Source organism: Pseudorasbora parva, chromosome 8, assembly GCF_024679245.1.
Source record: "Pseudorasbora parva isolate DD20220531a chromosome 8, ASM2467924v1, whole genome shotgun sequence".
Taxonomy (NCBI): domain Eukaryota; kingdom Metazoa; phylum Chordata; class Actinopteri; order Cypriniformes; family Gobionidae; genus Pseudorasbora; species Pseudorasbora parva.
This window is the reverse complement of record NC_090179.1, coordinates 487,174-559,262: the sequence shown is the minus strand read 5'-3', so window position 1 is coordinate 559,262 and position 72,089 is coordinate 487,174. Positions and strand designations below refer to the sequence as shown.

General features: G+C 45.4%; 2 protein-coding genes across 4 annotated transcripts; one reads left to right on the top strand and one right to left on the bottom strand.

Annotated features, from left to right (window-relative positions):
- The first annotated feature begins 39,299 nt into the window (after window positions 1–39,299).
- Window positions 39,300–51,865, top strand: otol1b (otolin 1b). The gene is made up of 5 exons (XM_067451516.1): window positions 39,300–39,910; window positions 49,064–49,461; window positions 49,561–49,650; window positions 49,732–49,803; window positions 49,878–51,865. Exons 2-5 carry the CDS (start codon window positions 49,071–49,073, stop codon window positions 50,759–50,761), a joined length of 1,437 nt encoding a protein of 478 aa, XP_067307617.1. The 5' UTR covers window positions 39,300–39,910; window positions 49,064–49,070; the 3' UTR covers window positions 50,762–51,865.
- A 2,514-nt stretch (window positions 51,866–54,379) lies between these two features.
- rabgef1l (RAB guanine nucleotide exchange factor (GEF) 1, like) lies at window positions 54,380–64,596 on the bottom strand. Of its 3 annotated transcripts, none has more exons than XM_067449912.1 (9): window positions 64,376–64,596; window positions 63,469–63,642; window positions 63,182–63,384; window positions 61,146–61,303; window positions 58,781–58,862; window positions 58,534–58,666; window positions 58,342–58,433; window positions 56,266–56,522; window positions 54,380–55,652 (listed from the first exon to the last, which is right to left on the bottom strand). In XM_067449912.1, exons 2-9 carry the CDS (start codon window positions 63,639–63,641, stop codon window positions 55,317–55,319), a joined length of 1,434 nt encoding a protein of 477 aa, XP_067306013.1. In that variant the 5' UTR covers window position 63,642; window positions 64,376–64,596; the 3' UTR covers window positions 54,380–55,316. The 3 variants fall into 3 exon arrangements, with proteins under 3 accessions (XP_067306013.1, XP_067306012.1, XP_067306014.1); XM_067449911.1 differs by having other exon boundaries at window positions 54,398–55,652; window positions 63,469–63,647; XM_067449913.1 differs by having other exon boundaries at window positions 54,408–55,652; window positions 63,257–63,384; window positions 63,469–63,647; window positions 64,376–64,595.
- Window positions 64,597–72,089: the final 7,493 nt, after the last annotated feature.

Sequence of the window (72,089 nt, the reverse complement as noted above, 5' to 3'; positions counted from 1 at the left end):
TGAACTGGACAGAACTGAACTGAACTGGTCAGAACTGGATTGAACTGGACAGAACTGGACTGAACTGGACAGAACTGAACTGAACTAAACTGGACAGAACTGAACTGAACTAAACTGGACAGAACTGGACAGAACTGAACTGAACTGGAAAGAACTGGACTGAACTGAACTGGACAGAACTGGACTGAACTTTACTGGACAGAACTGGACTGAACTAAACTGGACAGAACTGAACTGAACTAAACTGGACAGAACTGAACTGAACTAAACTGGACAGAACTGAACTGAACTAAACTGAACTAAACTAAACTGAACTGAACTGAACTAAACTGGACAGAACTGAACTGGACAGAACTGAACTGAACTGAACTGAACTGGACTGGACAGAACTGAACTGGACTGAACAGAACTGGACTGGACAGAACTGAACTGAACTGAACTGGATAGAACTGAACTGGACAGAACTGGACTGAACTGAACTGGACAGAACTGAGCTGGTCAGAACTGAACTGAACTGGATAGAACTGAACTGTACAGAACTGGATAGAACTGAACTGAACTGGACTGGACTGGACAGAACTGAACTGGGTAAAACTGAACTGTACAGAACTGGATAGAACTGAACTGGACAGAACTGAACTGGACAGAACTGGACTGGACAGAACTGAACTGGGTAGAACTGAACTGTACAGAACTGGACTGGTCAGAACTGAACTGGACAGAACTGGACTGAACTGGACGGAACTGAGCTGGTCTGAACTGAACTGGATAGAACTGTCCTGGACAGAACTGGACTGGTCAGAACTGAACTGAACTGGATAGAACTGAACTGGACAGAACTGAAGTGAACTGAACTGAACTGAACTGGATAGAACTGAACTGGACTGAAGTGGACTGGACAGAACTGGACTGGACTGAACTGGACAGAACTGAACTGGACAGAACTGGACTGGACTGGACTGGACAGAACTGAACTGGACTGGACTGGACTGGACAGAACTGAACTGGGCAGAACTGAACTGAACTGGACAGAACTGAACTGGACAGAACTGGACTGGACAGAACTGGACTGGACAGAACTGAACTGGGTAGAACTGAACTGTACAGAACTGGACTGGTCAGAACTGAACTGGACAGAACTGGACAGAACTGGACTGAACTGGACAGAACTGAGCTGGTCTGAACTGAACTGAACTGGATAGAACTGACCTGGACAGAACTGGACTGGTCAGAACTGAACTGAACTGGATAGAACTGAACTGGACAGAACTGAACTGAACAGAACTGGACAGAACTGAACAGAACTGAACTGAACTGAACTGAACTGAACTGGATAGAACTGAACTCGACTGAAGTGGACTAAACAGAACTGGACTGGACTGAACTGGACAGAACTGGACTGGACTGGACTGGACTGGACTGGACTGGACTGGACAGAACTGGACTGGACTGGACTGGACTGGACTGGACTGGACTGGACTGGACTGAACTGAACTGAACTGAACTGAACTGAACTGGACAGAACTGGACTGAACTGAACTGGATAGAACTGGACAGAAGTGGACTGAACAGAACTGGACTGGACAGAACTGGACTGAACTGAACTGGACAGAACTGAACTGGACTGGACAGAACTGAACTGGACTGGACAGGACAGGACAGAACTGAACTGAACTGGACAGAACTGAACTGAACTGAACTGAACTGAACTGAACTGAACTGAACTGAACTGGATAGAACTGAACTGGAAAGAACTGGACTGAACTGGACAGAACTGGACTGAACTGGACAGAACTGAACTGGACAGAACTGAACTGGACTGGACTGGACTGGACTGGACTGGACTGGACAGAACTGGACTGGACAGAACTGAACTGAACTGGATAGAACTGAACTGGATAGAACTGAACTGAACTGGACAGAACTGAACTGAACTGGATAGAACTGAACTGGACCGAACTGGACTGGTCAGAACTGAACTGGACTGGACTGGACTGGACTGGACAGAACTGGACAAAACTGAACTGAACTGGACAGAACTGGACTGGTCAGAACTGAACTGGACAGAACTGAACTGGTCAGAACTGAACTGGACTGGATAGAACTGAACTGGACAGAACTGGACTGGACAGAACTGGACTGGACAGAACTGAACTGGACAGAACTGGACTGTACAGAACTGAAATGGACAGAACTGGACTGTACAGAACTGAACTGGGCAGAACTGAACTGGACAGAACTGAACTGGACAGAACTGAACTGAACTGAACTGGATAGAACTGGACTGGACAGAACTGATCTGGACAGAACTGAACTGGATAGAACTGGACTGGACAGAACTGCACTGGACAGAACTGGACTGGACAGAACTGCACTGGACAGAACTGGACTGGACAGAACTGAACTGGACAGAACTGGACTGGACAGAACTGGACTGGACTGAACTGGACAGAACTGGACTGGACAGAACTGAACTGGACAGAACTGAACTGGACAGAACTGGAATTGACTGTACAGAACTGAACTGGGCAGAACTGAACTGGACAGAACTGAACTGTACATAACTGAACTGAACTGGATAGAAGTGCACTGGCCAGAACTGGATAGAACTGCACTGGACAGAATTGAACTGAACTGGATAGAACTGAACTAGACAGAAGTGGACTGGACAGAACTGGACTGGACAGAACTGAACTGGACAGAACTGAACTGAACTGGACAGAACTGGACTGGACAGAACTGAACTGGACAGAACTGAACTGGACAGAATTGGACTGGAGAGAACTGGACAGAACTGAACTGGACAGAACTAAACTGAACTGGAGTCAACTGAACTGGACAGAACTGGACTGAACTGAACTGGATAGAACTGGACTGAACTGAACTGGATAGAACTGGACTGAACTGGTCAGAACTGAACTGAACTGGACAGAACAGAACAGAACTGGATAGAACTGGACTGAACTGGATGGAACTTAACTGGACAGAACTGGACTGGACAGAACTGGAGTGAACTGGACAGAACTGAACTAAACAGAACTGAACTGGAGTCAACTGAAATGGACAGAACTGGACTGGAGTCAACTGAACTGGACAGAACTGGACTGGAGTCAACTGAACTGGACAGAACTGGACTGAACTGGACTGGAGTCAACTGAACTGGACAGAACTGGACAGAACTGAACTGAACTGAACTGGTCAGAACTGGATTGAACTGGACAGAACTGGACTGAACTGGACAGAACTGGACTGGACAGAACTGAACTGGGTAGAACTGAACTGGACAGAACTGGACTGGACAGAACTGAACTGAACTGAACTGGGTAGAACTGAACTGTACAGAACTGGACTGGTCAGAACTGAACTGGACTGAACTGGACAGAACTGAACTGAACTGAACTGGACTGAACTGGACAGAACTGGACTGGACAAAACTGAACTGGACAGAACTGGACTGAACTGGACAGAACTGAGCTGGTCAGAACTGAACTGGACAGAACTGGACTGGACTGGACTGAACTAGACAGAACTGAACTGGACTGGACTTAACTGAACTGTATAGAACTGGACTGAACTGAACTTAATTGGACTGAACTGAACTGGGTAGAACTGAACTGGTCAGAACTGAACTGAACTGGACAGAACTGGACTGGACAGAACTTAACTGGATAGAACTGAACTGGACAGAACTGGACTGGACAGAACTGAACTGGGTAGAACTGAACTGTACAGAACTGGACTGGTCAGAACTGAACTGGACTGAACTGGGTAGAACTGAACTGTACAGAACTGGACTGGTCAGAACTGAACTGGACTGAACTGGACAGAACTGAGCTGGTCAGAACTGAACTGAACTGGACAGAACTGGACTGGACAGAACTGAACTGGGTAGAACTGAACTGGACAGAACTGAACTGAACTGGATAGAACTGAACTGGACAGAACTGAACTGAACTGAACTGAACTGAACTGAACTGAACTGGACTGAACTGGACAGAACTGGACTGGACAGAACTGGACTGGACTGAACTGGACAGAACTGGACTGGACTGAACTGGACAGAACTGAACTGGACAGAACTGGACTGGACTGGACTGGACAGGACAGAACTGAACTGAACTGAACTGAACTGAACTGAACTGAACTGAACTGAACTGGACTGGACAGAACTGAACTGAACTGAACTGAACTGGACTGAACTGGACTGAACAGGACAGAAGTGGACTGCACTGGACAGAACTGAACTGGACTTGACAGAACTGAACTGAACTGGACAGAACTGGACTGAACTGGACAGAACTGAACTGGATAGAACTGAACTGGACTGAACTGGACAGAAGTGGACGGGACAGAACTGAACTGGACTTGACAGAACTGAACTGAACTGGACAGAACTGGACTGAACTGGACAGAACTGAACTGGATAGAACTGAACTGGACTGAACTGGACAGAAGTGGACGGGACAGAACTGGACTGGACAGAACTGGACTGAACTGGACAGAACTGAACTGGACAGAACTGGACTGGACAGAACTGAACTGAACTGGACAGAACTGAACTGGACTGGACAGAACTGAACTGAACTGAACTGAACTGAACTGAACTGAACTGAACTGAACTGGACTGGACAGAACTGAACTGAACTGAACTGGACTGAACAGAACAGAACTGGACTGGACAGAACTGAACTGGATAGAACTGAACTGGACAGAACTGGACTGAACTGAACTGGACAGAACTGAGCTGGTCAGAACTGAACTGAACTGGATAGAACTGAACTGTACAGAACTGGATAGAACTGAACTGGACAGAACTGGACTGAACTGAACTGGACAGAACTGAGCTGGTCAGAACTGAACTGAACTGGATAGAACTGAACTGAACTGGACTGGACTGGACAGAACTGAACTGGGTAAAACTGAACTGTACAGAACTGGATAGAACTGAACTGGACAGAACTGAACTGGACAGAACTGGACTGGACAGAACTGAACTGGGTAGAACTGAACTGTACAGAACTGGACTGGTCAGAACTGAACTGGACAGAACTGGACTGAACTGGACGGAACTGAGCTGGTCTGAACTGAACTGGATAGAACTGACCTGGACAGAACTGGACTGGTCAGAACTGAACTGAACTAGATAGAACTGAACTGGACAGAACTGAACTGAACTGAACTGAACTGGATAGAACTGAACTGGACTGAAGTGGACTGGACAGAACTGGACTGGACTGAACTGGACAGAACTGAACTGAACAGAACTGAACTGAACTGAACTGAACTGAACTGAACTGAACTGGATAGAACTGAACTGGACTGAAGTGGACTAAACAGAACTGGACTGGACTGAACTGGACAGAACTGGACTGGACTGGACTGGACTGGACTGGACTGGACTGGACTGGACTGGACTGGACAGAACTGGACTGGACTGGACTGGACTGGACTGGACAGAACTGGACTGAACTGAACTGAACTGAACTGGACAGAACTGGACTGAACTGAACTGGATAGAACTGGACAGAAGTGGACTGGACAGAACTGGACTGGACAGAACTGGACAGAACTGAACTGGACAGAACTGGACTGGACAGAACTGAACTGGACTGGACAGAACTGAACTGAACTGAACTGGACAGAACTGAACTGAACTGAACTGAACTGAACTGAACTGAACTGAACTGGATAGAACTGAACTGGACAGAACTGGACTGAACTGGACAGAACTGGACTGAACTGGACAGAACTGAACTGGACAGAACTGAACTGGACTGGACTGGACTGGACTGGACAGAACTGGACTGGACAGAACTGAACTGAACTGGATAGAACTGAACTGAACTGGACAGAACTGAACTGAACTGGACAGAACTGAACTGAACTGGATAGAACTGAACTGGACCAAACTGGACTGGTCAGAACTGAACTGGACTGGACTGGACTGGACTGGACAGAACTGGACTGGACAGAACTGAACTGGACAGAAGTGGACTGGACAGAAGTGGACTCGACAGAACTGGACTGGACAGAACTGCACTGGACAGAACTGGACTGGACAGAACTGAACTGGACAGAACTGAACTGGAGAGAACTGAACTGGACAGAACTGGACTGGACAGAACTGGACTGGACAGAACTGAACTGGACAGAACTGGACTGTACAGAACTGAAATGGACAGAACTGGACTGTACAGAACTGAACTGGGCAGAACTGAACTGGACAGAACTGAACTGGACAGGACTGAACTGAACTGAACTGGATAGAACTGGACTGGACAGAACTGAACTGGACAGAACTGAACTGGATAGAACTGGACTGGACAGAACTGCACTGGACAGAACTGGACTGGACAGAACTGCACTGGACAGAACTGGACTGGACAGAACTGAACTGGACAGAACTGGACTGGACAGAACTGGACTGGACTGAACTGGACAGAACTGGACTGGACAGAACTGAACTGGACAGAACTGGAATTGACTGTACAGAACTGAACTGGGCAGAACTGAACTGGACAGAACTGAACTGTACATAACTGAACTGAACTGGATAGAAGTGCACTGGACAGAACTGGATAGAACTGCACTGGACAGAATTGAACTGAACTGGATAGAACTGAACTAGACAGAAGTGGACTGGACAGAACTGGACTGGACAGAACTGAACTGGACAGAACTGAACTGAACTGGACAGAACTGGACTGGACAGAACTGAACTGGACAGAACTGAACTGGACAGAATTGGACTGGAGAGAACTGGACAGAACTGAACTGGACAGAACTAAACTGAACTGGAGTCAACTGAACTGGACAGAACTGGACTGAACTGAACTGGATAGAACTGGACTGAACTGAACTGGATAGAACTGGACTGAACTGGTCAGAACTGAACTGAACTGGACAGAACAGAACAGAACTGGATAGAACTGGACTGAACTGGATGGAACTTAACTGGACAGAACTGGACTGGACAGAACTGGAGTGAACTGGACAGAACTGAACTGGACTGAACTGAACTAAACAGAACTGAACTGGAGTCAACTGAAATGGACAGAACTGGACTGGAGTCAACTGAACTGGACAGAACTGGACTGGAGTCAACTGAACTGGACAGAACTGGACTGAACTGGACTGGAGTCAACTGAACTGGACAGAACTGAACTGAACTGGTCAGAACTGGATTGAACTGGACAGAACTGGACTGAACTGGACTGGACAGAACTGAACTGGGTAGAACTGAACTGGACAGAACTGGACTGGACAGAACTGAACTGAACTGAACTGGGTAGAACTGAACTGTACAGAACTGGACTGGTCAGAACTGAACTGGACTGAACTGTATAGAACTGGACTGAACTGAACTTAATTGGACTGAACTGAACTGGGTAGAACTGAACTGGTCAGAACTGAACTGAACTGGACAGAACTGGACTGGACAGAACTTAACTGGATAGAACTGAACTGGACAGAACTGGACTGGACAGAACTGAACTGGGTAGAACTGAACTGTACAGAACTGGACAGAAGTGGACTGCACTGGACAAAACTGAACTGGCCTTGAGAGAACTGAACTGAACTGGACAGAACTGGACTGAACTGGACAGAACTGAACTGGATAGAACTGAACTGGACTGAACTGGACAGAAGTGGACAGGACAGAACTGAACTGGACTTGACAGAACTGAACTGGACAAAACTGAACTGGACAGAACTGGACTGGACAGAACTTAACTGGATAGAACTGAACTGGACAGAACTGGACTGGACAGAACTGAACTGGGTAGAACTGAACTGTACGGAACTGGACTGGTCAGAACTGAACTGGACTGAACTGGGTAGAACTGAACTGTACAGAACTGGACTGGTCAGAACTGAACTGGACTGAACTGGACAGAACTGAGCTGGTCAGAACTGAACTGAACTGGACAGAACTGGACTGGACAGAACTGAACTGGGTAGAACTGAACTGGACAGAACTGGACTGGACAGAACTGAACTGAACTGGATAGAACTGAACTGGACAGAACTGAACTGAACTGAACTGGACTGAACTGGACAGAACTGGACTGGACAGAACTGAACTGGACAGAACTGGACTGAACTGGACAGAACTGAGCTGGTCAGAACTGAACTGGACAGAACTGGACTGGACTGGACTGAACTAGACAGAACTGAACTAAACTGGACAGAACTGAACTGGACAGAACTGGACTGAACTGGACAGAACTGAGCTGGTCAGAACTGAACTGGACTGAACTGGACTGAACTGAACTTAATTGGACTGAACTGAACTGGGTAGAACTGAACTGGTCAGAACTGAACTGAACTGGACAGAACTGGACTGGACAGAACTTAACTGGATAGAACTGAACTGGACAGAACTGGACTGGACAGAACTGAACTGGGTAGAACTGAACTGTACAGAACTGGACTGGTCAGAACTGAACTGGACTGAACTGGGTAGAACTGAACTGTACAGAACTGGACTGGTCAGAACTGAACTGGACTGAACTGGACAGAACTGAGCTGGTCAGAACTGAACTGAACTGGACAGAACTGGACTGGACAGAACTGAACTGGGTAGAACTGAACTGGACAGAACTGGACTGGACAGAACTGAACTGAACTGGATAGAACTGAACTGGACAGAACAGAACTGAACTGAACTGAACTGAACTGGACTGAACTGGACAGAACTGGACTGGACTGAACTGGACAGAACTGGACTGGACTGAACTGGACAGAACTGAACTGGACAGAACTGGACTGGACAGGACAGGACAGAACTGAACTGAACTGAACTGAACTGAACTGAACTGAACTGGACTGGACAGAACTGAACTGAACTGAACTGAACTGAACTGGACTGAACTGGACTGAACAGGACAGAAGTGGACTGCACTGGACAGAACTGAACTGGACTTGACAGAACTGAACTGAACTGGACAGAACTGGACTGAACTGGACAGAACTGAACTGGATAGAACTGAACTGGACTGAACTGGACAGAAGTGAACTGGACAGAACTGGACTGGACAGAACTGAACTGGACAGAACTGAACTGAACTGAACTGAACTGGACTGGACAGAACTGAACTGGACTGAACAGAACTGGACTGGACAGAACTGAACTGAACTGAACTGGATAGAACTGAACTGGACAGAACTGGACTGAACTGAACTGGACAGAACTGAGCTGGTCAGAAATGAACTGAACTGGATAGAACTGAACTGTACAGAACTGGATAGAACTGAACTGAACTGGACTGGACTGGACAGAACTGAACTGGGTAAAACTGAACTGTACAGAACTGGATAGAACTGAACTGGACAGAACTGAACTGGACAGAACTGGACTGGACAGAACTGAACTGGGTAGAACTGAACTGTACAGAACTGGACTGGTCAGAACTGAACTGGACAGAACTGGACTGAACTGGACGGAACTGAGCTGGTCTGAACTGAACTGGATAGAACTGTCCTGGACAGAACTGAAGTGAACTGAACTGAACTGAACTGGATAGAACTGAACTGGACTGAAGTGGACTGGACAGAACTGGACTGGACTGAACTGGACAGAACTGAACTGGACAGAACTGGACTGGACTGGACAGAACTGAACTGGACTGGACTGGACTGGACAGAACTGAACTGGGCAGAACTGAACTGAACTGGACAGAACTGAACTGGACAGAACTGGACTGGACAGAACTGGACTGGACAGAACTGAACTGGGTAGAACTGAACTGTACAGAACTGGACTGGTCAGAACTGAACTGGACAGAACTGGACAGAACTGGACTGAACTGGACAGAACTGAGCTGGTCTGAACTGAACTGAACTGGATAGAACTGACCTGGACAGAACTGGACTGGTCAGAACTGAACTGAACTGGATAGAACTGAACTGGACAGAACTGAACTGAACAGAACTGGACAGAACTGAACAGAACTGAACTGAACTGAACTGAACTGGATAGAACTGAACTCGACTGAAGTGGACTAAACAGAACTGGACTGGACTGAACTGGACAGAACTGGACTGGACTGGACTGGACTGGACAGAACTGGACTGTACTGGACTGGACTGGACTGGACTGGACAGAACTGGACTGAACTGAACTGAACTGAACTGGACAGAACTGGACTGAACTGAACTGGATAGAACTGGACAGAAGTGGACTGAACAGAACTGGACTGGACAGAACTGGACTGAACTGAACTGGACTGGACAGAACTGAACTGAACTGGATAGAACTGAACTGGATAGAACTGAACTGAACTGGACAGAACTGAACTGAACTGGATAGAACTGAACTGGACCGAACTGGACTGGTCAGAACTGAACTGGACTGGACTGGACTGGACTGGACTGGACTGGACAGGACAGAACTGGACTGGACAGAACTGAACTGGACAGAACTGAACTGGACAGAACTGAACTGGACAGAAGTGGACTGGACAGAAGTGGACTGGACAGAACTGGACTGGACAGAACTGCACTGGACAGAACTGGACTGGACAGAACTGAACTGCACAGAACTGGACTGGACAGAACTGAACTGGAGAGAACTGAACTGGACAGAACTGGACTGGACAGAACTGGACTGGACAGAACTGAACTGGACAGAACTGGACTGTACAGAACTGAAATGGACAGAACTGGACTGTACAGAACTGAACTGGGCAGAACTGAACTGGACAGAACTGAACTGGACAGAACTGAACTGAACTGAACTGGATAGAACTGGACTGGACAGAACTGATCTGGACAGAACTGAACTGGATAGAACTGGACTGGACAGAACTGCACTGGACAGAACTGGACTGGACAGAACTGCACTGGACAGAACTGCACTGGACAGAACTGCACTGGACAGAACTGGACTGGACAGAACTGCACTGGACAGAACTGGACTGGACAGAACTGAACTGGACAGAACTGGACTGGACAGAACTGGACTGGACAGAACTGCACTGGACAGAACTGGACTGGACAGAACTGCACTGGACAGAACTGGACTGGACAGAACTGAACTGGACAGAACTGGACTGGACAGAACTGCACTGGACAGAACTGGACTGGACAGAACTGCACTGGACAGAACTGCACTGGACAGAACTGCACTGGACAGAACTGGACTGGACAGAACTGAACTGGACAGAACTGGACTGGACAGAACTGGACTGGACTGAACTGGACAGAACTGGACTGGACAGAACTGAACTGGACAGAACTGAACTGGACAGAACTGGAATTGACTGTACAGAACTGAACTGGGCAGAACTGAACTGGACAGAACTGAACTGTACATAACTGAACTGAACTGGATAGAAGTGCACTGGCCAGAACTGGATAGAACTGCACTGGACAGAATTGAACTGAACTGGATAGAACTGAACTAGACAGAAGTGGACTGGACAGAACTGGACTGGACAGAACTGAACTGGACAGAACTGAACTGAACTGGACAGAACTGGACTGGACAGAACTGAACTGGACAGAACTGAACTGGACAGAATTGGACTGGAGAGAACTGGACAGAACTGAACTGGACAGAACTAAACTGAACTGGAGTCAACTGAACTGGACAGAACTGGACTGAACTGAACTGGATAGAACTGGACTGAACTGAACTGGATAGAACTGGACTGAACTGGTCAGAACTGAACTGAACTGGACAGAACAGAACAGAACTGGATAGAACTGGACTGAACTGGATGGAACTTAACTGGACAGAACTGAACTGAACTGAACTGGTCAGAACTGGATTGAACTGGACAGAACTGGACTGAACTGGACAGAACTGGACTGGACAGAACTGAACTGGGTAGAACTGAACTGGACAGAACTGGACTGGACAGAACTGAACTGAACTGAACTGGGTAGAACTGAACTGTACAGAACTGGACTGGTCAGAACTGAACTGGACTGAACTGGACAGAACTGAGCTGGTCAGAACTGAACTGAACTGGACAGAACTGGACTGGACAGAACTGAACTGGCTAGAACTGAACTGAACTGGATAGAACTGAACTGGACAGAACTGAACTGAACTGGACTGAACTGGACAGAACTGGACTGGACAGAACTGAACTGGACAGAACTGGACTGAACTGGACAGAACTGAGCTGGTCAGAACTGAACTGGACAGAACTGGACTGGACTGGACTGAACTAGACAGAACTGAACTGGACTGGACTTAACTGAACTGTATAGAACTGGACTGAACTGAACTTAATTGGACTGAACTGAACTGGGTAGAACTGAACTGGTCAGAACTGAACTGAACTGGAAAGAACTGGACTGGACAGAACTTAACTGGATAGAACTGAACTGGACAGAACTGGACTGGACAGAACTGAACTGGGTAGAACTGAACTGTACAGAACTGGACTGGTCAGAACTGAACTGGACTGAACTGGGTAGAACTGAACTGTACAGAACTGGACTGGTCAGAACTGAACTGGACTGAACTGGACAGAACTGAGCTGGTCAGAACTGAACTGAACTGGACAGAACTGGACTGGACAGAACTGAACTGGGTAGAACTGAACTGGACAGAACTGAACTGAACTGGATAGAACTGAACTGGACAGAACTGAACTGAACTGAACTGAACTGAACTGGACTGAACTGGACAGAACTGGACTGGACAGAACTGGACTGGACTGAACTGGACAGAACTGGACTGGACTGAACTGGACAGAACTGAACTGGACAGAACTGGACTGGACTGGACTGGACTGGACAGGACAGAACTGAACTGAACTGAACTGAACTGAACTGGACTGGACAGAACTGAACTGAACTGAACTGAACTGAACTGGACTGAACAGGACAGAAGTGGACTGCACTGGACAGAACTGAACTGGACTTGACAGAACTGAACTGAACTGGACAGAACTGGACTGAACTGGACAGAACTGAACTGGATAGAACTGAACTGGACTGAACTGGACAGAAGTGGACGGGACAGAACTGAACTGGACTTGACAGAACTGAACTGAACTGGACAGAACTGGACTGAACTGGACAGAACTGAACTGGATAGAACTGAACTGGACTGAACTGGACAGAAGTGGACGGGACAGAACTGGACTGGACAGAACTGGACTGAACTGGACAGAACTGAACTGGACAGAACTGGACTGGACAGAACTGAACTGAACTGGACAGAACTGAACTGGACTGGACAGAACTGAACTGAACTGAACTGAACTGAACTGAACTGAACTGAACTGGACTGGACAGAACTGAACTGAACTGAACTGGACTGAACAGAACAGAACTGGACTGGACAGAACTGAACTGGATAGAACTGAACTGGACAGAACTGGACTGAACTGAACTGGACAGAACTGAGCTGGTCAGAACTGAACTGAACTGGATAGAACTGAACTGTACAGAACTGGATAGAACTGAACTGGACAGAACTGGACTGAACTGAACTGGACAGAACTGAGCTGGTCAGAACTGAACTGAACTGGATAGAACTGAACTGTACAGAACTGGATAGAACTGAACTGAACTGGACTGGACTGGACAGAACTGAACTGGGTAAAACTGAACTGTACAGAACTGGATAGAACTGAACTGGACAGAACTGAACTGGACAGAACTGGACTGGACAGAACTGAACTGGGTAGAACTGAACTGTACAGAACTGGACTGGTCAGAACTGAACTGGACAGAACTGGACTGAACTGGACGGAACTGAGCTGGTCTGAACTGAACTGGATAGAACTGACCTGGACAGAACTGGACTGGTCAGAACTGAACTGAACTGGATAGAACTGAACTGGACAGAACTGAACTGAACTGAACTGGATAGAACTGAACTGGACTGAAGTGGACTGGACAGAACTGGACTGGACTGAACTGAACTGGACAGAACTGAACTGAACAGAACTGAACTGAACTGAACTGAACTGAACTGGATAGAACTGAACTGGACTGAAGTGGACTAAACAGAACTGGACTGGACTGAACTGGACAGAACTGGACTGGACTGGACTGGACTGGACTGGACTGGACTGGACTGGACAGAACTGGACTGGACTGGACTGGACAGAACTGGACTGAACTGAACTGAACTGGACAGAACTGGACTGAACTGAACTGGATAGAACTGGACAGAAGTGGACTGGACAGAACTGGACTGGACAGAACTGGACAGAACTGAACTGGACAGAACTGGACGTGACAGAACTGAACTGGACTGGACAGAACTGAACTGAACTGGACAGAACTGAACTGAACTGAACTGAACTGAACTGGATAGAACTGAACTGGACAGAACTGGACTGAACTGGACAGAACTGGACTGAACTGGACAGAACTGAACTGGACAGAACTGAACTGGACTGGACTGGACTGGACTGGACAGAACTGGACTGGACAGAACTGAACTGAACTGAACTGGATAGAACTGAACTGAACTGGACAGAACTGAACTGAACTGGACAGAACTGAACTGAACTGGATAGAACTGAACTGGACCAAACTGGACTGGTCAGAACTGAACTGGACTGGACTGGACTGGACTGGACTGGACAGAACTGGACTGGACAGAACTGAACTGGACAGAAGTGGACTGGACAGAAGTGGACTGGACAGAACTGGACTGGACAGAACTGCACTGGACAGAACTGGACTGGACAGAACTGAACTGGACAGAACTGGACTGGACAGAACTGAACTGGAGAGAACTGAACTGGACAGAACTGGACTGGACAGAACTGGACTGGACAGAACTGAACTGGACAGAACTGGACTGTACAGAACTGAAATGGACAGAACTGGTCTGTACAGAACTGAACTGGGCAGAACTGAACTGAACTGGACAGAACTGAACTGGACAGGACTGAACTGAACTGAACTGGATAGAACTGGACTGGACAGAACTGAACTGGACAGAACTGAACTGGATAGAACTGGACTGGACAGAACTGCACTGGACAGAACTGGACTGGACAGAACTGCACTGGACAGAACTGGACTGGACAGAACTGAACTGGACAGAACTGGACTGGACAGAACTGGACTGGACTGAACTGGACAGAACTGGACTGGACAGAACTGAACTGGACAGAACTGAACTGGACAGAACTGGAATTGACTGTACAGAACTGAACTGGGCAGAACTGAACTGGACAGAACTGAACTGTACATAACTGAACTGAACTGGATAGAAGTGCACTGGACAGAACTGGATAGAACTGCACTGGACAGAATTGAACTGAACTGGATAGAACTGAACTAGACAGAAGTGGACTGGACAGAACTGGACTGGACAGAACTGAACTGGACAGAACTGAACTGAACTGGACAGAACTGGACTGGACAGAACTGAACTGGACAGAACTGAACTGGACAGAATTGGACTGGAGAGAACTGGACAGAACTGAACTGGACAGAACTAAACTGAACTGGAGTCAACTGAACTGGACAGAACTGGACTGAACTGAACTGGATAGAACTGGACTGAACTGAACTGGATAGAACTGGACTGAACTGGTCAGAACTGAACTGAACTGGACAGAACAGAACAGAACTGGATAGAACTGGACTGAACTGGATGGAACTTAACTGGACAGAACTGGACTGGACAGAACTGGAGTGAACTGGACAGAACTGAACTGGACTGAACTGAACTAAACAGAACTGAACTGGAGTCAACTGAAATGGACAGAACTGGACTGGAGTCAACTGAACTGGACAGAACTGGACTGGAGTCAACTGAACTGGACAGAACTGGACTGAACTGGACTGGAGTCAACTGAACTGGACAGAACTGAACTGAACTGGTCAGAACTGGATTGAACTGGACAGAACTGGACTGAACTGGACTGGACAGAACTGAACTGGGTAGAACTGAACTGGACAGAACTGGACTGGACAGAACTGAACTGAACTGAACTGGGTAGAACTGAACTGTACAGAACTGGACTGGTCAGAACTGAACTGGACTGAACTGTATAGAACTGGACTGAACTGAACTTAATTGGACTGAACTGAACTGGGTAGAACTGAACTGGTCAGAACTGAACTGAACTGGACAGAACTGGACTGGACAGAACTTAACTGGATAGAACTGAACTGGACAGAACTGGACTGGACAGAACTGAACTGGGTAGAACTGAACTGTACAGAACTGGACAGAAGTGGACTGCACTGGACAAAACTGAACTGGCCTTGAGAGAACTGAACTGAACTGGACAGAACTGGACTGAACTGGACAGAACTGAACTGGATAGAACTGAACTGGACTGAACTGGACAGAAGTGGACGGGACAGAACTGAACTGGACTTGACAGAACTGAACTGGACAAAACTGAACTGGACAGAACTGGACTGGACAGAACTTAACTGGATAGAACTGAACTGGACAGAACTGGACTGGACAGAACTGAACTGGGTAGAACTGAACTGTACAGAACTGGACTGGTCAGAACTGAACTGGACTGAACTGGGTAGAACTGAACTGTACAGAACTGGACTGGTCAGAACTGAACTGGACTGAACTGGACAGAACTGAGCTGGTCAGAACTGAACTGAACTGGACAGAACTGGACTGGACAGAACTGAACTGGGTAGAACTGAACTGGACAGAACTGGACTGGACAGAACTGAACTGAACTGGATAGAACTGAACTGGACAGAACTGAACTGAACTGAACTGGACTGAACTGGACAGAACTGGACTGGACAGAACTGAACTGGACAGAACTGGACTGAACTGGACAGAACTGAGCTGAGCTGGTCAGAACTGAACTGGACAGAACTGGACTGGACTGGACTGAACTAGACAGAACTGAACTGGACTGGACTTAACTGAACTGTATAGAACTGGACTGAACTGGACTGAACTGAACTTAATTGGACTGAACTGAACTGGGTAGAACTGAACTGGTCAGAACTGAACTGAACTGGACAGAACTGGACTGGACAGAACTTAACTGGATAGAACTGAACTGGACAGAACTGGACTGGACAGAACTGAACTGGGTAGAACTGAACTGTACAGAACTGGACAGAAGTGGACTGCACTGGACAAAACTGAACTGGCCTTGAGAGAACTGAACTGAACTGGACAGAACTGGACTGAACTGGACAGAACTGAACTGGATAGAACTGAACTGGACTGAACTGGACAGAAGTGGACGGGACAGAACTGAACTGGACTTGACAGAACTGAACTGGACAAAACTGAACTGGACAGAACTGGACTGGACAGAACTTAACTGGATAGAACTGAACTGGACAGAACTGGACTGGACAGAACTGAACTGGGTAGAACTGAACTGTACAGAACTGGACTGGTCAGAACTGAACTGGACTGAACTGGGTAGAACTGAACTGTACAGAACTGGACTGGTCAGAACTGAACTGGACTGAACTGGACAGAACTGAGCTGGTCAGAACTGAACTGAACTGGACAGAACTGGACTGGACAGAACTGAACTGGGTAGAACTGAACTGGACAGAACTGGACTGGACAGAACTGAACTGAACTGGATAGAACTGAACTGGACAGAACTGAACTGAACTGAACTGGACTGAACTGGACAGAACTGGACTGGACAGAACTGAACTGGACAGAACTGGACTGAACTGGACAGAACTGAGCTGGTCAGAACTGAACTGGACAGAACTGGACTGGACTGGACTGAACTAGACAGAACTGAACTGGACTGGACTTAACTGAACTGTATAGAACTGGACTGAACTGGACTGAACTGAACTTAATTGGACTGAACTGAACTGGGTAGAACTGAACTGGTCAGAACTGAACTGAACTGGACAGAACTGGACTGGACAGAACTTAACTGGATAGAACTGAACTGGACAGAACTGGACTGGACAGAACTGAACTGGGTAGAACTGAACTGTACAGAACTGGACTGGTCAGAACTGAACTGGACTGAACTGGGTAGAACTGAACTGTACAGAACTGGACTGGTCAGAACTGAACTGGACTGAACTGGACAGAACTGAGCTGGTCAGAACTGAACTGAACTGGACAGAACTGGACTGGACAGAACTGAACTGGGTAGAACTGAACTGGACAGAACTGGACTGGACAGAACTGAACTGAACTGGATAGAACTGAACTGGACAGAACTGAACTGAACTGAACTGGACTGAACTGGACAGAACTGGACTGGACAGAACTGAACTGGACAGAACTGGACTGAACTGGACAGAACTGAGCTGGTCAGAACTGAACTGGACAGAACTGGACTGGACTGGACTGAACTAGACAGAACTGAACTGGACTGGACTTAACTGAACTGTATAGAACTGGACTGAACTGGACTGAACTGAACTTAATTGGACTGAACTGAACTGGGTAGAACTGAACTGGTCAGAACTGAACTGAACTGGACAGAACTGGACTGGACAGAACTTAACTGGATAGAACTGAACTGGACAGAACTGGACTGGACAGAACTGAACTGGGTAGAACTGAACTGTACAGAACTGGACTGGTCAGAACTGAACTGGACTGAACTGGGTAGAACTGAACTGTACAGAACTGGACTGGTCAGAACTGAACTGGACTGAACTGGACAGAACTGAGCTGGTCAGAACTGAACTGAACTGGACAGAACTGGACTGGACAGAACTGAACTGGGTAGAACTGAACTGGACAGAACTGGACTGGACAGAACTGAACTGAACTGGATAGAACTGAACTGGACAGAACAGAACTGAACTGAACTGAACTGGACTGAACTGGACAGAACTGGACTGGACAGAACTGGACTGGACTGAACTGGACAGAACTGGACTGGACTGAACTGGACAGAACTGAACTGGACAGAACTGGACTGGACTGAACTGGACAGAACTGAACTGGACAGAACTGGACTGGACTGAACTGGACAGAACTGGACTGGACTGAACTGGACAGAACTGAACTGGACAGAACTGGACTGGACAGGACAGGACAGAACTGGACTGGACAGGACAGAACTGAACTGAACTGAACTGAACTGGACTGGACAGAACTGAACTGAACTGAACTGAACTGAACTGGACTGAACTGAACTGGACTGAACAGGACAGAAGTGGACTGCACTGGACAGAACTGAACTGGACTTGACAGAACTGAACTGAACTGGACAGAACTGGACTGAACTGGACAGAACTGAACTGGATAGAACGGAACTGGACTGAACTGGACAGAAGTGGACGGGACAGAACTGAACTGGACTTGACAGAACTGAACTGAACTGGACAGAACTGGACTGAACTGGACAGAACTGAACTGGATAGAACTGAACTGGACAGAAGTGGACGGGACAGAACTGGACTGGACAGAACTGGACAGAACTGAACTGGACAGAACTGGACTGGACAGAACTGAACTGAACTGGACAGAACTGAACTGGACAGAACTGAACTGAACTGAACTGAACTGGACTGGACAGAACTGAACTGGACTGAACAGAACTGGACTGGACAGAACTGAACTGAACTGAACTGAACTGGATAGAACTGAACTGGACAGAACTGGACTGAACTGAACTGGACAGAACTGAGCTGGTCAGAACTGAACTGAACTGGATAGAACTGAACTGTACAGAACTGGATAGAACTGAACTGAACTGGACTGGACTGGACAGAACTGAACTGGGTAAAACTGAACTGTACAGAACTGGATAGAACTGAACTGGACAGAACTGAACTGGACAGAACTGGACTGGACAGAACTGAACTGGGTAGAACTGAACTGTACAGAACTGGACTGGTCAGAACTGAACTGGACAGAACTGGACTGAACTGGACGGAACTGAGCTGGTCTGAACTGAACTGGATAGAACTGTCCTGGACAGAACTGGACTGGTCAGAACTGAACTGAACTGGATAGAACTGAACTGGACAGAACTGAAGTGAACTGAACTGAACTGAACTGGATAGAACTGAACTGGACTGAAGTGGACTGGACAGAACTGGACTGGACTGAACTGGACAGAACTGAACTGGACAGAACTGGACTGGACTGGACAGAACTGAACTGAACTGGACTGGACTGGACTGGACAGAACTGAACTGGGCAGAACTGAACTGAACTGGACAGAACTGAACTGGACAGAACTGGACTGGACAGAACTGGACTGGACAGAACTGAACTGGGTAGAACTGAACTGTACAGTACTGGACTGGTCAGAACTGAACTGGACAGAACTGGACAGAACTGGACTGAACTGGACAGAACTGAGCTGGTCTGAACTGAACTGAACTGGATAGAACTGACCTGGACAGAACTGGACTGGTCAGAACTGAACTGAACTGGATAGAACTGAACTGGACAGAACTGAACTGAACAGAACTGGACAGAACTGAACAGAACTGAACTGAACTGAACTGAACTGGATAGAACTGAACTCGACTGAAGTGGACTAAACAGAACTGGACTGGACTGAACTGGACAGAACTGGACTGGACTGGACTGGACTGGACTGGACTGGACTGGACTGGACTGGACTGGACAGAACTGGACTGGACTGGACTGGACTGGACTGGACTGGACTGGACAGAACTGGACTGAACTGAACTGAACTGAACTGAACTGGACAGAACTGGACTGAACTGAACTGGATAGAACTGGACAGAAGTGGACTGAACAGAACTGGACTGGACAGAACTGGACTGAACTGAACTGGACTGGACAGAACTGAACTGGACTGGACAGGACAGAACTGAACTGAACTGGACAGAACTGAACTGAACTGAACTGAACTGAACTGGATAGAACTGAACTGGAAAGAACTGGACTGAACTGGACAGAACTGGACTGAACTGGACAGAACTGAACTGGACAGAACTGAACTGGACTGGACTGGACTGGACTGGACTGGACTGGACTGGACAGAACTGGACTGGACAGAACTGAACTGAACTGGATAGAACTGAACTGGATAGAACTGAACTGAACTGGACAGAACTGAACTGAACTGGATAGAACTGAACTGAACTGGACCGAACTGGACTGGTCAGAACTGAACTGGACTGGACTGGACTGGACTGGACAGGACAGAACTGGACTGGACAGAACTGAACTGGACAGAACTGAACTGGACAGAACTGAACTGGACAGAAGTGGACTGGACAGAAGTGGACTGGACAGAACTGGACTGGACAGAACTGCACTGGACAGAACTGGACTGGACAGAACTGAACTGGACAGAACTGGACTGGACAGAACTGAACTGGAGAGAACTGAACTGGACAGAACTGGACTGGACAGAACTGGACTGGACAGAACTGAACTGGACAGAACTGGACTGTACAGAACTGAAATGGACAGAACTGGACTGTACAGAACTGAACTGGGCAGAACTGAACTGGACAGAACTGAACTGGACAGAACTGAACTGAACTGAACTGGATAGAACTGGACTGGACAGAACTGATCTGGACAGAACTGAACTGGATAGAACTGGACTGGACAGAACTGCACTGGACAGAACTGGACTGGACAGAACTGCACTGGACAGAACTGCACTGGACAGAACTGCACTGGACAGAACTGGACTGGACAGAACTGCACTGGACAGAACTGGACTGGACAGAACTGAACTGGACAGAACTGGACTGGACAGAACTGGACTGGACAGAACTGCACTGGACAGAACTGCACTGGACAGAACTGGACTGGACAGAACTGCACTGGACAGAACTGGACTGGACAGAACTGAACTGGACAGAACTGCACTGGACAGAACTGCACTGGACAGAACTGGACTGGACAGAACTGCACTGGACAGAACTGCACTGGACAGAACTGCACTGGACAGAACTGGACTGGACAGAACTGAACTGGACAGAACTGGACTGGACAGAACTGAACTGGACAGAACTGAACTGGACAGAACTGGAATTGACTGTACAGAACTGAACTGGGCAGAACTGAACTGGACAGAACTGAACTGTACATAACTGAACTGAACTGGATAGAAGTGCACTGGACAGAACTGGATAGAACTGCACTGGACAGAATTGAACTGAACTGGATAGAACTGAACTAGACAGAAGTGGACTGGACAGAACTGGACTGGACAGAACTGAACTGGACAGAACTGAACTGAACTGGACAGAACTGGACTGGACAGAACTGAACTGGACAGAACTGAACTGGACAGAATTGGACTGGAGAGAACTGGACAGAACTGAACTGGACAGAACTAAACTGAACTGGAGTCAACTGAACTGGACAGAACTGGACTGAACTGAACTGGATAGAACTGGACTGAACTGAACTGGATAGAACTGGACTGAACTGGTCAGAACTGAACTGAACTGGACAAAACAGAACAGAACTGGATAGAACTGGACTGAACTGGATGGAACTTAACTGGACAGAACTGGACTGGACAGAACTGGAGTGAACTGGACAGAACTGAACTAAACAGAACTGAACTGGATTCAACTGAAATGGACAGAACTGGACTGGAGTCAACTGAACTGGACAGAACTGGACTGGAGTCAACTGAACTGGACAGAACTGGACTGAACTGAACTGGATAGAACTGGACTGAACTGAACTGGATAGAACTGGACTGAACTGGTCAGAACTGAACTGAACTGGACAGAACAGAACAGAACTGGATAGAACTGGACTGAACTGGATGGAACTTAACTGGACAGAACTGGACTGGACAGAACTGGAGTGAACTGGACAGAACTGAACTGGACTGAACTGAACTAAACAGAACTGAACTGGAGTCAACTGAAATGGACAGAACTGGACTGGAGTCAACTGAACTGGACAGAACTGGACTGGAGTCAACTGAACTGGACAGAACTGGACAGAACTGGACTGGAGTCAACTGAACTGGACAGAACTGAACTGAACTGGTCAGAACTGGATTGAACTGGACAGAACTGGACTGAACTGGACTGGACAGAACTGAACTGGGTAGAACTGAACTGGACAGAACTGGACTGGACAGAACTGAACTGAACTGAACTGGGTAGAACTGAACTGTACAGAACTGGACTGGTCAGAACTGAACTGGACTGAACTGTATAGAACTGGACTGAACTGAACTTAATTGGACTGAACTGAACTGGGTAGAACTGAACTGGTCAGAACTGAACTGAACTGGACAGAACTGGACTGGACAGAACTTAACTGGATAGAACTGAACTGGACAGAACTGGACTGGACAGAACTGAACTGGGTAGAACTGAACTGTACAGAACTGGACAGAAGTGGACTGCACTGGACAAAACTGAACTGGCCTTGAGAGAACTGAACTGAACTGGACAGAACTGGACTGAACTGGACAGAACTGAACTGGATAGAACTGAACTGGACTGAACTGGACAGAAGTGGACGGGACAGAACTGAACTGGACTTGACAGAACTGAACTGGACAAAACTGAACTGGACAGAACTGGACTGGACAGAACTTAACTGGATAGAACTGAACTGGACAGAACTGGACTGGACAGAACTGAACTGGGTAGAACTGAACTGTACAGAACTGGACTGGTCAGAACTGAACTGGACTGAACTGGGTAGAACTGAACTGTACAGAACTGGACTGGTCAGAACTGAACTGGACTGAACTGGACAGAACTGAGCTGGTCAGAACTGAACTGAACTGGACAGAACTGGACTGGACAGAACTGAACTGGGTAGAACTGAACTGGACAGAACTGGACTGGACAGAACTGAACTGAACTGGATAGAACTGAACTGGACAGAACTGAACTGAACTGAACTGGACTGAACTGGACAGAACTGGACTGGACAGAACTGAACTGGACAGAACTGGACTGAACTGGACAGAACTGAGCTGGTCAGAACTGAACTGGACAGAACTGGACTGGACTGGACTGAACTAGACAGAACTGAACTGGACTGGACTTAACTGAACTGTATAGAACTGGACTGAACTGGACTGAACTGAACTTAATTGGACTGAACTGAACTGGGTAGAACTGAACTGGTCAGAACTGAACTGAACTGGACAGAACTGGACTGGACAGAACTTAACTGGATAGAACTGAACTGGACAGAACTGGACTGGACAGAACTGAACTGGGTAGAACTGAACTGTACAGAACTGGACTGGTCAAAACTGAACTGGACTGAACTGGGTAGAACTGAACTGTACAGAACTGGACTGGTCAGAACTGAACTGGACTGAACTGGACAGAACTGAGCTGGTCAGAACTGAACTGAACTGGACAGAACTGGACTGGACAGAACTGAACTGGGTAGAACTGAACTGGACAGAACTGGACTGGACAGAACTGAACTGAACTGGATAGAACTGAACTGGACAGAACTGAACTGAACTGAACTGGACTGAACTGGACAGAACTGGACTGGACAGAACTGAACTGGACAGAACTGGACTGAACTGGACAGAACTGAGCTGGTCAGAACTGAACTGGACAGAACTGGACTGGACTGGACTGAACTAGACAGAACTGAACTGGACTGGACTTAACTGAACTGTATAGAACTGGACTGAACTGGACTGAACTGAACTTAATTGGACTGAACTGAACTGGGTAGAACTGAACTGGTCAGAACTGAACTGAACTGGACAGAACTGGACTGGACAGAACTTAACTGGATAGAACTGAACTGGACAGAACTGGACTGGACAGAACTGAACTGGGTAGAACTGAACTGTACAGAACTGGACTGGTCAGAACTGAACTGGACTGAACTGGGTAGAACTGAACTGTACAGAACTGGACTGGTCAGAACTGAACTGGACTGAACTGGACAGAACTGAGCTGGTCAGAACTGAACTGAACTGGACAGAACTGGACTGGACAGAACTGAACTGGGTAGAACTGAACTGGACAGAACTGGACTGGACAGAACTGAACTGAACTGGATAGAACTGAACTGGACAGAACAGAACTGAACTGAACTGAACTGGACTGAACTGGACAGAACTGGACTGGACAGAACTGGACTGGACTGAACTGGACAGAACTGGACTGGACTGAACTGGACAGAACTGAACTGGACAGAACTGGACTGGACTGAACTGGACAGAACTGGACTGGACAGAACTGGACTGGACTGAACTGGACAGAACTGGACTGGACTGAACTGGACAGAACTGAACTGGACAGAACTGGACTGGACAGGACAGGACAGAACTGGACTGGACAGGACAGAACTGAACTGAACTGAACTGAACTGAACTGAACTGGACTGGACAGAACTGAACTGAACTGAACTGAACTGAACTGAACTGGACTGAACTGAACTGGACTGAACAGGACAGAAGTGGACTGCACTGGACAGAACTGAACTGGACTTGACAGAACTGAACTGAACTGGACAGAACTGGACTGAACTGGACAGAACTGAACTGGATAGAACTGAACTGGACTGAACTGGACAGAAGTGGACGGGACAGAACTGAACTGGACTTGACAGAACTGAACTGAACTGGACAGAACTGGACTGAACTGGACAGAACTGAACTGGATAGAACTGAACTGGACAGAAGTGGACGGGACAGAACTGGACTGGACAGAACTGGACTGAACTGGACAGAACTGAACTGGACAGAACTGGACTGGACAGAACTGAACTGAACTGGACAGAACTGAACTGGACAGAACTGAACTGAACTGAACTGAACTGGACTGGACAGAACTGAACTGGACTGAACAGAACTGGACTGGACAGAACTGAACTGAACTGAACTGAACTGGATAGAACTGAACTGGACAGAACTGGACTGAACTGAACTGGACAGAACTGAGCTGGTCAGAACTGAACTGAACTGGATAGAACTGAACTGTACAGAACTGGATAGAACTGAACTGAACTGGACTGGACTGGACAGAACTGAACTGGGTAAAACTGAACTGTACAGAACTGGATAGAACTGAACTGGACAGAACTGAACTGGACAGAACTGGACTGGACAGAACTGAACTGGGTAGAACTGAACTGTACAGAACTGGACTGGTCAGAACTGAACTGGACAGAACTGGACTGAACTGGACGGAACTGAGCTGGTCTGAACTGAACTGGATAGAACTGTCCTGGACAGAACTGGACTGGTCAGAACTGAACTGAACTGGATAGAACTGAACTGGACAGAACTGAAGTGAACTGAACTGAACTGAACTGGATAGAACTGAACTGGACTGAAGTGGACTGGACAGAACTGGACTGGACTGAACTGGACAGAACTGAACTGGACAGAACTGGACTGGACTGGACAGAACTGAACTGGACTGGACTGGACAGAACTGAACTGGGCAGAACTGAACTGAACTGGACAGAACTGAACTGGACAGAACTGGACTGGACAGAACTGGACTGGACAGAACTGAACTGGGTAGAACTGAACTGTACAGAACTGGACTGGTCAGAACTGAACTGGACAGAACTGGACAGAACTGGACTGAACTGGACAGAACTGAGCTGGTCTGAACTGAACTGAACTGGATAGAACTGACCTGGACAGAACTGGACTGGTCAGAACTGAACTGAACTGGATAGAACTGAACTGGACAGAACTGAACTGAACAGAACTGGACAGAACTGAACAGAACTGAACTGAACTGAACTGAACTGGATAGAACTGAACTCGACTGAAGTGGACTAAACAGAACTGGACTGGACTGAACTGGACAGAACTGGACTGGACTGGACTGGACTGGACTGGACTGGACTGGACTGGACTGGACAGAACTGGACTGGACTGGACTGGACTGGACTGGACTGGACTGGACTGGACAGAACTGGACTGAACTGAACTGAACTGAACTGAACTGGACAGAACTGGACTGAACTGAACTGGATAGAACTGGACAGAAGTGGACTGAACAGAACTGGACTGGACAGAACTGGACTGAACTGAACTGGACTGGACAGAACTGAACTGGACTGGACAGGACAGAACTGAACTGAACTGGACAGAACTGAACTGAACTGAACTGAACTGAACTGGATAGAACTGAACTGGAAAGAACTGGACTGAACTGGACAGAACTGGACTGAACTGGACAGAACTGAACTGGACAGAACTGAACTGGACTGGACTGGACTGGACTGGACTGGACTGGACAGAACTGGACTGGACAGAACTGAACTGAACTGGATAGAACTGAACTGGATAGAACTGAACTGAACTGGACAGAACTGAACTGAACTGGATAGAACTGAACTGAACTGGACCGAACTGGACTGGTCAGAACTGAACTGGACTGGACTGGACTGGACTGGACAGGACAGAACTGGACTGGACAGAACTGAACTGGACAGAACTGAACTGGACAGAACTGAACTGGACAGAAGTGGACTGGACAGAAGTGGACTGGACAGAACTGGACTGGACAGAACTGCACTGGACAGAACTGGACTGGACAGAACTGAACTGGACAGAACTGGACTGGACAGAACTGAACTGGAGAGAACTGAACTGGACAGAACTGGACTGGACAGAACTGGACTGGACAGAACTGAACTGGACAGAACTGGACTGTACAGAACTGAAATGGACAGAACTGGACTGTACAGAACTGAACTGGGCAGAACTGAACTGGACAGAACTGAACTGGACAGAACTGAACTGAACTGAACTGGATAGAACTGGACTGGACAGAACTGATCTGGACAGAACTGAACTGGATAGAACTGGACTGGACAGAACTGCACTGGACAGAACTGGACTGGACAGAACTGCACTGGACAGAACTGCACTGGACAGAACTGCACTGGACAGAACTGGACTGGACAGAACTGCACTGGACAGAACTGGACTGGACAGAACTGAACTGGACAGAACTGGACTGGACAGAACTGGACTGGACAGAACTGCACTGGACAGAACTGCACTGGACAGAACTGGACTGGACAGAACTGAACTGGACAGAACTGCACTGGACAGAACTGCACTGGACAGAACTGGACTGGACAGAACTGCACTGGACAGAACTGGACTGGACAGAACTGCACTGGACAGAACTGCACTGGACAGAACTGCACTGGACAGAACTGGACTGGACAGAACTGAACTGGACAGAACTGAACTGGACAGAACTGGAATTGACTGTACAGAACTGAACTGGGCAGAACTGAACTGGACAGAACTGAACTGTACATAACTGAACTGAACTGGATAGAAGTGCACTGGACAGAACTGGATAGAACTGCACTGGACAGAATTGAACTGAACTGGATAGAACTGAACTAGACAGAAGTGGACTGGACAGAACTGGACTGGACAGAACTGAACTGGACAGAACTGAACTGAACTGGACAGAACTGGACTGGACAGAACTGAACTGGACAGAACTGAACTGGACAGAATTGGACTGGAGAGAACTGGACAGAACTGAACTGGACAGAACTAAACTGAACTGGAGTCAACTGAACTGGACAGAACTGGACTGAACTGAACTGGATAGAACTGGACTGAACTGAACTGGATAGAACTGGACTGAACTGGTCAGAACTGAACTGAACTGGACAAAACAGAACAGAACTGGATAGAACTGGACTGAACTGGATGGAACTTAACTGGACAGAACTGGACTGGACAGAACTGGAGTGAACTGGACAGAACTGAACTAAACAGAACTGAACTGGATTCAACTGAAATGGACAGAACTGGACTGGAGTCAACTGAACTGGACAGAACTGGACTGGAGTCAACTGAACTGGACAGAACTGGACTGAACTGGACTGGAGTCAACTGAACTGGACTGAACTGGACAGAACTGAACTGAACTGAACTGGTCAGAACTGGATTGAACTGGACAGAACTGGACTGAACTGGACAGAACTGGACTGGACAGAACTGAACTGGGTAGAACTGAACTGGACAGAACTGGACTGGACAGAACTGAACTGAACTGAACTGGGTAGAACTGAACTGTACAGAACTGGACTGGTCAGAACTGAACTGGACTGAACTGGACAGAACTGAGCTGGTCAGAACTGAACTGAACTGGACAGAACTGGACTGGACAGAACTGAACTGGCTAGAACTGAACTGAACTGGATAGAACTGAACTGGACAGAACTGAACTGAACTGGACTGAACTGGACAGAACTGGACTGGACAGAACTGAACTGGACAGAACTGGACTGAACTGGACAGAACTGAGCTGGTCAGAACTGAACTGGACAGAACTGGACTGGACTGGACTGAACTAGACAGAACTGAACTGGACTGGACTTAACTGAACTGTATAGAACTGGACTGAACTGAACTTAATTGGACTGAACTGAACTGGGTAGAACTGAACTGGTCAGAACTGAACTGAACTGGAAAGAACTGGACTGGACAGAACTTAACTGGATAGAACTGAACTGGACAGAACTGGACTGGACAGAACTGAACTGGGTAGAACTGAACTGTACAGAACTGGACTGGTCAGAACTGAACTGGACTGAACTGGGTAGAACTGAACTGTACAGAACTGGACTGGTCAGAACTGAACTGGACTGAACTGGACAGAACTGAGCTGGTCAGAACTGAACTGAACTGGACAGAACTGGACTGGACAGAACTGAACTGGGTAGAACTGAACTGGACAGAACTGAACTGAACTGGATAGAACTGAACTGGACAGAACTGAACTGAACTGAACTGAACTGAACTGAACTGGACTGAACTGGACAGAACTGGACTGGACAGAACTGGACTGGACTGAACTGGACAGAACTGGACTGGACTGAACTGGACAGAACTGAACTGGACAGAACTGGACTGGACTGGACTGGACTGGACTGGACAGGACAGGACAGGACAGGACAGGACAGAACTGAACTGAACTGAACTGAACTGAACTGAACTGAACTGGACTGGACAGAACTGAACTGAACTGAACTGAACTGAACTGGACTGAACTGGACTGAACAGGACAGAAGTGGACTGCACTGGACAGAACTGAACAAGACTTGACAGAACTGAACTGAACTGGACAGAACTGGACTGAACTGGACAGAACTGAACTGGATAGAACTGAACTGGACTGAACTGGACAGAAGTGGACGGGACAGAACTGAACTGGACTTGACAGAACTGAACTGAACTGGACAGAACTGAACTGGATAGAACTGAACTGGACTGAACTGGACAGAAGTGGACGGGACAGAACTGGACTGGACAGAACTGGACTGAACTGGACAGAACTGAACTGGACAGAACTGGACTGGACAGAACTGAACTGAACTGGACAGAACTGAACTGGACTGGACAGAACTGAACTGAACTGAACTGAACTGAACTGAACTGAACTGAACTGAACTGAACTGGACTGGACAGAACTGAACTGAACTGGACTGAACAGAACAGAACTGGACTGGACAGAACTGAACTGGATAGAACTGAACTGGACAGAACTGGACTGAACTGAACAGGACAGAACTGAGCTGGTCAGAACTGAACTGAACTGGATAGAACTGAACTGTACAGAACTGGATAGAACTGAACTGGACAGAACTGGACTGAACTGAACTGGACAGAACTGAGCTGGTCAGAACTGAACTGAACTGGATAGAACTGAACTGTACAGAACTGGATAGAACTGAACTGAACTGAACTGGACTGGACTGGACAGAACTGAACTGGGTAAAACTGAACTGTACAGAACTGGATAGAACTGAACTGGACAGAACTGAACTGGACAGAACTGGACTGGACAGAACTGAACTGGGTAGAACTGAACTGTACAGAACTGGACTGGTCAGAACTGAACTGGACAGAACTGGACTGAACTGGACGGAACTGAGCTGGTCTGAACTGAACTGGATAGAACTGACCTGGACAGAACTGGACTGGTCAGAACTGAACTGAACTGGATAGAACTGAACTGGACAGAACTGAACTGAACTGAACTGAACTGGATAGAACTGAACTGGACTGAAGTGGACTGGACAGAACTGGACTGGACTGAACTGGACAGAACTGAACTGAACAGAACTGAACTGAACTGAACTGAACTGAACTGGATAGAACTGAACTGGACTGAAGTGGACTAAACAGAACTGGACTGGACTGAACTGGACAGAACTGGACTGGACTGGACTGGACTGGACTGGACTGGACTGGACAGAACTGGACTGGACTGGACTGGACTGGACAGAACTGGACTGAACTGAACTGAACTGGACAGAACTGGACTGAACTGAACTGGATAGAACTGGACAGAAGTGGACTGGACAGAACTGGACTGGACAGAACTGGACAGAACTGAACTGGACAGAACTGGACTGGACAGAACTGAACTGGACTGGACAGAACTGAACTGGACAGAACTGAACTGAACTGAACTGAACTGAACTGGATAGAACTGAACTGGACAGAACTGGACTGAACTGGACAGAACTGGACTGAACTGGACAGAACTGAACTGGACAGAACTGAACTGGACTGGACTGGACTGGACTGGACAGAACTGGACTGGACAGAACTGAACTGAACTGGATAGAACTGAACTGAACTGGACAGAACTGAACTGAACTGGACAGAACTGAACTGAACTGGATAGAACTGAACTGGACCAAACTGGACTGGTCAGAACTGAACTGGACTGGACTGGACTGGACTGGACTGGACAGAACTGGACTGGACAGAACTGAACTGGACAGAAGTGGACTGGACAGAAGTGGACTGGACAGAACTGGACTGGACAGAACTGCACTGGACAGAACTGGACTGGACAGAACTGAACTGGACAGAACTGGACTGGACAGAACTGAACTGGAGAGAACTGAACTGGACAGAACTGGACTGGACAGAACTGGACTGGACAGAACTGAACTGGACAGAACTGGACTGTACAGAACTGAAATGGACAGAACTGGTCTGTACAGAACTGAACTGGGCAGAACTGAACTGAACTGGACAGAACTGAACTGGACAGGACTGAACTGAACTGAACTGGATAGAACTGGACTGGACAGAACTGAACTGGACAGAACTGAACTGGATAGAACTGGACTGGACAGAACTGCACTGGACAGAACTGGACTGGACAGAACTGCACTGGACAGAACTGGACTGGACAGAACTGAACTGGACAGAACTGGACTGGACAGAACTGGACTGGACTGAACTGGACAGAACTGGACTGGACAGAACTGAACTGGACAGAACTGGAATTGACTGTACAGAACTGAACTGGGCAGAACTGAACTGGACAGAACTGAACTGAACTGGACAGAACTGAACTGAACTGGATAGAAGTGGACTGGACAGAACTGGACTGGACTGAACTGGACAGAACTGAACTGAACAGAACTGAACTGAACTGAACTGAACTGAACTGGATAGAACTGAACTGGACTGAAGTGGACTAAACAGAACTGGACTGGACTGAACTGGACAGAACTGGACTGGACTGGACTGGACTGGACTGGACTGGACAGAACTGGACTGGACTGGACTGGACAGAACTGGACTGAACTGAACTGAACTGGACAGAACTGGACTGAACTGAACTGGATAGAACTGGACAGAAGTGGACTGGACAGAACTGGACTGGACAGAACTGGACAGAACTGAACTGGACAGAACTGGACTGGACAGAACTGAACTGGACTGGACAGAACTGAACTGGACAGAACTGAACTGAACTGAACTGAACTGGATAGAACTGAACTGGACAGAACTGGACTGAACTGGACAGAACTGGACTGAACTGGACAGAACTGAACTGGACAGAACTGAACTGGACTGGACTGGACTGGACTGGACAGAACTGGACTGGACAGAACTGAACTGAACTGGATAGAACTGAACTGAACTGGACAGAACTGAACTGAACTGGACAGAACTGAACTGAACTGGATAGAACTGAACTGGACCAAACTGGACTTGTCAGAACTGAACTGGACTGGACTGGACTGGACTGGACAGAACTGGACTGGACAGAACTGAACTGGACAGAAGTGGACTGGACAGAAGTGGACTGGACAGAACTGGACTGGACAGAACTGCACTGGACAGAACTGGACTGGACAGAACTGAACTGGACAGAACTGGACTGGACAGAACTGAACTGGAGAGAACTGAACTGGACAGAACTGGACTGGACAGAACTGGACTGGACAGAACTGAACTGGACAGAACTGGACTGTACAGAACTGAAATGGACAGAACTGGTCTGTACAGAACTGAACTGGGCAGAACTGAACTGAACTGGACAGAACTGAACTGGACAGGACTGAACTGAACTGAACTGGATAGAACTGGACTGGACAGAACTGAACTGGACAGAACTGAACTGGATAGAACTGGACTGGACAGAACTGCACTGGACAGAACTGGACTGGACAGAACTGCACTGGACAGAACTGGACTGGACAGAACTGAACTGGACAGAACTGGACTGGACAGAACTGGACTGGACTGAACTGGACAGAACTGGACTGGACAGAACTGAACTGGACAGAACTGGAATTGACTGTACAGAACTGAACTGGGCAGAACTGAACTGGACAGAACTGAACTGAACTGGACAGAACTGAACTGAACTGGATAGAAGTGCACTGGACAAAACTGGACTGGACAGAACTGAACTGGGTAGAACTGAACTGTACAGAACTGGACAGAAGTGGACTGCACTGGACAAAACTGAACTGGCCTTGAGAGAACTGAACTGAACTGGACAGAACTGGACTGAACTGGACAGAACTGAACTGGATAGAACTGAACTGGACTGAACTGGACAGAAGTGGACGGGACAGAACTGAACTGGACTTGACAGAACTGAACTGGACAAAACTGAACTGGACAGAACTGGACAAAACTGAACTGAACTGAACTGGACTGGACAGAACTGAACTGGACAGAACTGAACTTAACTGGATATAACTGAACTGGACAGAACTGGACTGGACCGAACTGAACTTAACTGGGTAGAATTGAACTGAACTGAACTGGACAGAACTGAGCTGGTCAGAACTGAACTGGACTGGATGGAACTGAACTGGACAGAACTGGACAGAACTGAACTAAACTGGACAGAACTGAACTGAACTGGATTGAACTGAACTGGACAGAACTGGACAAAACTGAACTGAACTGGACAGAACTGGACTGGTCAGAACTGAACTGGACAGAACTGAACTGGTCAGAACTGAACTGGACTGGATAGAACTGAACTGGACAGAACTGGACAGAACTGAACTAAACTGGACAGAACTGAACTGGACAGAACTGGTCAGAACTGAACTGGACAGAACTTGATTGGTCAGAACTGAACTGGACAGAACTGAACTGGATAGAACTGAACTGGACAGAACTGAACTTAACTGAACTGAACTGAACGGAACTGAACTGAACTGGATAGAACTGAACTGGACAGAACTGGACTGGACAGAACTGGACTGGACAGAACTGGACTGGAGAGAACTGAACTGGACAGGACAGAACTGAACTGGACAGAAATGGACTGGACAGAACTGGACTGGACAGAACTGAACTGGACAGAACTGAACTTAACTGGATAGAACTGAACTGGACAGAACTGGACTGGTCAGAACTGAACTTAACTGGATAAAATTGAACTGAACTGAGCTGGTCAGAACTGAACTGGACTGGATAGAACTGAACTGGACAGAACTGGACAGAACTGAACTGAACTGGACAGAACTGGACAGAACTGGACAAAACTGAACTGAACTGGACAGAACTGGACAAAACTGAACTGAACTGGACAGAACTGGACTGGTCAGAACTGAACTGGACAGAACTGGACTGGACTGGACTGAACTAGACAGAACTGACAGAACTGGACTGAACTGAACTGGACAGAACTGAGCTGGTCAGAACTGAACTGAACTGGATAGAACTGAACTGGACAGAACTGGACTGGTCAGAATGGAACTGAACTGGACTGGACTGGACAGAACTGAACTGGGTAAAACTGAACTGTACAGAACTGGATAGAACTGAACTGGACAGAACTGAACTGGACAGAACTGGACTGGACAGAACTGAAATGGGTAGAACTGAACTGTACAGAACTGGACTGGTCAGAACTGAACTGGACAGAACTGGACTGAACTGGACAGAACTGAGCTGGTCAGAACTGAACTGGAAAGAACTGGACTGGACTGGACTGAACTAGACAGAACTGAACTGGACTGGACTTAACTGAACTGTATAGAACTGGACTGAACTGGACTGAACTGAACTTAATTGGACTGAACTGAACTGGGTAGAACTGAACTGGTCAGAACTGAACTGAACTGGACAGAACTGGACTGGACAGAACTTAACTGGATAGAACTGAACTGGACAGAACTGGACTGGACAGAACTGAACTGGGTAGAACTGAACTGTACAGAACTGGACTGGTCAGAACTGAACTGGACTGAACTGGGTAGAACTGAACTGTACAGAACTGGACTGGTCAGAACTGAACTGGACTGAACTGGACAGAACTGAGCTGGTCAGAACTGAACTGAACTGGACAGAACTGGACTGGACAGAACTGAACTGGACAGAACTGAACTGAACTGAACTGGACTGAACTGGACAGAACTGGACTGGACAGAACTGAACTGGACAGAACTGAACTGAACTGGATAGAACTGAACTGGACAGAACTGAACTGAACAGAACTGGATGAAACTGAACAGAACTGAACTGAACTGAACTGAACTGAACTGGATAGAACTGAACTGGACTGAAGTGGACTAAACAGAACTGGACTGGACTGGACTGGACTGGACTGGACTGGACTGGACTGGACAGAACTGGACTGGACTGGACTGGACTGGACTGGACAGAACTGGACTGAACTGAACTAGATAGAACTGGACAGAACTGGACTGAACTGAACTAGATAGAACTGGACAGAAGTGGACTGGACAGAACTGGACTGGACTGAACTGAACTGAACTGAACTGAACTGAACTGGACAGAACTGAACTGAACTGGACTGGACAGAACTGAACTGAACTGGACAGAACTAAACTGGATAGAACTGAACTGGACAGAACTGGACTGAACTAGACAGAACTGGACTGAACTGGACAGAACTGAACTGGACAGAACTGAACTGGACTGGACTGGACTGGACTGGACAGAACTGGACTGGACAGAACTGAACTGAACTGGATAGAACTGAACTGGACAGAACTGAACTGAACTGAACTGGACAGAACTGAACTGAACTGGATAGAACTGAACTGGACCGAACTGGACTGGTCAGAACTGAACTGGACTGGACTGGACAGAACTGGACTGGACAGAACTGAACTGAACTGGACAGAACTGAACTGGACAGAACTGAACTGGACAGAAGTGGACTGGACAGAACTGGACTGGACAGAACTGCACTGGACAGAACTGGACTGGACAGAACTGAACTGGACAGAACTGGACTGGACAGAACTGAACTGGAGAGAACTGAACTGGACAGAACTGGACTGGACAGAACTGAACTGGACAGAACTGGACTGTACAGAACTGAAATGGACAGAACTGGACTGTACAGAACTGAACTGGGCAGAACTGAACTGGACAGAACTGAACTGGACAGAACTGAACTGAACTGAACTGAACTGGATAGAACTGGACTGGACAGAACTGAACTGGACAGAACTGAACTGGATAGAACTGGACTGGACAGAACTGCACTGGACAGAACTGCACTGGACAGAACTGGACTGGACAGAACTGAACTGGACAGAACTGGACTGGACCGAACTGGACTGGACTGAACTGGACAGAACTGGACTGGACAGAACTGAACTGGACAGAACTGGAATTGACTGTACAGAACTGAACTGGGCAGAACTGAACTGGACAGAACTGAACTGTACATAACTGAACTGAACTGGATAGAAGTGCACTGGACAGAACTGGATAGAACTGCACTGGACAGAATTGAACTGAACTGGATAGAACTGAACTAGACAGAAGTGGACTGGACAGAACTGGACTGGACAGAACTGGACAGAACTGAACTGAACTGGACAGAACTGGACTGGACAGAACTGAACTGGACAGAACTGAACTGGACAGAATTGGACTGGAGAGAACTGGACAGAACTGAACTGGACAGAACTGGACTGAACTGAACTGGAGTCAACTGAACTGGACAGAACTGGACTGAACTGAACTGGATAGAACTGGACTGAACTGAACTGGATAGAACTGGACTGAACTGGTCAGAACTGAACTGAACTGGACAGAACAGAACTGGATAGAACTGGACTGAACTGGATGGAACTTAACTGGACAGAACTGGACTGGACAGAACTGGAGTGAACTGGACAGAACTGAACTGGACTGAACTGAACTAAACAGAACTGAACTGGAGTCAACTGAAATGGACAGAACTGGACTGGAGTCAACTGAACTGGACAGAACTGGACTGAAGTCAACTGAACTGGACTGAACTGGACTGGAGTCAACTGAACTGGACTGAACTGGACAGAACTGAACTGAACTGGTCAGAACTGGATTGAACTGGACAGAACTGGACTGAACTGGACAGAACTGAACTGAACTAAACTGGACAGAACTGAACTGAACTAAACTGGACAGAACTGGACAGAACTGAACTGAACTGGAAAGAACTGGACTGAACTGAACTGGACAGAACTGGACTGAACTTTACTGGACAGAACTGGACTGAACTAAACTGGACAGAACTGAACTGAACTAAACTGGACAGAACTGAACTGAACTAAACTGGACAGAACTGAACTGAACTGAACTGAACTAAACTGAACTGAACTGAACTGAACTAAACTGGACAGAACTGAACTGAACTGAACTGAACTGAACTGAACTGAACTAAACTGAACTGAACTGAACTAAACTGGACAGAACTGAACTGAACTGAACTGAACTAAACTGGACAGAACTGAACTGAACTGAACTGGACAGAACTGAACTGAACGCCGTCTGTCACACTGAAGTGTGTAAGCGCTCTGTCATTAAACGCTGTTGTGTTTTCAGTTCTGTTCAGATGGTGAGCTGTGAACACTTCCCTCTAGTGGTGGGATCAGGATCAAACACACAGATCAGTCTCAGGAAGGGTAGTCTGTGTTCCTCATGACTATCAGGCAACCGATCTCTGACATCACTGTTATTATGACCACATGATTCAAACTGAAAGGTTTATTTTACGGTCTTTATCAGTATCCCACACCGATCAGGCATAACATTATGACCAATATTATGACCTAATATTGTGTTGGTCCCCTGACCAATTGAGGCATGGACTCTACTAGATTCCTGAAGGTGTGTTGTGGTATCTGGCACCAAGATGTTAGCAGCAGATCCTTTAAGTCCTGTAAGTTGCGAGGTGGGTCCTCCATGGATTGGACTTGTTTGTTCAGCTCATCCCACAGATGCTCGATTGGATTGAGATCTGGGGACTCTGGAGGCCGAGTTGACGCCTCAAACTGGTTGTTGTGCTCCTCAAACCATCCCTGAAGCATTTGTGCTTTGTGTCAGGAGCATTATCCTGCTGGAAGAGCCACAGCCACCAGAATACCGTTTCCATGAAAGGCTGAATTTATGATTTAAATGTAGCGATGGACAGGGGTCAGTGTATTCTGACAGCTTTCTATCAGAACCAGCATTAACTTCTGGAGCAGTTTGAGCTCCAGTAGCTGGTCTGTTTGATCGGACCCCACGGGCCAGCCTTCGCTCCCCACGTGCATCAATGAGCCTTGGCCGCCCATGACCCTGTGGACGGTTCTCCACTGGTCCTTCCTTGGAGCACTTTTGATAGATACTGACCACTGCAGACCGGGAACAGCCCACAAGAGCTGCAGTTTTGGAGATGCTCTGACCCAGTCGTCTAGCCGTCCCAATCTGGCCAAACTCGCTCAAATCCTTACGCTTGCCCATTTCTCCTGCTTCACACACATCAACTCTGAGGACAGAATGTTCACTTGCTGCCTAATATATCCCACCCACTAACAGGAGCCGTGATAATCATCATGGTCCTAATTTTATGCCTGATCAGTGTTTATTGGCTTCATCAAGCTCAATACCCTTATACAAAATAAGTTTATTCGAGTGTGCTATTATTATACTTCTTTTGAAAGACTTCTGCAACAGACTTAAAGTTGCACTTAAACACTGATAGAAAAGTCTGATGATGTTTGTCCTATACTTCTGCTCATACTTTAATACACTAGAACAGGGCTCTTCAAATCTTGCCCTGGAGGGCCAATGCGCTGCAGAGTTTAGCTCCAACCCTGATCAAACACACACACCTGTGCTGTTCTAATGATCCTGAAGACATTGATTAGCCTGTTCAGGTGTGTTTGATTAGGGTCAGAGCTAAACTCTGCAGGAAAGTGTGCCAGATCTGCACTAGAACATGGGCCCGTTTAGTCTCAAGTATTGAAATACTACACTTACAACTAGTACATTGATAGTAAACTTGATACATAAAGTATCCTTAAAAAAAAATACCTGAACTTTACAAATAATAAAACACAATCGTGTGGTTCAGAAGGCGATGAGTGCACGTTTATAGCGGTGCGGAAAAGCACCTGATGTGGAGGAGGAGCCGTGCCTGCGGTGTGAAAATATCATTTCCTCACGGCTCAGATGGAAAGCTGTTATCCCCCCATAGCACTGGATTAGATGTCTGAGCCCTCGCTGAGAATGAATGAAGCGGGCGGAGAGCGGGAACGGGCCGGCGGCAGCTGAATAGAGCGCACAGTGTTCTGCGGGCCTGGGTCAGGTTTCTGGGTCAGTTCTGGTAACACCACTGCCCGGCACTTTGCTCAGGTTCAGTCTGGGTGAGTGTGACCGTGAAGCACTGGGCCAGAACAGTAGTACACCCCCCTTGCTCGCGGACCTGTGTGTGTGTGTGTGTGTGAGCCAGCATCAGTCTGCAGTGTGTGGAGCTCAATCGGGAGGAAGCGGCCGGAGACACGGGACACGAGACGAGCTGCCATCCGGTAAATGCCTTTCATTCACACCGTCTCTGGGCGGATGTAGAGCCACTTTAAAAGATGTGCATGTCTAAACTCTCTAGAATGTGACTTTTCAAGAGTTTCTGTTGCTCATGTGTTTATTACCCGGGCATTTCTTAAAGTGAGTGATATTTGGGTGGATGATTATTGTAGTTGCCTTTATGATTTGATCTGTGACCCTGGAGCTTCACACCAGTCCTGCGTCTCACAGGTATATCTGTGGCAATAATACACTGTATGGGTCAAAATTATCCATTTTTTTATGCAAAAAAACATTAGGATAGTAAGATCATGTTCCATGAAGATATTTAGTAAATGTCCTACCGTAAATGTATCATAAATGAATTATTAGTACTAATATGCATTGCTAAGGACTTCATCTGGACAACTTTAAAGGAGATTTTCTCAATATTTAGGTTTTTTTTTTTTTTTTTTTGCACCCTCAGATTCCAGATTTTCAGATTTTGTCCTATATTTGGCTTATTTATTATGGTCCGATCCTAATAAACCATAGATCAATGGATTTTTTATTCCGCTTTGATGATGGCTGAATCTTCAAAAAATTGACCCGAATGACTGGTTTTGTGGTCCAGACTCTCATATTTATTGATAGACTTCATTCAATGACTATTTTTTTGTTTTATGACAGAACTAGTTGAACTATAGAGAATAAAGAAACTCTTTCTTTTTTTGCCCTGCTGTTCATTTCTCCTGATTATTTTACATAACCCTGTGAATCGAAAAGTCTCCCAGTCTGTCTTGGGAATTTGAAGAGGAAAAAGCAGAGCAGGTGAATAGTCCACAAGCCTCTGTATTGCTGACAAGGTCACAGTGATCTCCATTAAAGGCTTAGAGCATTGCCGTTACTGAGCTCCGGCTCAGGTGACACTCACTTAGACAGGAGCAAACATGCTTTACACACATGACATGATGCCTTGATAACGTGAATGTCCGCCTCTTCATTTGCAATTGTAAACCTCTGGATCTAAGGATCATTTGAACTCGAAAGCATCCATTCCTGGCCGCTCTACCGCTCTCGATTGTGGAGCGGTGGACCCGGGGCTCTGGGGTTGTATTGCGATACGGGCTCCGTGTCCTATGGTTTACCCTGTCTCGCTCCCATAAGGCTTCTCAGGGATGGGGGGGCGCCTGTGTTCAGCAGAGCCTCTCTTTGCATGGGTCGGGGTAAAGTGAGCACTATGGTTGGGTTTGTGTTGAATGGTGGAGTGACACCAGCAGGTCAAGGTGGAGTACTACCCCCCTGAAGCGGCCCTTCCTCTCGTGTTTCAGATGGGTATCGGCCCCTAGCCTTGCTGTGCTGTGCATACCTCAGTCTATAGCCTACACTCCAGTCTGAAACATAAGAGACACCGAATTCTCTGTAGGCCTTTTTTCAGCATGGCAGAGGGGTACAGCAGCTCAAAAACGGACCATGGACGTGTTTTTTGCTTGCTTTCTTTACAATAAACGACACTAGCCCCTGTGCGTCAATTTAAAACAGCTACACACGGGTCCATAGAGGACTACAATTCCCACGTCAAAAACTACTTAGACTTTTTTTAGCCACATTTTAAAGAAGACCTTTGTCAGATTATTGCTGGGAAAAAAAGAAAATGACTTATTATTTTATATTAAATATATACAAACCCCATTCCAAAAAAGTTGGGACACTGTACAAATTGTGAATAAAACAGAAAGCGATGATGTGGAAGTTTCAAAATTCAACATTTTATTCAGAATACAACATAGATGACATATCAAATGTTTAAACTGAGATAATTTATAATTTTAAGGGGAAAATAAGTTGATTTTAAATGTCATGGTATCAACAAATCTCAAAAACAATTGTGCCAAGGCCATGTTTCCCTCTGTGTGTCATCAACTCTTCTTTTATAACCGTCTGCAAAAGTCTGGGGACTGAGGAGACGAGCTGCTCAAGTTTAGGAATAGGAATATTGTCCCATTCTTGTCTAATACAGGCTTCTAGTTGCTCAACTGTCTTAGGTCTTCTTTATCACATCTTCCTCTTTATGATGCACCAAATGTTTTCTAATGGTGAAAGATCTGGACTGCAGGCTGGCCATTTCAGTGCCGGATCCTTCTTCTGCACAGCCATGATGTTGTAATTGATGCAGTGTGTGGTCTGGCATTGTCATGTTGGAGAATGCAAGGTCTTGCCTGAAAGAGATGACGTCTGGATAGGAGCATATGTTGTTCTAGAACTTGGATAGACCTTTCAGCATTGATGGCCTTTCCAGATGTGTAAGCTGCCCATGCCACACACACTCATGAACCCCAGACCATCAGAGATGCAGCTTCTGAACTGAGCACTGAGAACAACTTGGGTTGGCCTTGTCCTCTTTAGTCCGGATGACATGGCATCCCAGTTTTTCAAAAAGAATTTCAAATTTTGATTCGTCTGACCACAGAACAGGTTTCCACTTTGCCACAGTCCATTTTAAAAAGACAAAATTGTCCACAAGGTCACACAAGGGCTAGCCTTGATATTTTTTTATATAATGCAAAGACATCCATAATTGTTTTAAAATGTCCATATACTTTTTATGGGAACACTGTATTTAAAGTGGCTGAAGAAACCCTTGTTATTTGCGCCACCCTGTGTTGGGTGCGTGAGAGCCTCATATTTAAGACTCTGTGTAAAGCCGTGTCTGTGAATGACCCCTAACACACACACACACACACACACACACACACACACACACACACACACACACACACACACACACACACACACACACACACACACACACTGAGAACTAAGCTTGTCATGGTCGCTGGGTGCCAGTAGCCTTCATTTTACCTCAAGAGCAGCTTGAATGGATTAGCCATTTCCCATCAGAAAACAGTTGATGCTGAAGTGAGCTCCTGAGATTATCGCTGCTCTTTTGGACAAAAGCTTTTTTGGATTGACACCAAACAGATTGGAATGAGACTCTGATATCCTGACTGAGTCTGTTATATTCGGCTGGCAGGTTCTGGACTCGGTGAATGCGGTATAGACTCAAACATGGGCTGTAACAGACACAAACCATCCTGTTATGAAGACCGGTTTTGATCCGAGCAGCAGGTTTGATGAGGTGTTGCTGTAAGTCTATGAAAGCTGTGTGCTTGGCAGCTGTCCATCCATTAGTGCCAGAGAAATTCTGCCCAGATCATGTGTCACGAGTCCAGCCGTCCAGCTGAAAGACTAGTGTTTTTTCTGTCCTTGTTTTCTATTGGTCAGAAGGCTTGATTCATGAGGGTCCAGTATTCTATGTCACAAAAGCGCCACACACTAGGCACATAAAGAAACATGGCCACTGATAGATACTCTTATAGACCTCACACTGTTACTCTCTTCTCACGGCCAGCGGCTCAACGCTTCATAGGGGTTTAATGATATTAACCCTGAGGTGTGTTCGATTAGGGTTCTCCTGTGTTGGCTAACTCTGGACATAAACTGAGAGTGTGTGTCTCGAGCTAAGCTAGAAAGGCTATTCCAGAGCCAGAGACTGAAAGGATTTACTCTATGTGGATTTGGATATCCTACTGTCTGTAGGCCAGATCTGTGAGAAGATGAATAATAGAGCAACATATTCACATTTATTAATTTAGCAGATGCTTTTAAATATTAGGGTGGATATGTTCATATTGTGTACCTCACTGGTCTTCAGTAACTGTATTTTTGCCAGTGGTGTTGTTTCAAAGTAATTTCAATTAACACAGGTGAGGAAATGAAAACAATTGTGTCATTTTCTTTAACCGAACTCTTAATAATAACCAGCGCAAATCCCACTCTTCTGAGGCCCCAAGCAAAGCTTTGTGAAGGGGCCCCTGTCAGGGCATTATTTTAAAAAAACATATTACCATAAACTTCAGCAATAATTACAATGGCTTTCACTGTACGATGCACTGCCAGTTTCTATAGGCTAATAGAATTAAAACATCAAGAAAACAAACTAGAAGTGATGGAAAACATATATAAATATGTAAAGGGAAACCTGTTCAAACACTTTAATTGGCAGTAAGGACAATTAAGTCAAAATTAAAACCAAATTTTAGTTGACAGCTAAATAAATGCTTTGTTTAATTGTGACACCATCTATACTCTAAAAAAAATGCTGGGTGAAATACAACCCAAGTTTTAGCCCAGAGAATGTGTTGTTTTCGCAAATAGGCAACAAATATGGACTAACCTAAATTGTTTTAACAAAATGTTTAACCCAACATTGTAAACCCGAATAAGTTACCAGAACTCCAAAAAGATGGAGGCAATCGATTGCCTCAAATTTTTTAAGTTGATTAACTTAAAAGTCACAATTTTCCAGAACTTAAAAGGTTGGATTACCTGCTGCGTGTACCTTTTGATAACAGTTAAATTAAAGTGCTCATTTTGCTCAACTCAAATATTTGCAGTTTATGACTTACAATTTTCTGTTAAGGTAACTCAATTATTTTCAGTTATTATAACAAAGTTTTGAGTTTTCACAGAACTTAAACAATTATGTACACAACCACACCATCTTATGATAACAAAACTCAATTTGTATTGGTTTGTTTTGTCATTGTTTCACCATGCTGGGTACTACCAATCAACTTCCCCATGGGTCCCAACATGCATTGGGGCAACTGTGTCTCACAAACACAAAGCAGCCAGAGAACTACTAATATTACACAGTCAAGAGTCAAGAGCCCGACTAAAGCAAACACTGATCTCCATCATGGTGACTTCCAACAAAACTATTATTTTCATTAAAGCAGAAATAAAGTCAATCTGGTTAGGTATAAGTTGGTTCATATATTATTGTTAGGTTTAGTAACTTACACATTTTTACTTACCGAACTTAAGATTGCACACAATGAAAAAGTCTCCATCTTAATTTGAATCACCAACAGATGAGGCGAAAAGGACCGCCCTTTGTAAATGTCATCCAATAAGTGAATTAGTTCTCTTGTTGCCAGACAGAACTCCTTGAATGGCCAATCACATCACAATCACAATTTTTTGAGTTCTGGTAACTTATTCGGGTTTACAGTTTTTCATTCATTCATTATTTTTTATTTAAAATCCAAAAGTTCTTACTGAACATGGCTCGTCAGAATTGCAATTCCCTTTGTTTACTCTTTCATAGAAGTCAGGTTAATGTAACACATTTAAACAACATTTTAGCAAGACCAAAGTGAGCTATTTTAATTATTTATGATTTTGAGTTCATACAACTTGAAATCTTAAGTTTATGTATTTCATTCTTAGCATGTAATTACTTAATTATATTAAGTTATATTTAATTTATGTTTTTAAGTTATTCTTACTTATTCACAAAATATATTTTAGCAAAAAATATTAGTTAAAATTACTCAAAAGGAAGACCATGTTACATCAACTTGAATTAAGTTAGTAGAACTTTTTCTAAAACTTTGAGTATACACCACTTAATCTATTTAATTAATTTGAATGTTCGGGTTTACAGTGAATAGTTGGGTTTGTTCATTTTGACCCAATTTTTCTGAAGTGAACAAGGCAAAAATAAATCAATAATTCTCTAAATGAGCTCATTTTTGACTAATGGGCATTGGGCTTGTAATACTGAACAGAAATGATTATTTCTCATATTGCCGCATAAGAATGTTTTGATTATTGATGTGTATCAACAAAACCGAAAGTTGCATTTCATCATGAGGCATTTCTAAGGAAACACAGTGGAGACCTGGACGGGAGTTATGGGTTTATGACTTGCTTATGAATTTATTGCTTTGTCAGGGCTAAATAAGAAACTAAATATCACATACTTTCTTTGTTCTTGGCACTTTTATTCTTTTCTAGGATTGTTTCGTTTTGCAGCCATAGATGTCCAGACGCATGTTATTATCTGCCGCACTGCATGATGTCAGAGTCCGAAACAGTTATTAAAGGGGGGGTGAAATGCTGTTTCATGCATACTGATCTTTTTACACTGTTAAAGACTTGGAATCCCATACTAAACATAGACAAAGTTTCAAAAGTTAAGGTGGACGTTTGATGGGAGTATTTCTTTGTCAAAAATACTACTTCCGGTTAGTCATAAGTTTCGGCAAGTTTTTTGAGATCATGCGTCCCCATTGACGTTAGTGGGGGCGGAATTTCCTTGTATGGGCCTTACGGACAATTCTACCGGAAGCGCGTGAGAGAGAGCGAGGGAGAGAGCGAAAGCAACAGGCTACGCCCATCAAAGCGCTGGCTTGTAGGATGCTAAACAGGTGATATAACCAGTAGCTACTGACTTACCCACTGATAGGCCGGCGGTCGATCTGTATTAGCACTTTCCTCACGCGACGGGCGAATCACTTTCCTCACAGAGCGACTCACTTTCCTCACGCGGCAGGCGAATCACTTTCCTCACAGAGCGACTCACTTTCCTCACGCGGCAGGCGAATCCCTTTCCTCACAGAGCGACTCACTTTCCTCACGCGGCGGGCGAATCACTTTCCTCACTGAGCGAATCACTTTCCTCACAGAGCGACTCACTTTCCTCACGCGGCGGGCGAATCACTTTCCTCACTGAGCGAATCACTTTCCTCACAGAGCAAATCACTTTCCTCACGCGGCGGGCGAATCACTTTCCTCACTGAGCGAATCACTTTCCTCACAGAGCGAATCACTTTCCTCACGCGGCGGGCGAATCACTTTCCTCACAGAGCGAATCACTTTCCTCACAGAGCGAATCACTTTCCTCACGCGGCGGGCGAATCACTTTCCTCACGCGGTGGGCGAATCACTTTCCTCACAGAGCGAATCACTTTCCTCACTGCAGCGCGCTGCTGCACACGTCATTATTTAGCTCCGCTCACATGACACGCCCCCACCCGCTCGGCTTTTTTCGGAAAGACTCAGAACAGCGCATCTTTCTTATATAATTATTAAAAAAATAAAGACTTTTCGGAGATATGCAGGATGCAATGCTACTCTATAGGTACTCAAGATTGACATGACACTGACTGAAACTGAGTGTTTCACCCCCCCTTTAAATAAATATAAATCATTTTGAAAAATATTCCCACAGGACTATGCAAATGTTTAGCCCCTTAACTTTCACCCCCCATTGACAAGAAAATGCACTAGCCAAACTTAAATGGCTGTAATTTAAGAATGCTTTGAAATATAGACTTAAGTTTGGTCTTGTTTTAAAGACTATGCAGATTATTATTATTGAAGTACTTCAAAAAATGAAAGTATGAAAAAATTATGGAAGTTTACATTTACTGTAAATGAAACATACTGTACTAAATATTTTTATGTTATATGAAATATATATTTTACAGAATATTGTACTCTAAAATTACTCTAAAATCAAAGCCACATGTCTACCCAAGTTGTGCTCCAAATTTAAAGTTGATATCACATATATGTTAGTTCCCATGAGAGTTTATTGAGGCGCTGTACCAAAAACACACCGGGTTTCACACATTCCAGTGAATTTTTTATTTATTTATTATTATTTTTTTTAATTCCTTTTCAGTCACCAAATATGGAAACTTGAGACTCTGCCCTTGCCGGCGATACGTGTTTTATCAAGATTCATTTTGATTATAAAGTAATTTAAAAAAATTGGTACTATGAAACCGGACTCCGCCTAATTTGTGGAGGAGCCTGCTGGAATAATTTAGAGTACCGTTTCCATGCTAACACTATGTCCAATTTCAAGAATTCGAATTTTGAGTTTGTTAACTTTTGAATGATGCCTAATTTATGATGATCAATAAAATGTGATACTAAAAAAAGGTAATTAAAAAAAAGAGCGCCAAGCGTCCCACTAGCAGGGCGTTGACAGTTAAGGGGTTAGTAGGCACCACACATATTTGCATGTTATAAAAAAATATTCACATTATTGTAATTTACATTACAATGTCATGTTTATTTCTTATAGTGATGAGCAAGGACGCCCTCTGGTGCTTCGGAGACCCTACACAACTTGCGTAGTTTATGTATAGGGAGGATCGGCTCTGATAATAACCTCTATTTAGCACAAATTACACACACTATAATAGAGATGGTCCGTAAACTAATAAACTAAAGTATTATTATTAATAATAATAATAATAATAATAAGGGTTGGGTATCATTTAGGTTTTTTACGATTCCGGTGCCAAACCAGTACTTTTAAAATGGTACTGGTGCCTGAACCGATACTTTAAAAAAAAGAGCCACAAAATGATGGTGGATGATATTAAATAATGGCTTTTTATTTTTTTTATTCTTTAAATTGAACAATTCATTAAAAGTTCAAAGTATACTTAAATATATAAATAGATACAAAACACAATATACTTAAATTTACAGATAAAGCTTAAGCCCTCTAACCTAACCACAATAGGACTAATTTAACACTAAATAACATTATAGCATTAATAACAGCAGTAGTCTGTATTCTTGGTCTGCTACAAACCAGCTTCAGTTCAGCATTATTTTGCATTAATATGACCATATTCTCTGGCTTAGAACGCATCGCCTTGTTTACATGTCAACACGTTGTGCTTCCCCCATGACACACACAGCAGCCACAAAAGCACTTTATGACAGCTCAGAGCTCAGCTATTAATTTTTTAATTTTTTTTATTAATTTTTATTTTTTATTCAAAATATTCACAAACTTTTACCTATGTCATGAGCTATCTGATATTCTGATTTTCAATTATGTGTAAGTGAATGTGTTTTGTCATAATGATCATGTTAGTTATCTATAATGCGCGATGGGCGCCGCCATGTTAGTTTGCGCCTCAGAGAATCGCATCTGTCGGATTTACATCAGGCAAATTCATCCTCGGCTCATGAAATACATGAAAGTAAGTGACCAGTGAAGCTTTTTTTCTTGCAGTGAAAGTCAAAAAGAGCAAACAGATTGCATAAAAGGGGTCCAAACAACCCCAGTCTTCTGAAGCAATAACAACAAATATATGATGAACAGAGTGCTCACACCATGACGGATTGACTAGTTAAGTGGAGGAATATATACACGACTCCGTTTAGATACATGTGTGTATCGCCACGATTGGTTAAATAAGTATCCAATGTAATTTTAACAAATTACAAGTTGATGTTTGGTCCAATTAGATCCAACATATGATTCTGTGATCATTCAAATTCCTCTTCTTTCTCCACAGACAGAAAATGGGGAACTTCTACGTACACACTTTCTTCTTAATTGTCATAGCGCTTACCTTTATGCCCTCATGTGACACATTCAAGCCCACTCAGAGGCCAAAGTACCAGTACACCAAGAAACCCCCTAGAGAGATGGTCCAAACTACTGGAAAGCCTACAGTCACCGCACGGATTGTGGAATACACCAAAACAAGAGAGCGCTTCCCAGCATACATCACAGAGAGCACAACAGTTCCTGCTGACAGCTACATAGACTACCCTACAGACACCACTCCATCTCCCACTGCTGTGAAAGACAATTACACGCTAGACTATAATGAATGCTACTTCAACTTCTGTGAGTGCTGCCCTCCAGAGAAAGGCCCGCAAGGGTTCAAAGGAGACACAGGACTGCCAGGTCAGCCGAGTCAAGTCATCCCTACGCATTTATTTAACTTAAATAGTGTGTTGTTTGCTATATATGTGTTTGGGGTTCTGTAATTTTGTTGTATCGTAGGCACACCTGGGGAAAAGGGAGCACCTGGACCCAAAGGTCTACCAGGTCCAGTAGGGCCAAAGGGCCATTCAGGATCTAAAGGGGATAAAGGTAAGAACTTGATTATGTGCTCCTTATGCACTCATCATATATAATATTGCAGGTTTGAGATTTCCCATTGTAATCCAACAGGAGAGAAAGGTGATCAAGGAAACATAGGACTCACGGGATCTCTAGGCATCCAGGGAAAGGCCGGAATGAAAGGTGAACATAATCCTCCTTTAGGGTCCGCTGGAAATATAAATAGAAAATAAGAAATCTATATTTTTGCTCTACAGGTGAGATGGGTATTAAAGGTGAGAAGGGTGCAGCTGGTCTGCCAGGATTCAAAGGGGAAAAAGGGGAAAAAGGAGATCCAAACCTGAATGTGTCAAAGGGTGATCAGGGAGATCCAGGCAAAGATGGACCACCTGGACCCCAAGGCATGACTGGTGAAAAGGGTGAAAAGGGTGATAGAGGAGAGTGCGGTTTGCTTGGTGAGAGGGGTCAGAAAGGTGAGCCAGGTGACCCCGGACCACCAGGTGTGCGTGGAGACCCTGGTCCATCTGGGCAACACGGCATGCACGGAACTCCAGGCAGCTCTGGAGAACGTGGGGAACCAGGAATTCCTGGAGCAAAGGGTGAGCCAGGAGCACGTGGGCCAGCAGGAACCAAAGGTTTAAGAGGTCTGAGGGGAATAAAGGGCGACCGCGGCCCTCAAGGGAAACGTGGAGACAGAGGTCTACGGGGGATGAAGGGTGCTATGGGTCAAAATGAATCGCGAGTACGTTCTGCTTTCAGCGTTGGCCTATATCCCAGCAAGTCTTTTCCTCCTTCGGGATATCCAGTTCGCTTCGACAAGATCTTCTACAATGGAGAAAACCATTATGACATTGTCACAAGCAAATTCAACTGCACCTACTCAGGAGTTTATGTGTTCTCCTATCAGATCACGGTGAGAAACAAGCCACTCCGCGCTTCTTTGGTGGTGAATGGCGTGCGTAAGGTACGTTCCAGGGACACTCTACAGGGTCAAGACATTGACCAGGCATCCAATCTAGTGATCCTGAAGCTGGCTGTCGGAGACCAGGTATGGGTAGAGACTCTGAGAGACTGGAATGGGGTCTACTCCAGCAGCGAGGACGACAGCACCTTCTCTGGGTTCTTGCTCTACCCAGACTAATGCCCTCGCCATGTATAAACCAGGGCTAGATGTTGAACTGAACTTTACATGATATGGACATGGGAGGAATTAGATTTAGTGTTTTTATCATAGAGAGAAAGAAGTGTAATGTTTAAATGAGCATCAGCCAACACTATTGATTTGCATTGTGTTAAACACGGCAGATGAGCTAATCCACCAAATTGTCATAAGCCGCGTTTCTACCGAGATTACCCGGTACAAGGAACTTTTTCCCAGGAACTTGTCCGCAAACAACTCTTACTGCGGTAATCAAATGTTGCGTGAGCTCAACCAATCAGCCCAAGTCCCACCCCTGAAAGTTCCTGAACTTTGAAAAAGTACTTCCTCATGAGCAGGGACTTTCTGAGGGGCAACTTCATTTAGACCTTGATCCCTGCAGTCGAAACGCAAAGTACCAGCCCAAAGTCCCTCATTCCTGGGTAAAGTTCCTGCGGTGGAAACGCGGCTATATGATGCACAGTTTGTGCGCTGTGCAACTCTTCACAGACTGTTTTGGACATTCAGTATATCTTAAAATTAACTAATAATTAGTCTTCTTACACAATTATTTTGTCTTACGGTACAGTCTTTATTTACAGATCAGAGATCAGGCGTTCTTGGCAACTAAAAGATGTAATGATGTGGCATACCACATGACATTTCAGCTTCTTTTTAACGAGTCACATCCATGAGCCTCTAAGACAGGGTATATTGATTCCACTCTACATTTTCAAAGGTGGCATCGTTCCATAAACTGTTCATTACTTGTACGGTCAACAAAATGAATATAAATTCTGACATCAAATCATATGTAATATATTGTGTGAAACTTAAATCACAATGTAGGCTTTGGGTTGTTGGGTTTCTAAGCACTTAATAATAAAATCAAGCAAGGAATATCACTTTGGTTAAGGCTTCACTTTCCAAAATGAAAGTGCACAAAGTCTTTTAATTCAGAATCTTACTTCAATGCATCATGAGCAGAAACCTGAGTTATGGTTCTTTAAGACTTCCTCTGAACACAAAAGCAGAGACAAAGTTTGATTCTTGTGACATGTTCTCATTTTAAGTCCTGTTTCAAAGCCTAATGGGATATTAATGCAAAGCAAGACAGCTCTCTCGAGTTTTGCCGTGGCTCAGCATCCCGTTCTCCAACACGTTTCTCCTCCCAGCGTGCAGTGTATGTGTTGGAGGACGGGCCAAGTGTTTTCCATGCAGTAGACCTTACCCTTTTACACGTAGCTGGGTGTTATATACTTCCCAACAATCACCAACTGGGGAGTCTTCAACTTAAAACATTTGACCCTTGGATAATATTGCAAATTGAGACTATTTTGAATCTCAGACCCATCCTAAAAGTGAACCTCTGTTGCTACGGGACTGATTGTGTATTTTATTACTGATGGTGTGGCTGGTATCCGCAGCAGCACCCATCCTCCTGGAGGACAAAAAGCCAGTATAACAAAGGGAATCAGCTTTTTATCATGTTCAATAAACTCATAAGAAATATAGTGCGTAAAGAAAGGACTTAAAGAAACTTTAATTGATCATATAACAACAATGTGGGCAGATCGGTTATAAAGTTGAATTCATTTTTAATTCATTTTATATGGATATTTAGTTGAAAAATTTGATCTAAATTTGTGTCCCTAACTGAGCAAGCCAAGCCAAAGGCGACAGTGGCAAGAAAACAAAACTCCATCAGGGCATGATGGAGAAAAATAGTTTCCTTTCCTAATACCAAATACTTATACAAAATACAAACCCGATTCCAAAAGAGTTGGGACACTGTACAAATTGTAAATAAAAACAGAATGCGATGATGTGGAAGTTTCAATATTTTATTCAGAATACAACATAGATGACCTATTAAATGTTTAAACTCAGAACATTTATCATTTTAAGGGGAAAATAAGTTGATTTTAAATTTCATGGCATCAACACATCTAAAAAAAAGTTGGGCCGTGGCCATGTTTCCCCCTGTGTGTCATCCCCTCTTCTTTTTATATCAGTCTGCAAACGTCTGGGGACTGAGGAGACAAGCTGCTCAAGTTTAGGAATAGGAATATTGCCCCATTCTTGTTTAATACAGGCTTCTAGTTGCTCAACTGTCTTAGGTCTTCTTTGTCGCATCTTCCTCTTTATGATGCACAAAATGTTTTCTGGAAGTATTCCTGAGCCCATGTTGTGATCTCCATTACAGTAGCATTCCTGTATGTGATGCAGTGCCGTCTAAGGGCTGAAGATCACGGGCCTCCAGTTTGGTTTTCTGTCCTTGACCCTTACACACAGAGATTGTTCCAGAGTCTCTGAATCTTTGGATGATATTATGCACTGTAGATGATGATGACGTCAAACTCTCTGCAGTTTTTCTCTGAGAAACTCCTTTCTGATATTGCTCCCCTATTGTCCGCCGCAGGATTGGGGGAATTGGTGATCCTCTGCCCATCTTGGCTTCTGAGAGACACTGCCACTCTGAGAGACTCTTTTTATACCCAATCATGTTGCCAATTGACCTAATAATTAGAAAATTGGTCCTCCAGCTGTTCCTTATATGTACATTTAACTTTCCCGGCCTCTTATTGCTACCTGTCCCAACTTTATTGGAATTTGTAACTCTTATGAAATCCCAAATGAGCCAATATTTGGCATGACATTTTAAAACGTCTCACTTTCAACATTTGATATGTTATCTATATTCTATTGTGAATAAAATATAAGTTTATGAGATTTGTAAATTATTGCATTTTCTTTTTTATTCACAATTTGTAGTGTTGCAACTTTTTTGGAATCGGGTTTGTATTACTTATTGATAAAATAATATTTAAATAAACAATATTAGCCAATATAAAAGTATTAGTAATTAAATCGATTTGCTATGGAACAAGTAATAGATGAATAAGGCCAAAAATTGTGCGCTTGCTGCATCCCAAATGAATTATAGCTCATGCTTGGACTGTCTACATTTGAGCAAATTCCCAAGAAGCAGTTCTCTGCGGTACACGAGCACTAAACAGCCGCTAACGCCTCACATCTGTGAAATTGAGATTCAGATTGTAAAACAGGCGCTATGTTTATACACGAGTCATATATTCTCACCTAAAAAACTCTTAAAACTTCATACCATGACACAGTAACTGTAGTATTAGTTACATGACGGAGGACTGCTCATCCGCCATGACACTCGCTGTGAGAAATGTTAGATCAGATTCCAGGAATAACACATTGTATCCTGTGTGAACTGCAAGTGTAGCACTTGCACACTGTAAAAATACACTAGTCCAAATGCAAAAAGCCCAAAGAAAAGCCTGCACGTTTCAGTTCATTCGTGCGGCAGTGGCTCAGTGGTTCATGTAGGTTGTCTACAAACCAGAAGGTTGGTGGTTCAATCCCCGGTTCCACCTGACCAAGTGTCGAAGTGTCCATGAGCAAGACACCCAACCTCAGCGGCTCCCGACGAGCTGGATGGCGCCTTACATGGCTGACATCGCCGTCGGTGTATGAATGGGTGAATGTGAGGCCCAAATGTAAAGCGCTTTGGATAAAAGCGCTATATAAATGCAGTCCATTTACCATTTCATTCATTCTGCCTCAGCGTCATGTCTTGGGGTCCACATGATCACTTCTGACTTCTCTCCCGCTTTACAGATTCTGGTTGTACATGGGCTTGGCCATCAAACTGCAGGCTGTAAGTGTGTGTTTTAGTGAGAGGGACTGTCAGTGTCTGCCTGAACTAGTTGAAGGGTCTGCAGAAAGAGCTCAGAGTGTTTGGAGATCAAACCAGACGCCAGTGTTTTCCGTTCCTTCAGTAGCTCGGTTTATTTATCATTTTTAAATAGCATATTTCTGGCTCCACACCTAGATCATTTAGATAACTAAATGAGGTTACACGTGACACCACAGCAAAAGTGAAACTTTGCATGCATAAGCAATATATTTCTTGATCAAAAAGCCGCTTTAAAATAACTCTGGAAATCATAAAACATTAATTCTGTAACAGCATTTCTAAAAAGTAACATATACAGAAAATAAATATTTGATTATAGATTCAGAAGTACATCTGTTATATTGATTAAAGCTAGCAATCCTAGCTTCTGTCCCGCCTTTCATTCTCAGCTCAAATGACCAGAAATGGCAATAATAATGTCCAGGAGATGCCTGAGATAAATGATGAGCACTAATAAGTCATGTATCGTCACATCAGTGGCTTGCATAAAGCAGATTCACACCCGCCGTCCGTCTAAACTCAGCATCTATCCACAGATCTGATTCCCAGAATGCACTCAATCAGAACACACACACACAAATTAAGCTCATTCTTTTGGCATGATTCTCACAGCAATGTTAAACGGTTATTAATTTACTCTCATTCTCAGCGGAGATTACATGTTTTCACACTTATATTTACACAAATGAAAACTCTCCTGATGTATATAAATACTTCATAACGTCAAATAAGCTTTTCCTTCCACAGTGACACACAAACAATCATAAAACTATACTTAAAATGTTCTGAGCTTTGAGCCTCCTCTGGGTCAGTGCGGGCGTGTCAGAGCTAGCTGGGGAACTTCTGCGGCTGTAGCGGAGGAGGCAGGCTGTCTCCGCCGATGTTGTCCGAGTCGATGGTGAAGGTGGCTGGGGTGAGTGTCCGAGCCTCCGCCTCCAGAATGCCCATCACCGAGAGCTCCTGGCCCTCCTTCCACTCGATGAGGTCTGCTTCCAGCGCCGGAGCCTCAGTCCTCTGGGCCGGCGGCGGGACGCTCGTGCTGCTCTCTGGAGCTCTGGAGCCGAGGCCAGATGAAGCCGAGCCGGACATGAAGCGATCGAAGTCCTCCTGGCTCAGGTTCAGCGACTGCGCATCAAGCTTCTCGATGAACGCCACGGCACAGCACTGCGAGAGATAGGAGAGGCGAGTCAAGACCACATAAGACCAGACCAAGACAAGACCAGCACTCCTTCAAATCACCTAAAAGATCCATATCTACTGTCTGAGAAACTACTTTGCCAGTCATATAATGGTGTGAATGGGTAACAAGTCTATGAGAGCAAAACTAACACACAAAAAAGCATAGCGGATGGGAAAACTATTAGGATATGAGGTAAAAAAAACCCAAAATAAATACTGTTGTGTTTCTCACGGAAACCGAGCGGTTCATGTCTTAAGAAATCAATGTGCCGTCAGGAGCAGCAGGGTTTGTGTGCACGTCGTCTAAGCATGTTTTTTTGTTTTGCGCTCATAGAATTGTCTAACCCTCGTCTCTAACCCTTTAAGACCTCCTTCTTCTTCTTTCGGCTTTTCCCTTCAGGAGTCGCCACAGCGAATCATCTGCCTCCATCTATTCCTATCCTCTGTATCCTCTTCTCTCAGACCGACTACCTTCATGTCCTCCTTCACTACATCCATAACCCTTTAAGACCGGTCTGGAGTACTACACCACTCGAGTCTACAGGCGATCGAACACTCGAGTCCAGACTGAAGGACCCAGTGCCGGAGCAGCTCTTACCAGGTTGGTGAAGTAATATCCGTCCTCTCCGCTCATGAGCCGGCTGGGGTTGCAGTAGCGGGTGATGTACTGGATGTTGGAGTGCAGGCGCGGCGGATTGGCCTTCAGCAGGATGTAGACCAGAGCGGGCAGGAAGTCGTCAGCCGAGGCCGCAGCCTTCTTACTGCCCTGGATGGCCGTCAGGATGTGCTTACTACACCTGGTGACGCATGCCAGCTTCTCCTTAGGGACCTTCTTAGAGTCCAGGTCGATCAGGTCTGTTCAGGAAACAAACAGCAGACAGATGGAGGCGCCACATGTGGTCGTTCAATCATAAAACTACGACCCTTTTGCATTAATAAGTGCAGTCACTAATAATGAAGCTTGATTTGATACGCAGAAGAAATGTAAGGGAGAATGTAAATCTTCTGCTCTTATTTAGTGTGCGATTGTTCTTCTGTAGTCGCACACTAACTGACCGACAGCTCCAGGGATTATTAAAGGAGCGTGAATTCCTACTTTTGTCCAGATATTAGGGAGTGGGAATGGCTAATAAGTCAATGCGTGCTCCTCTGCCGCCATCTACTGGTTATAGTGGGCATTTCATGTGCTTTTAAATTAAAGTGGCCGACACCTTTAAATGTTTAGTTTTACAAATCATCAACTAAAAATAACATTGGATAATATTTAGAGGTTTGAAGTGCTGGAAAAAGTGTGAAGCTCCTGAAAAGTGCTTGAGTTGAAGAATATAAAGAGATTCGACTACCGTATATACCCGAATATAAGATGACCCCCCCATTTTCCACTTATTTTTTGGGGGGAAAATCTGGTTTTCAACAGAAAATAATTTTATTTGAATATTCTACTGATAATTCATTGGGGGATTTTTTTTTTTAACATCATTCATTAAATATTTGGATTAATTTGTCACAAAATAAAGTGCACTGTCAATGAGTTCAGATGAATGAATAACCTTTTCACAAAAATACATTAATTCTGTAGGCCTATGCATGTAATTGTGGTACTGTGAAGAGAGGTAGAAAATGACCATCTGCTTTTAATCAAACACATCTGACATTAAAGTCTTCAAAGAAACCAAACCGTGGGGTTTATTCCATTGCTACTGAGAAACAGCCGACTGAAGTAAATATATAAATCACCGCCGATTCCCGTCTGACATCTCCACGGCAGCACTGTTTATTTAAAGGGATAGTTCACCCAAAAATAAAAATGCTGTCATTGTTTACTCACCATCATGTTGTTCCAAACCTGTTTCTTTCCTCTGCTGAACACAAAAGAAGATATTTTGAAGAATGTTTGTAACAAAGCATCATAGTATTTGATCCCCTACTATGGTAGTCAATGGTTGCTTGGATCTGCTTGGTTACTAAGATTCTTCATAATATCTTCTTTTGTGGGTGAGTAAATGATGACAGAATTTCCCTTTTTAGGTGAACTATCCCTTTAACGCCTTTCTGAAGATCCCGCTCCGCTCGCTCAACCCAGGATTCCCTTTGTGTTATGCTGATTCGGAAATACGGGACATTAGTCGGGCTGCCCCTGACTGAAGTTTTGTTCTACTGGACTAGTAGTTGTTCATTTAAGCCATTAGTTGACGACTAAGTACACGTTTATATTAGGCGAATTGAATGACTTTAATCTACACTGGAGATAATTCTAAACCAGCGTTTGCGTAATACATGAGATTATTCTGCACTCAAGCATAAAGCTTGCCACAAAGAACAGCAAAAGTAATCATTGTGAATGTGTCAGAAATAGCTAGGACACAAATGAATTGTTTATTAATAAACTGGGTTTTTTCTTTGTCATTAACGGCTGCAAAGATGAAGGTGACGACGCTGACTGGCCATCTCCGCAATCGTGAGAAATGCACATCATAACCGACAGATAGCTACTAGTTCTCTTTGTTTTGAATTGTTTAGTGTTAAAGTAGATATTTCAAGCTTTCTATAGACATATATCTTGAGTTTCGGTTCATTTATTAGATGCGCTCTAGTCCATGATTATATTGCCTGCTATATTTGCTAATTATATATTAAATCTGGGCAATTGAAAAATATGTGTGTGTGTGTGTACCTGTTATGGCTTTCTCCACGCTGTCCGATACTTTAGGGATCTGCTCATCCACTGGGACACATAGCATCTCAATGGACACCCAGTGCAAAGCCCTGAAACACACACACACACACACACACACACACACACAGGACAGTGTTACACTGCACCTCTCCTTCACATTTGAACCGTACGGAGTCACCGGATTCTCACCGGATCCTCTTCCGGATGCCCAGGTCCTTCTTCTCATCATCTGTGTGCTCAGGGCAGAAGAGCGGCTCATACAGGCGGCCCATCACATAGCGCTCCACCTCCTCCATCACCGTCTCCGTCACATCCGGAGAGCCTGATGCACACACACACACACACACACACACACACACACACACACACACACACACACACACGTCAGACAGACGCAGAAGCACCATCAATAAACAAGTCATGCTGGATTTTGCACCTTTAAAGTGTGTCTGCAGGTAATCTGACATGCTTTGATAGAAATCCTGCACTGAGTCCGAGAGATCGTCACAAACAACGACCTGCAAAACACACACACACAGGTAAATGAGGACTACAGGCTGATTTAACACACACACACACACACAGGTAAATGAGGACTACAGGCTGATTTAACACACACACACACACACTGCAAAACACACACACACAGGTAAATGAGGACTACAGGCTGATTTAACACACACACACACACACTGCAAAACACACACACACAGGTAAATGAGGACTACAGGCTGATTTAACACACACACACACACACTGCAAAACACACAGACACAGGTAAATGAGGACTACAGGCTGATTTAACACACACACACACACACTGCAAAACACACACACACAGGTAAATGAGGACTACAGGCTGATTTAACACACACACACACACACTGCAAAACACACAGACACAGGTAAATGAGGACTACAGGCTGATTTAACACACACACACACTGCAAAACACACAGAAACAGGTAAATGAGGACTACAGGCTGATTTAACACACACACACACACACACACACACACACACACACACACACACACACACACACACACACACACAGGTAAATGAGGACTACAGGCTGATTTAACACACACACACACTGCAAAACACACAGACACAGGTAAATGAGGACTACAGGCTGATTTAACACACACACACACACACACACTGCAAAACACACAGACACAGGTAAATGAGGACTACAGGCTGATTTAACACACACACACACACACACACACACACACACACACACACACACACACACACACACACACACACACACACACAGGTAAATGAGGACTACAGGCTGATTTAACACACACACTGCAAAACACACAGACACAGGTAAATGAGGACTACAGGCTGATTTAACACACACACACACACACACACACACACACAGGTAAATGAGGACTACAGGCTGATTTAACACACACACACACACACTGCAAAACACACAGACACAGGTAAATGAGGACTACAGGCTGATTTAACACACACACTGCAAAACACACAGACACAGGTAAATGAGGACTACAGGCTGATTTAACACACACACACACACACACACACACACACACACACAGGTAAATGAGGACTACAGGCTGATTTAACACACACACACACACTGCAAAACACACAGACACAGGTAAATGAGGACTACAGGCTGATTTAACACACACACTGCAAAACACACAGACACAGGTAAATGAGGACTACAGGCTGATTTAACACACACACACACACACACACACACACACACACAGGTAAATGAGGACTACAGGCTGATTTAACACACACACACACACTGCAAAACACACAGACACAGGTAAATGAGGACTACAGGCTGATTTAACACACACACACACACACTGCAAAACACACAGACACAGGTAAATGAGGACTACAGGCTGATTTAACACACACACACACTGCAAAACACACAGACACAGGTAAATGAGGACTACAGGCTGATTTAACACACACACACACACACACACACACACACACACACACACACACACTGCACAACACACAGACACAGGTAAATGAGGACTACAGGCTGATTTAACACACACACACACACACACACACACACACACACACACACACACACACACACACACACACACACACACACACACAGGTAAATGAGGACTACAGGCTGATTTAACACACACACACACACTGCAAAACACACAGACACAGGTAAATGAGGACTACAGGCTGATTTAACACACACACACACACACACACTGCAAAACACACAGACACAGGTAAATGAGGACTACAGGCTGATTTAACACACACACACACACACACACTGCAAAACACACAGACACAGGTAAATGAGGACTACAGGCTGATTTAACACACACACACACTGCAAAACACACAGACACAGGTAAATGAGGACTACAGGCTGATTTAACACACACACACACACACACACACACACACACAGGTAAATGAGGACTACAGGCTGATTTAACACACACACTGCTAAAAATGCTCTTCTTATTTAGTATTTAATTTCATAATCTTATTTCTGTTCGGGACGGAAACAAGAAACAAGATTTCAATCAGAAATCAGATTATTTTCCTCACCCCATTGGCAGATCATTTTGCCTGTTTTAAGCAAAAACTCACTTCAGTTAGATTTGATCTTCAACAAAACAAGAACAAATATCTAATGTGGTTTTACTGATCTAGTAAATGCATCTTGATTTAAGAACTGTTAGATATTTAGACTGGAAACGAGACACGGTTCCTGAGTAAGAGGAGGCTCTTTTGCAGAGCTTCACCTTCTTGCGAGCGACGGTCTCGGCGAAGGCATGGCTCTGTCTGAAGATGTCGTACCCGGGCCTCTGGAAGGGCTTGAGGAAGTCTATGAAGCGCTGTGTGATGTGGTCTGAGTCTGAGCTGGGCTGCCGGCTGAGGGCCGTCTGTGCGGATCCTGCCTCTGTGGAGCACACACACATACACACACACACATCACTCTCCTAATGTGGGCCGGTTACACAGAGACCCTCAGGGGGTCAGAGAGCCAAACGCTGGGATCTCCTGTCAAACAACCTGTCTGGAAAGCTGTGAAATCTCTGAAAAGTCAACACTTCTCCAAGCTAGACACACATTTCTCAGCCTCTCTGTAGATCTCCGGGCCAGATTTCACATAAATGGCACCTACAGCATTATACTTGTTATACGCATTTTAGACATGTCATGTCGTTTTAACCATGCAATGTTTGCAAACTGTTTATTTATTAAATCACATTTACTGCTGAACTATATGAGCCATTTCAGGAGCATCCATCATTTAAAACAATCAGAGTTATTGAAATGTGTCTTCATTTTACGAATAAAGTTTCAGAGAAGGATACTTTCTACATCCTGCGGTCACTAAAAACAAAAAACGGAAAAATCATTAAAAAAACAAGAATCGAAATCGACTCTTGGAACCAGGAATTGGAATCGATTCCACAAACGTCTGAATCGAACACAGCCCTAATGGACAGCAGGAGCACGAGACGCTGGGGCCTTAATGGTGAAATAATAAGAGTTCAGCACATGGACATCACATACTGTGAGTCTCAAACACCATCGCCTCCTACTTCTGATGTACATCTTGTAAATCAAAAACACCTCAGGAAAAAAAGTGCTTCTCAGCATTCTCAACGCTTGCGTCACAGTTGGGTTTTTTATGTGCACGCATCTGTCCAAACATGTTCATGTCAGGCGGAGATGGAGCGAACCATCGGGACTGCAGGTAAACAAGACACTCGAAGATAGCGAAAACGGCAGCTCTCGTGACACATGTTCAGGCTGTGCAGGGGACGGGAGGACTTTTCATAAGTCAAGTCATGATTGCGGTTTATTATAATCACATTTCACCACGGAGAGTTATTCTAACCTGGGGCAATGCAGCAGGATTCGCTCAAGAAAGGGCCGATTTCAACCGTACTCCTGCAAGCAGTAAGTAGTGATTTTATCCACTTATCGACTGTCGAACCCATTTCAGATTAAATTTAAAGTTCTTAGTAAGAAAACATTATGATAATATCCCCTGTGTTGTCTAGATCTAACGCAAGATGCTAGTATTGGAAACTCTAAGTAGCACACATAACAGTTTGTCAAATGACGGAGGTTAATATTATTTCCTGCCAGTGTTGTTATTAAATACAACAGTAGATGCGTATGTCGATCCCTTTTGACGGACTGAAATCTAAATTAGCCTATATTTCATCATTAACACATAACTCAGAAGCTGACTTCACTACGACTGTTCAGTTTCTTACAGATCGCTCACTCGAGCCTTTAGCTAACGTCATCTTCTCCACCATCTAAGCTGAGACGATAGTCATTTGACAAGGCTTCTAGTCAATATGTTAAATAAATATACATTTTTAAGAACTGAAGTATGATTATTCTGCAGCGGGTGTGTAGTAAACATGACACTGCCTATTATGAGTGGCTTCTACATTACTCTGTTTGGCAAAATAAATCAACTTTTAAATCAGTACGCTATACGAGTTAAACTATAACGTTACTGTACCAACCACATATTTACACACTCATGATCCAAAGTTGAGAAGCTCTCATTGTAAAATCATTGCCATGACGGATGGTGGATGTGTTAGCGGTGCAGTGAAACAGCCAATCAGAGCAGAGCTCAACATTAATATTAATAACTCAAGGCAAACACAGAGCATTACATCCTCAGGACAATTCATAGGGTTGTAAATGGACCTGTAAAACAAGTTTTGCCCTTTAATAACCACACACCCTCTGTGTAGATATCAGAGAACAATTGAACATATTGTTTGAAATCATTCTAGGGCACCTTTAAGGGTTTCTCGTGCTGATGTCACTGACCGTGGCTCCGCCCCCTGTCTCTGATTGGACGGTGAGCTCGTACCTCTGTGTGCGGGTGTTTTGGGGGGGAAGAGCCTCTTCACCATGGGAACGCTGTGTGTCCTGGAGACCCCCGGCTGAGACTGCGCCCCCTCCTGGCTGCTGTACGCCGCCTCCTCCTCTCTCTGCAGCCTACACACACACACACACACACACACACGCTCAGCAGCCGCAGAGCCAGCAGAGCGCAGCACAGGCTGACCCCTGACCCCTCACCTCTCAGCCAGTGCCCGGTCCTCCTCGATCTGCTTGGCTCTCGAGCTCTGGTTCTGCTCACGCCAGCATCTGGAGCAGTGGCCCTGCCAGACCGCGTTACCATAGTAACCGCATCCCATCTTACACATCAGGTCCGACTGAGGGACGCTGAAGCCCCTGCGCACCGAGGCCATGCTGCCCTGACACACACACACACACACACACACACACACACAGAGAGAGAGAGCACATTAAGATCACTGTTCAATGTGTTGAGTCTCTCTCTCTCTCTCTCTCTCTCTCTCTCTCTCTCTCTCACACACACACACACATACAGAGAGCACATGAAGATCAGTGTGTAATGTGTTGAGTTACACACACACACACACACACACACAGAGACAGAGCACATGAAGATCAGTGTGTAATGTGTTGAGTTACACACACACACACACACGAGCAAATTAAGATCACTGTTTAATGTGTTGTCTCTCTCTCTCTCTCTCTCTCTCTCTCTCTCTCTCACACACACACACACACACACACACACAGAGAGAGAGAGCACATGAAGATCAGTGTGTAATGTGTTGAGTTACACACACACACACACACACCCACACACACCCACACACACACACACACACACACACACACACACACACACACACAGTGATGCCATAAGGCCATCTCTGTAGTTTGTACCATAGTAAACACACAGCAGTCTCTCTCTCACTCACACACACACACAAACACAAACACACACAGACAGACAGAGTTCTCGTGACAAGGATTAAAGGCGTCTCCAGAAACCCAGTGACAGTGAAATAATAAAGACTGAATGAGCAGAAATATCAGCACACAGCGCGAGCATTGGCGGTTCATTAGCGGGATGTTCAGAAGTTATTACAGTAATGCTGATCTGTCTTACGTGTGAGACCCGAAGAGCAGGCGTTAATCCTGTTTATCTCTCTATAATATCCTCTGTTTATCTCTCTGTGATATCTTCTGCTCCTCCAGAGACTAACGGAGGACGGACAGCCGGTTCTGATCGCATTAATGTTTGATCATTGATGTTATCAAATGTGTCTGTCAGTCAGTGTTATTGCCGGAAGTCCCTTCACCACCGGAAGCGAGTTTACGCAGCGCTTTCCTGCGCGCCAGCCGCCAAAATAAAACTCCAAATACAATAAAAGACCTTCAGCTCATATTGCAAAGACTGATCTATTTTATTAAATGCTCGAAAGATCAGTAACAACAGTTGTCATACATACATTAATAGAATACATTTTCATCTCAAGTTTAAATTAAAAAAAAAATAGATTTTTAGACATTTTACATTCACGAATGTGATATTTAGCTAACAGGAAAATAAGGTTCATAAAATAAATATTCAATTTCTGTTCATGTTCATGAAAACATTTTTTTTTCTTTCTTGATTTTTACATTTTTTATTCAACCTATTTTTCCTTAAGGGTCCCATTGAGATAAAAAAAAAAAAATCTCTTTTTTTCCCCAGTGGTGTGGCATGCCTGAAATTTTGTCCCAGTCTGGCCCTGATGTGAACCAAATTGGCAAATTATAATATCTGACACTTTCCAAAGAGGCGAGACGTGGGCTGGGCTGAGTTGGGCGGAGCTTAGGTGACATGATCATAGACCGTAGAAAAATATGGACGACTCGACATCATCCGTTTCCGCTTGCCATATTTGAAGCTTTCAGGCGGCCTGCACGGCGCGGACATCTTGGGACCGAGTCTGCGCAGTAGCGATTTTGGGACCAGAGTTACGCAGTAGAGCGCAGGAAGTAGAGCAGGAAGTACAGCTGCGATATCAAAAGCCCGCCCACACTCTCACAGATGCAGAACAATTAATTATGTTGGTGTGAAATAAACAGTTATGGAAATGTAGAAATTAAAGCTAAAGCACCAATCTGCTCCCAAAAATTCAGAAAAAGTCCGTTAGTGCCTCAGTGACAACTTCACTCAGAGAAGACGTCAGTCTCAGCTGTCAATCATGACGTCACACCCCCCGTTTTTATAGCATCAAATAACTAACTCAAACTAAACTTATTTTAAAACGAACACCTGAAATGAAATCATCGTGATGATAACTGCCTTCAGTGACATAAACTAACTTTGGGGGAAAAATATTTGAAGTGTAATTTTATTGTTTAGTTTGCCTCGCGTCCATTAGAAAACACAGAGGGGCGGCTATACTGGGACCGGCCACCGGGGGGCGATGGAGGCGCGAAAGCTTCAGTATCTGAGAGGGAGACTGCAGGCTTGGTCATGATAGGCTTGTTCAACTTCACCCAGCGATGCGCAGACCGATCGGCGGCCGACTTGAAGCACTGCATGCCGGTTAGAAATTTTGTCTGACTTGAGACAGCGCCGACAGCACGTGACTGACGTATGTCAACAAAGCACCGCAAGAGCGATTCGAGAGCAGCCGGCTGATGCAGCTGATCCACGATTGGCTCTGATGACGACACAGCTGATCCACGATTGGCTCTGATGACGACACAGCTGATCCACGATTGGCTCTGATGACGACACAGCTGATCCACGATTGGCTCTGATGACGACACAGCTGATCCACGATTGGCTCTGATGACGGCACAGATGATCCACGATTGGCTCTGATGACGGCACAGCCGATCCACGATTGGCTCTGATGACGACACAGCTGATCCACGATTGGCTCTGATGACGACACAGCTGATCCACGATTGGCTCTGATGACGACACAGCTGATCCACGATTGGCTCTGATGACGGCACAGCCGATCCACGATTGGCTCTGATGACGACACAGCCGATCCACGATTGGCTCTGATGACGACACAGCTGATCCACGATTGGCTCTGATGACGGCACAGCTGATCCACGATTGGCTCTGATGACGACACAGCCGATCCACGATTGGCTCTGATGACGACACAGCTGATCCACGATTGGCTCTGATGACGGCACAGCTGATCCACGATTGGCTCTGATGACGACACAGCTGATCCACGATTGGCTCTGATGACGGCACAGCTGATCCACGATTGGCTCTGATGACGGCACAGCTGATCCACGATTGGCTCTGATGACGACACAGCTGATCCACGATTTGCTCTGATGACGGCACAGCTGATCCACGATTGGCTCTGATGATGACACAGCTGATCCACGATTGGCTCTGATGACGACACAGCTGATCCACGATTGGCTCTGATGACGGCACAGCTGATCCACGATTGGCTCTGATGACGACACAGCTGATCCACGATTGGCTCTGATGGCGACACAGCTGATCCACGGTTGGCTCTGATGACGGCACAGCCGATCCACGATTGGCTCTGATGACGACACAGCTGATCCACGATTGGCTCTGATGACGACACAGCCGATCCACGATTGGCTCTGATGACGGCACAGCTGATCTACGATTGGCTCTGATGACGACACAGCCGATCCACGATTGGCTCTGATGACGACACAGCCGATCCACGATTGGCTCTGATGACGACACAGCCGATCCACGATTGGCTCTGATGACGACACAGCCGATCCACGATTGGCTCTGATGACGACACAGCTGATCCACGATTGGCTCTGATGACGGCACAGCTGATCCACGATTGGCTCTGATGACGACACAGCCGATCCACGATTGGCTCTGATGACGACACAGCTGATCCACGATTGGCTCTGATGACGGCACAGCTGATCCACGATTGGCTCTGATGACGACACAGCTGATCCACGATTGGCTCTGATGACGGCACAGCTGATCCACGATTGGCTCTGATGACGGCACAGCTGATCCACGATTGGCTCTGATGACGGCACAGCTGATCCACGATTGGCTCTGATGACGACACAGCTGATCCACGATTGGCTCTGATGACGACACAGCTGATCCACGATTGGCTCTGATGACGACACAGCTGATGATGACACAGCTGATCCACGATAGGCTCTGATGACGACACAGCCGATCCACGATTGGCTCTGATGATGACACAGCTGATCCACGATTGGCTCTGATGACGACACAGCCGATCCACGATTGGCTCTGATGATGACACAGCTGATCCACGATTGGCTCTGATGACGACACAGCTGATCCACGATTGGCTCTGATGACGACACAGCTGATCCACGATTGGCTCTGATGATGACACAGCTGATCCACGATTGGCTCTGATGACGGCACAGCTGATCCACGATTGGCTCTGATGACGACAGCTGATCCACGATTGGCTCTGATGACGACACAGCTGATCCACGATTGGCTCTGATGACGACACAGCTGATCCACGATTGGCTCTGATGATGACACAGCTGATCCACGATTGGCTCTGATGACGGCACAGCTGATCCACGATTGGCTCTGATGATGACACAGCCGATCCACGATTGGCTCTGATGACCACACAGCTGATCCACGATTGGCTCTGATGACGACACAGCTGATCCACGATTGGCTCTGATGACGACACAGCTGATCCACGATTGGCTCTGATGATGACACAGCTGATCCACGATTGGCTCTGATGATGACACAGCTGATCCACGATTGGCTCTGATGACGACACAGCCGATCCACGATTGGCTCTGATGACGACACAGCCGATCCACGATTGGCTCTGATGACGACACAGCTGATCCACGATTGGCTCTGATGACGACACAGCTGATCCACGATTGGCTCTGATGACGACACAGCTGATCCACGATTGGCTCTGATGATGACACAGCTGATCCACGATTGGCTCTGATGATGACACAGCTGATCCACGATTGGCTCTGATGACGACACAGCTGATCCACGATTGGCTCTGATGACGACACAGCTGATCCACGATTGGCTCTGATGATGACACAGCTGATCCACGATTGGCCGATTCACCACATGACAGTGATCATGTGTTTCGTGTTTATTCTAAAACCATATGTTACGCTAATGCTCACAAATCATTTATTTATAACAGTAAAACCTCTTTTCATGTAGTCGCGATGTTATATTGTCATGTTTATCAAACTAAACGTCCACGTCTCCATTTGCAGCTCCTCCCCGCCGGCACTCGGCTACTCTCGCCGATCACATCAGCCGCAGCCGATGTCCAACACACCTGATGACTAAAAGGGGCTTCACACTGCACGTCGGACCCGCTATATTCCCGGAGCATTGCCGGGTCGCCTTCTGTGTGAAAGCAACCACGTCCCGGAATTGATTACCGAATTGAACCCAGGTCGGGGACCTAGTAATATTGCGGGGTTCGATCCGGGACTAGCGCTGTGTGAACAAAAGCCGAAACTAATGCCGCAACGTGTACGTAGTTATCGTGCGACTCCTAGAGCTTGTTTTTTCAATAATACAACCCTGCAGTGCCAGAAGAGCTCGTCGGTGTTTTAAACGCAGAGAGTGTTCGTATACAAAAGAAACTAAAATTAAACAAGCAGAAATGAGCGCAAACTGGACACAAGTCGAGACCACGGAGCTCCTTAGTATCCGCGCTGAAGCTGAGATCGCTCGCCATTATACGTCACATCAGGATGTCACGTGTCAACTCGACCCGGGACCGTTATGGGTTGTGTGTGAAAGCGCACATATTACGGCATTTCGCTGGCAGTGTGAATGGACCAAATCTAGCGGCCCGGGAACAAATGCCGGGTCGCATTATCCGTGTATTTGCCGGAATTGCAGTGTGAAAGGGGCTTAACAGACACCAGACAAACGGCATTCCACCTGTCATTCAAAGTGGCCACGCCCTTAATTATGCAGAACTTTAAGGCTTTATATAATATAAACTAATGAGTTATACCCGTTCTTGACTCTTATCTGCGACTCTCTGCTGCCTGCCTTTTAGGGATGCAAAGTCTGATTCATTTCCGTGAACCGGGTTATTTTCAGACAGTTTGGCTCAATGAACCGGTTCAAACAGCCGATTCACAGGTGTTCAGTTTAGTTAGTAAGCCAACAGTTTTCGTTTCTTTGTATTTTTGGCGTACCTTTTTGAGTGACCGATGTCGTATTTGATTTAGCCTATTTTTCTCAGTGACGTTTGTACAGTATCATGATAAGAGAAAAACACCAAATTATTGTATAGCCAACATTTTATATTAGTTATACCAGTCACTGTCTTTCTTCAGGGGAAATTTAAATCTGCAAATGAGGTCAAAATTTTAGCGGGATCGGTCGGGTTGAGACGAAAATCATTCTATCATTCAGAGCGGGAGCTGGATGAACAAAACAGTCCCATGCAGACCTCTTCACTAAAGGGGTGGTAAAACACGATTTCACTTTTCTAAGTTTAGCTAGTGTGTAATGTATCTGTTTGAGCATAAACAACATCTGCAAAGTTACAACGCTCAAAGTTTAAAGCAAAGGGAGGTATTTGCTTTTAAAGAAACCAGTTTCTAAGGACTACAGCTAACGGCCGGTAGGAACTACAGACTTTTCCTCCAGGGTTGGTGACATCACTAACCCCAATATTTACATAAACCCCTCCTCCAAGAATATTAAATAAGGGGGGCGAGGCCATTTTTTATTGCTGTGTAATAGTAGGTTAAAGTGTTGCGTAATCCAGACGAAACGCTGTTATTTTCATCCGGATTGCAGGTCCACTTTGATCAGCCTTCCTAGGGACAGGTAGCCTAGAAATCTAGACGCACCCTAGCGGCAGCAAATCTAATCTGCCGTGAGTGTCGTCTAGCAACTCTCAATACACTTCTGAGCTGTAAACGCCAAACTCTGGTCTGACCAATCACATCGTGTATAAAGTCGGTAGGCGGGGCTTAACATAATGATGGCTGAGTTGCGTTTGCGTGCTTCTAGTAAACACAGAAACTGACGAACGTCGGCGGTCTTTCGAATCAGCTTTGACCGCGACTCTGGAAGACTTGGAGTTAAGCTTTTCTCTGAGAAAAGAACAAAGAACGGCACTGAAGTCATTCTTAAAAAGGGAAGATGTGTTCTGAGTTTAGCCGACAGGATACGGGGAATGTTTAATCTATCAACGAGCTCCATTTCACCTTCATTGCTCTGGTTGGTGTAGCGCTATCCTATCGCGTGCAGAGGGAGTTTGACAGACGGCTGTTTATCCGCCCCTCAGATTGAGCCGTCAATGGGGAGTTTCCAGACCAAACATCTGGATGTGGGTCTGTCTTGACAGGCTAAGGGACAGGGGAGATAGGGATCAATGTTTAATTCATTTTTAAATCTGTCCCTCATAATTATTACCCAAATCTTGCTCTCTGTGCTGCACATTTTACGGAGGAAAGCTTCCACAATCGTCACGAGTTCAATGCAGGATTCGCTCAACGGCTTGTCCTGAAAGATGGAGCAGTTCCAAGTTTAAAGGTGTCATGAACTGTTGTCTGAGGTCAACTAATGATGTTTGTGTGGTTTTTACATTCAAAAACATCATAACTGATAAGTAATAGGTTTTTTTCTACACTGGTTTTGAGGCTCTCTCCAAAACGCTAAGACTTGGAAGTAAACGCCCACGGCTAGGATTGGATAAGATTTGCATATTTAATGAGCTTAAGCTCCCCTGTCAGTTCAGTGAGAGGAGGGAATGAGGGAGAAGTTGCAACCGATTTGAGAAGTTGCGAATGATTTTCTTGATCATAAACGTCTTTATTAAACAAAGACAATGATTTATTTCTCATTTATGCCCTTCAGATGTCAACTCGAAAGCGAGAGAGAGAGAGAGAGAGAGAGAGAGAGAGAGAGAGAGAGAGAGAGAGAGAGAGAGAGAGAATAGCAGAACCAGAACAGAATATAATAAGATTCATCGGCCTGCCGGGCTTTGCGAGCGATGGCCCATACATGTCTGAGTCCAGCGTGCTAAAGGTATGTTCTGTTAGACACGTACACATAAGCAAAACAATCTATAACAATGCAATACTATCACATATCAAAACACGTTTTACTCACATAAGTGTGTTGCACCATTTCTATCGGATCCACATCCAGCATCGACCGGAGATTTGTTTACAGACGATCCCACAGTGAACTAAAGTGAACATGTCTTCCCCATGCGAGCTGGAACTTCATTAAAAATAAAAATAAACCACACATTCCTAATATAAGGATCGAAGGAAGCTTATGCAGCGACTGTGTTCTTCCACAACCAGGAATAGCCTAATATCTTGCATTGTTTATTTGTATTGTTAATTGTACATTGTAGCAAGGAAGTAAACAAATGACAACGCTGATTGGCTCTGCAAACCAGTTTGTTAAATGCTCATTCATATTTAAAGGGGCGGTGAAATGCTGTTTCATGCATACTGAGCTTTACACTGTTAAAGACTTGGATTCCCATCCTAAACATAGACAAAGTTTCAAAAACTAATGTTGGACGTTTGATGGAGTATTTCTGTGTCAAAAATACTCCTTCCGGTTTCTCACAAGTTTCGGAGAGTTTTTTTCGAGTATGGGTCGACTTGACGTCAATAGAGCGGAAGGTCCTTGTATGGGCTGTTCGGGCTCTTCTCCCGGTAGGGTGCGGGCGTGCGTGACTACAGCGAGAGAGGAAACGCACGCCCATAAACACTCACTCAGGTGCAGATCCAGTCGTCCGTAAACACTTATGTCACGGCGCGCTACCGCTCCACTTTATTCCTATGGGTGACGTCGAGCGACTTCA

What these genes read in the sequence shown, in the direction of transcription:
- otol1b (XM_067451516.1), top strand. Translation starts at nt 49,071, where the DNA reads ATGGGGAACTTCTACGTACACACTTTCTTCTTAATTGTCATAGCGCTT. An exon ending in AGGAGACACAGGACTGCCAG is followed by an intron (nt 49,462 to 49,560) that starts GTCAGCCGAGTC and finishes GTTGTATCGTAG; the next exon opens with GCACACCTGGGGAAAAGGGA. An exon ending in AGGATCTAAAGGGGATAAAG is followed by an intron (nt 49,651 to 49,731) that starts GTAAGAACTTGA and finishes GTAATCCAACAG; the next exon opens with GAGAGAAAGGTGATCAAGGA.
- rabgef1l (XM_067449912.1), bottom strand. Translation starts at nt 63,641, where the DNA reads ATGGCCTCGGTGCGCAGGGGCTTCAGCGTCCCTCAGTCGGACCTGATG. An exon ending in AGCACGAGAAACCCTTAAAG is followed by an intron (nt 61,304 to 63,181) that starts GTGCCCTAGAAT and finishes TGTGCTCCACAG; the next exon opens with AGGCAGGATCCGCACAGACG. An exon ending in AGACCGTCGCTCGCAAGAAG is followed by an intron (nt 58,863 to 61,145) that starts GTGAAGCTCTGC and finishes TGTGTTTTGCAG; the next exon opens with GTCGTTGTTTGTGACGATCT.